Here is a 71124-nt window from a genome sequence, read left to right on the forward strand (position 1 = left end):
ATAACGGCAATAAGCATAACGTTCATTCCAGGAATATTCATCTATGCTCGCCCCTTCAAGACATTTGAACTGGACAAAGTGGCCTCCATCTTCTTCACTGTGCTTGTTCCGGTGCTGAATCCCATGGTCTACACCCTGAGAAATACCGAAATGAAAAAGGCCATCAGAAGACTTGCTTCTAGGGTCATAAGAGATTCTGCCCAGGTTTAAAAATGCATCTTCCTATGCTTTCTCCCTTGCCTATGAGATGTTTCTTCTTCCTGCCTTTTCTCCTTTCCATTTTTTCTGCAGTAAGATTTTAGTAGTGTGTGATGACAGTGTTTCCTAAAGAATGTCTACACCTGTAACTTGTGCCATTAATAGCCACCTGAAATCCTTCCTTCATATACTTCCACATTTGGATGACTTTATTAAGACAACCAGGAATTTTTTGATTCTCATGAGTATATTGTGACTGATTATTTGCTAATTTTTTTGTTTACATTTCCTGTTTACAATGTACAGTTATATTCTAAAGGAGCAAATAATTCAATTTGACAGACAGTATCTGTCTTATCTGTTTGTTCACACTTTAAAAGTTATACTCCTTTAGACTGGAGTCAGTTAGTCACTGAGTTGACTGAAACCAACTCTCTAATCAAGTACAATGAGAAGGACAGAATTTTTCTTTTTTGTCAAAAAATATTTTTTGATCATTACTTTTCTATCTTAGGTAATGTCACGGTTTAACCCCAGCCAGCAATGAGGACCACGCAGCCTCTCACTCGCCCCTCCAAGTCCAAATGAGGGAGAGAATCGAAAGAGTAAATCAGAAGTTGTTCAGCCATCTCCAGGGAAGCAGGGCTCCATCACGTGTAATGGTTACTTGGGGAGACAAACACCATCACTCCAAATGTCCCCCTCCTTCCTTCTTCTTCCCCCATCTTTATATACTGAGCATGATGTCACATGGTATGGAATAGCCCTTTGGTCAGTTGGGGTCAGCTGTCCCAGCTGTGTCACCTCCAAACTTTTTGTGCATCTCCATCCTACTCACTGGTGGGGTGGTGTGAGAAGCAGAAAAGGCCTTGACTCTGGGCAAGTACTGCTCAGCAATAACTAAAATATCCCTGTGTTTTCAGCACAGATCCAAAACATAGCCCCATACTAGCTATTATGAAAAAAATTTAACTCTATCCCAGCCAAAACCAACACAATTCCTTATCTATTCAAAACAATTTTATTATTCATAGCTTTTTATGAATATATATATTTACTTTTAAATGTGCATATGTAAACATATTTGAACATAGATGTAAATGTATATGCATGTGCATGTGTAGATATGTATATCCTGGCCCTAGGAAAATAAGCAACCAATCACAGGGCATTATTGTAAAATCATATAGGGTACAACGGCAACAAAAGCAGCAGCCCCAGAGGCAAGGAGCAGCAGGGTTACCGAACCATGTGATTGGAAGGTGAGCACGACTTCCACATCAGGCGGGACATGTGACTATGGGGGTGGTGTGGGGTTTCCACTGCCAGGTGGTGTCCTGGCACCTGCCACTTCTCATCCTGGATAAGATTGTGTTCTGGTTAATCATGTAGACAGGGTAAATTGTACTGAATTCCCTCTGCCTTAGAGCAAGCCTCAGAAATCCTAGAAAACAGCTAAATTAATCAGTTGATGTGTTGCTGGTGCAGGATGTGATGCTTTACTATAGAATCACAAAATGAATGTTTAGTGTTGTTGGATTATGCTGCTGCTTTAATTTAGCTTCTAACATTGACCTTCTAAAAGTCTGTGTTGAGTTTAATTTTCTGTTAGCATTACATGTATATAATGTATTATGTAATATATAATATATACTGTACATTCAATAAAAATGTATAAATACAAAATTGAATCAATTTCACTTAACTGTAGTCATGTAGATCGTATATCTTTAAGCCTAAGCTACTCATTTGTTGTAGTTAATGAAAAGAAATAAGCGCCTCCCAGTCCTGATTCATCTGACCCCTTGATACACTGCCAACTACAATTAAAAGAAATATTTTAGGGAAAAAGACAAAGACAGAAAATAAGAAATAGGGAGACATGAGTAGGGCAGGGGGAAAGTTGTTAAGTGTATTTGTTTTACACTTCCTGAAAGTGTGTATCTCTGTCAGTGGACTATGGAGAACTCATCCTGAATACTCGTAAAATGCAGAAAATTAATCGATCTGGAGAATTCTAGATGATGGCTTTCCATCGTGTGCATTCTCAGATGAGAATGTCTGCAGAATATGGGAAGTCAGAGGATGTGGGTTCATTTCTTTCCCAGAAGCAAAGATTAACAGTCATTTAAATGCAGAATTAATCATGAGATCATAAAAGGTAGGTTGTAAGGTACCTCTAGAGGTCACCTGGTCCAGGAATAATATGTGTTAAAATAAATAGTTAGTAAATACTAATAAAGAATTATAAATAAAGTCATACATCTTAGAGCTTTTATTAAGACACCTGGGCATCTGAGTTAGCGCTCCAGAACCACAGCTGCTGCCTCAATTATCTAACCATCACCCTTGGAACCAGAAACAACCTGCACATCTGAAGAGACAAAGAAAGCATAATCTAGAGGATGCAGAGACAAAATCTTCTGCAGACTCTGGCGCACCATGTTCACCCTCTGTCATCAGGTGGTGAGTGAAGCAGCTAAGGTCACAGGCAGTCTGGTTGCAGTCTTGGTGCTGGCAGTCAGGCAAGGATACAAATCGCTATGAGTGAATCTGGCATTTAAAAGAGCTGAACCTCTAGTGCATGCAGAGCAGTACTAAATACATGGGAGTGTGGGAGAGGATTCATGGCCACAAGAGCAATACTTCAGGTCACAATGATGGACTACCAACAGAGCTCCTGAAAGGGAGGTGCATATTGAAGCTGTTAGTGGGTGTTTGCAGTATTTTAAAGCTGGGATTGCAATAAACTTCAGAAATACTGATTCCTGGTGTGGAGTGAAGCTAGGAGTTGGATATCTGAAGAGCTGTTGGTACTTGTGAAGGACCTGGGAAGACAGGGGATAAGAGCTGTAGGGATTACGGGAGTTCGGGCCTCAGCCGTCTTGCATTCACACGTGAATCACGAGTGCTGATAAAACCAATCTCATTAAGAATAACCTTAAGAGAACTCAGAATCAGTGAGGAAGAGAAGTGCTACCGGCAATACTGTGCTCATTCTAGTACAGGGACTTGAGATGTTAATTGCTCTCTTTGCCTGAGAATGAAGGACACTCGACCTTCAACTATGGATAAGAAGAAAGGTGAGTGCGTAACTTCAGGGAAAAGGGACAGATACTTGGGAAGACCAATGGGTATCATCTAGCTGGACTTCTGCAAGGCCTTTGACACAGTCCCCCACAACATTCTTATCTCTAAATTGGAGAGATATGGATTTGATGTGTGGACTGTTAGGTGGATGAGGAACTGGCTGGATGGTCGCATCCAGAGGAGGGTGGTCAATGGCTCGATGTCCAGATGGAGGGGGGTGACAAATGGTATCCCTCAGGGATCCACACTGGGACCAGTGCTGTTCAATATCTTCATCAATGACATAGACAGTGGGATCAAGTGCACCCTCAGCAAGTCTGCAGATGACACCAAGCTGAGTGGTACAGTTGACAGGCAGAAGGGAGGGGATGTCATCCAGAGGGACATGGATGAGCTAGAGAGGTGGGCCTGAGCAAACCTTATGAAGTTCAACAAGGCCATGTGCAAGGTCTTGCACTTGGGTAGGGACAATTCTGGCTATCAATACAGGCTGGGGGATGACGTGATAGAGAGCAGCCCTGTGGAAAAGGACTTGGGGGTACTGGTGGATAAAAAGCTGGACATGAGCCAACAATGTGTGCTTGGCAGCCCAGAGGGCAAATCTCATCCTGGGCTGCATCAAAAGAACCGTGGCCAGCAGATCGAGAGAGGTGATTCTCCCCCTCTACACTGTTCTGGTGAGACCCCACCTGGAGTACTGTGTCCAGCTCTGGAGTCCTCAGCACAAGAAGGACAGGGAACTGTTGGAGCAGATCCAGAGGAAGGCCACAAAGATGGTCAGAGGGCTGAAGCACCTCTCCTATGAAGATAGGCTGAGAGAGTTGGGGTTGGTCAGCCTGGAGAAGGCTCCAGGGAGACCTTATAGTGGCCTTCCAGTACCTGAAGGGGGCCTATAAGAAAGGTGGTGAGGGGCTGTTTGCAAGGGCATGTAGCGATAGGACAAGGGGCAATGGTTTTAAACTAGAGCAGGGCGGGTTTAGATTAGACATTAGGAAGAAGTTCTTTACAGTGAGGGTGGTGAGACACTGGCCCAGGTTGCCCAGAGAGGTGGTGGAGGCCCCATCCCTGGAGACATTCAAGGCCAGGCTGGATGAGGCTCTGAGCAACCTGATCTAGTTGAAGATGTCCCTGCTTAGTGCAGGGGGGTTGGACTAGGTGACCTTTAAATGTCCCTTCCAACCCAACTCATTCTATGATTCTATGATTCTATGATTCTACTTGTTTCTACCGAGTTTGTCAGTAGAGATCTTAGAAACTGGTTAGAGTTAGTATTACTTTTTCCTTCCATTCTATCCCTCAGGTTGCTATGTCGACTTATTCAGATGTATATATCTATGTCAGCAGCATGGTAAATTATGCAGTATGAATACCGCCATAAATAACTCATGAAAAGATGGCTTCACTGTAGAAAAGACCAGAATGAGTCATCACACTCGTAGATTGTGATTCTTGAGTCTCCTGTAAGCTGTTTCTTTTTGAACTAAATCATTTAAAGGACTGAAGAGACAAATTAAGAAGTGCATTATGTAATTTTCCTGGTAAATTTGTTTCCAGTAGTGAAGACAAATTTATTAGCAGTGAAAATAGGAAGAAAGAATAGTTCAGAGTAGCCAGTGTTTTTCACTGTGGGAGTGGGACTGGGTAAACCACAATCTGCAGATGAAGGGTGGAGTCTCCGTCTCTGGAGACATTCCAAACCCGCCTGGACGTGTTCCTGTGCAACCTGCTAAGGTGACCCTGCTCTGGCAGGGGGTTGTACTACATGATCTCCAGAGGTCCCTGCCAACCCTACCATTCTGTGTGATTCTGTGTGAAGAGGATCTGGACACAGGCAGATTAATCACAGCAGGGAAGTAGGTAGAAAAACTGGGAAACATTTACCATCTATCTAAAGTGGTGTGGCAGGAAACAGCAAAGAGGGAGTAACCTTGTTTGGTTCTTTGCTGGGGGCTGAACAACTCAGAGTAGTAGATACTGAGCCGTGTGGGAGAGATGTAGATGCAAAGCCATGGAAGTCAAGTGCCTCTGCAGAAGTCTCTATAACCAAGTAGAGGTGAAGGGAGAGTGTTGTTTCTGCATTAGCTGGATGTGTAGGATACAATACAATACAGGACAGCAGAGCGGAGTGGGAGGTTCCTGCAGGAATTTTTCTGTCATGTGATGAGATGGGAAGAGACTGGAGCTGACCAAACCACTTAGAGGGAATTTAAAGTGAGGCAAAGAGAAACTCAGATACAGATGGATAAAGATTCGCAGTCAGGTGAGAAACTTATACACACATGCAGCACAATGAGCCCTTCAGCTGTCCATGAAAGAAAGGAAGAGATGAAGAAAACAACTGTCAAGATTTTTTTTAATTTCAAGGCATCACATGAAATTTTGACTTTTGACAAAAACATCAAAAAGTGACGTAAGGAGTATTTTTTCTTTGGTTTTTATTCCTTCCTTATGTTCCTTTGCTTTTTTTTCTTTATTCTGAATTTTACTACTTTCTGCCACTTTCTCCTCTTAGTTGTTTTTATTTTTTTAGTTTCCACTGTCAATACCGATTTCATTTCTCACTGGTCTCAATAAGGGAACTAAACTAAAACTGCTCTAAAACTAAACAATCCTTACAGGTCTGGGCATTTTCTCCCACAGAAGTACTTTCAGTATGCTTTATTCTCTACCTCAACATTTCTGGTGAAGTTACTAATGCAGTAATATACAGATGCCGTCATGTAGACAGACATACCATCTTTTTTAGCAAAATGGAAGAAAAACATTACAAAATCTGGAGGCAAAACCTCATATAACTTTCTTCTGACCCAAAAGAAGAAAAAGAAGTGGGAGGAATGAAAGAACATAGATAGATGGAAAGACTTGAAAAAAGATTCGGACCCATTTTTATGGTTTTCTTCCACCTTCTAGAGAGGTGTTAAAATCCACAGTTCCATTCAAAATATATGTAAATGCAATTATTTTTTACATTATATGAAAAACTCTCAGTTTGTTTTCCAGATTGCTATCACACCGGTTCATGGTGGATTAATTTCATATATTTAGAAAACTGAGTTTCATTTATGTTTCCAGTGTTCTGTTGACTTCATTGGAAAATTAGACACTTCTGTGGAATTTCTCTGGAGAAAGGTGGAAATCTGAATGCGATCCTCAACTCCCCTGAAAGACAATTGGGAAAAATGAAATATTTTGGAAAATACTTGTACTGGTCTATGCTAGAGAAAATTTAGATAGAATTCATCATTCCCTGGGCTGGCTTTACTAATATAATTTAGTATAAAGGGATTTTAAATTTTTTAATTTCAAACAACTTCGCAGCTGTCAGATGAATTCACCCAAGGAATTCATAGACCTTCCTTCAGATGGGAGTGGTCTATACTTAGTTTCCATTTATACTCAGTGGATGTGATTTAGGTTAATTGTGTAATTTTAGAGTGCACTTTGTCTTGCTTTGTTTAGCTTTCTACCCTAGAATTAGATCTGTCTACCCTGGAAGGACTTGCTTTTGTCAACTGGAAAGGGAGTAGACATAAGTAGCTCAAATACAGCCATCTACACCTTAAACCACACAAATTATCCTGCCCATGGAAGAATGGACTGATACTTTATAACCTATATTCCATCCAGGTGCCAGTTCCCAGGGTGCAGAGAAAACAAAGAAAATCTGATAAAATGTGGACATTTCCAGTTTATGTTTCCAGTAAAATGCCAAGGTTACAGGAAATCTAAATTACTGGCTTTCAAGTATTTCACCATTAGGAGTTCCCTAAAACTAGGAAATGGGAAAAGGGCATACATTTTAGGCAATCTAAACATGCCTGAGGTAGTTCAAATATTTCTGAAGATTTGCACTGGTGTGGGTCCCATCACATGTCCCCCACCCTGCCCCCTCCTCCCCTCCCCCCACCATGATTACTGTCTGTTTTTCAGGGTTCTGCAGAGTGGAAATGGATCACGAGAACTATACAGTAGTTACAGAGTTTATTTTGTTGGGATTGTCCCAAAACCATGAAGTCCAGATGATTCTCTTCTTGTTCTTCCTGCTCTTCTATATGATCATTCTGCCAGGCAACATCCTTATCATTCTCACAATTCAGGGGGATTCCCAACTGGGATCACCCATGTATTTTTTCCTGGCCAATTTGGCATTCTTGGACATCTGCTACAGTTCTGTGACCCCACCCAAAATGTTGTCTGACTTTTTCTCACACCAGAAGACCATCTCCTACAGTGCCTGCATGGCCCAGCTTTTCTTCCTCCACTTCCTGGGAGCAGCTGAAGCTTTCCTGCTCATGGTCATGGCCTATGACCGTTATGTAGCCATTTGCAAACCTCTTCATTACAACAGGCTTGTGAACAGGGGGATATGCTGTGTCCTGGTTGGAGCTACATGGGGTGGGGGCTTCATCCATGGCATCACTCTATTTGGTCTCAGCATCCACCTTCCCTTATGTGGTCCCAACATCCTGGACAACTTCTTCTGTGATGTCCATCAGTTGGTCAAGTTGGCCTGTGCCAACACTTACATAGTGGAGCTTTTGATGTTCCTCAACAACGGAGTTGTTATCATTATGTGCTTTATACTTCTCCTAATCTCCTACACTGTCCTGCTGCTGAAGCTCTGGACACGGTCCTCCAAGGCAAAGAACAAAGTAGCCTCCACCTGTGTTTCCCACATCATTGTGGTTTCTGTCATGTGTGGCCCAGCGATATATATCTATGGTTTACCCTTCCAAGCTGTCCCAAAAGAAAAAGTTGTTGCTGTTTTCCATACAGTCATCTTCCCCTTGACTAATCCCATGATCTATACGTTGCGTAACAAGGAGATCAAGGACTCTATGTGGAAGCTGGTCAGCAAATACATATTTTAGTGTGGAAAATAAAAAAAAATAAAATAAGGAAATAAGTGAAAGTTTTTTTAATTTTTTGTTTGTTTGTTAACAGATTTTCTTAGGAACAACTCCATAGTGTACATTATGTAGCAACTTAAAATATATTAAGCAGGTTTCAAATAATTTAATTGTCAAAAAGCCTTAGAGTGACACTAAAGCCTGTATGAAATAACTTAAAGAACTATACTGTGTAAAGCAATTAACACAGTTGTTTTATGAAGTTTTATTGTTAAAATTCTGTATCTCTACAGAAATTAACTGGCGGGTGTGAAGCATTTATAGAATCATTACTGAACTTCTGGTCCAGATGCAGATAGGTCAAATCAGGTGGCAGGCACATCATCAGCTTATTTACATAAATCTTTGGCTGTTTGACTCTCACATGACTCTGCTCCTGAATGAGTTGATTGTTTCTCCACAAAGAGAGAATGTGCAAGTCACTGGATGATCTAGCTTGTTGTAAAGCTTTGCTTTTTCATATAGCGTAGGGAGGCTGCTGAAATCTGAAATCAGAATTCAACTACCAAGTAAAAATCAAAGGCAATGTGGACATGCCTTATGATAGGCACTAGTGACAGGATTTTTCTATCGAGGTATTGACATCTGTAGCATCCGAATTAGTCATGTAAGGATTCCTGCATAACTGATGGGTGTTTCTGGCAAGAAATTCAGCTAACTCATTTATACTGGTTATTTTGGGAATAAACTACACCTTAGGCATTTTTAACTTGCCCTTAGGGCTCACTCTGTAAACTACTTCTCGGCTTGATTCCAAGGTGGAATCATAGAATATCTCAAGTTCGAAGGGACCATAAGGATTATTGAGTCCAACTTCCTGCTCCTTGGAGGACTATCTAGAACTAAATCATATGACTAAGAGCATCATCCAGACACTCCTTCAACTTTGAAAGGGTTGGTGCCATGACCACTTCCCTGGGGAGCCTGTTCCAGTGACTGATCACCCTCTCAGCGAAGAAGCTTTTCCTAACGTCCAATCTGAATTTCCCCTGATGCAGTTTCTTTCCATTTCCTTGTGTCCTATCACTGGTCACCAGAGAGAGGAGATCACACTTCCCCTCTGCTGGGCCCATTGAGGAAGTTGTGGACTCTGATGAGGGCACCCCTCAGCCTTCTCTTCTCCAAGCTGAACAAACCAAGTCTTGTCCTCAAGGCCTTTCACCATCTTTGTTGCCCTTCTCTGGACACACTTGAGTAGTTTGGTGTCCTTCTTATATTGAGGCACCCAAAACTGCACACAGTACTCGAGGTGGGGCCACACCAGTGCAGTGTAGAGTGGGACAATCACCTGCCTTGACCAGCTAACTATGCTGTGCTTGATGCACCCTGGGATATGGCTGGACCTTTTGGCTGCCAGGGCACACTGTTGACTCATATTCAACTTGCCACCAACCCAAGCCCCCAGATCTCTTTCTGCAGGGCTGTTCTCCAGCTTTTCACCCCCCAATTTTTTGTATAACCAGGATTACCCCATCCCAGATGGAGAATCTGGCACTTGCTCTTATTAAATTTCATATGGTTGGTGATTGCCCACGTCTCTAGTCTACCCAGATATCTCTGTAAAGCTTCTTTACAGGAAGGAGTCCACAGGTCCTCCTAGTTTAGGATCGTTGGCAAATTTAATGTACATTCAACTCCTGTGTCCAAATCACTTATAAAACATTGAAGAGCAGTGTCCTTAAAATTGAACCCTGGGTAAGCCCTCTGGTGACTGGCCACCAGACTGATGTTACCCCATTTACTATAACTCTTTGAGCCTGACCCAGCAACCAATTGCTCACCCATCATATTATGGACTTGAATCAGCCAAGTAATTCCTTTTAAGGAGAAATCAGGGTTTCAGAGAGGGTGGTTTTCTTACTGTAGTACATATTCTGTTAGACAGGGTAAGTGCAGAGTGGACTAACTATGGCTCCATCCACAAAGTCTTCCAATAATAGCCCAGAAGGCATTATTGCACCCTCACAAATCATAGTGTTCTCAGTCTTTGGAAAACCCTTTCTGCTGCATGCTATAAAAATCCAAATACAGTGTCACATGAAGCAGGGGTGTTTTTTGGTTATTTATTCCCCTCCTTAACTGTTCTACCTATCCTCTGGCAAAAGAAAATGAGTGCCTTACAAAGAGTGCCTTTCTCCTTCTGTCAAAGTCCACAAGCATCCAGCCTCCTCTATCCTGGGACTCTTCCTCACTACTCAATAATGTGTGCCCTCCAGTTTTATGTCCTTCAATGCCGCAAGGGACTTTGGCTATTGCCTCTGCCCTTTCTTCTTGCAATCCTGTTCTGATTCTCTGGTGCATAATCTGCTCACCTCATCCCATGACTCCTTCACCTGGCAACTCAGTACCTTGACCATGGCTTGTTTCCCCACACATGAAACCACCATCCTTCTAAACCCAACAGGAAGACACTGCACCTGGACAGCAGCATCCCCACTCTGGAATGGTGTCCATGATCAGGATGTAGTGGGGAACTTTATTCAGCTAGGACTGGCTCCATGATCCTCAAGGAGCATGATTACCACCATTCTGAGCAGTCCCACAATTTCTGGAGCAGTTTCCATCCGTTTGCACTCCTGTCATGTAATCAGTCCTGAAACTAGTTCTTCAGCCCTCCTTCAGGAGTGAAGGCCAACTATGTCATGTAAGTGATTTACCTCAGCCAATGGACCAGAAGTGTTCACACCCATACTGCCCACAGCTAGCCCCTTTAAGGGGAGTCCGGCTGCACCCACAGTGCAGTCTGGCTGCACTCACCTTTCACTAGACCAGGTTGCTCAAAGCCCCTTCCAACCTGGCCTTGAACACTTCCAGGGAGGGAGCAATTAGAATTTCTCTGAGCAACCTGTTCTAGTGTCTCAATACCCTCACAGTAAAGAATTTCTTCCTAATATCTTATCTAAATCTTCCCTCTTTCAGTCTAAAACATTACCCCTCACCCTATCACTACCATGATAAAGAGTCCCTCCCCATGTTTCCTGTAGGCCCCCTTGAAGTTCTGGAAGGCCACTATAAGGTCTCCCCAGAGCCTCGCCTCCCCTCGCCTCGCCTCGCCTCGCCTCCCCTCGCCTCGCCTCGCCTCGCCTCCCCTCGGCTCGCCTCCCCTCGGCTCACCTCGCCTGGCCTCGCCTCCCCTCCCCTCTCCTCTCCTCTCTTTTCCTCCCTTCCCCCTCCCCCTCCCCCTCCCCCTCCTCTCCTCTCCTCTTTTTCTAAACCCCAACTCTCTCAGCCTGTCCTCATAAGGGATTTGCTCCAGCCCTCGATCATTTCTGTGGCCCTCCCCTGGTCCATATGCTTCTTACGCTGAGGGACCCAGAGCTGAATTCAGTACTCCAGGTGGGGTTTCAGGAGAATAGAGTAGAGGGGAAGAATCAGTCAGTCTCAACTCCAATTCCTTTCCAAGTTCTGGGATTTTCTTACATTACATGGTTACAAAGATCTCTGCATCACAGTCCTTTTCAGGCTTCTTTTCAGTCAAATACATGGCATGAGTTAAAATCACAGAGACAGTTTAAGGTTTTAGAAAAATGTTATAATATCCAATGAGTTTGGAGACACTGTGAGGAAGTTTTAAGAGAAGAGGGTGGCTGCCCACCCCCTTCCCTGGCCCATGATGACTGAAGCCATTTCCCTGATGAGCAGCTACTACCTCTATTTGATTCAGTTGAAAAAAAAAAAGAAAATCAAATTTCTTACAAGGAAAAGACTTATGCAGAATAAAACAGGACTTTTTCTTTTCCCCTACAAACTGGTAATTTATTCTCAAAATGGAATTTCAGAGAACTGTAGAGACTAGAACTTTCTGGACGTTTACATTGCCTTTTGGTGAATACTCTGCAGGTATTCTGTATTTTTTTCCCTCACTGTTGGCTCCTTAGTGTCAGTCCTTATAAATATATTCCTGTTTTCTGCTTGCAAATTGCAGGTTTTTTTCCACAGATCCAAAAAAGAAAGCCACACTTGATATGAAATCCTGTTTTGGAACAATCCATAGCTAATACTCTATAGAGACTTCTTTGGTTTTGTTTTACATAAAACCAGAATATCTTTTGCAGAAGTATGATGGGAGAGAAGAGAAGGCAATCTGCTTTCAGTTCAAATCCAACCATCCTCTTTTGCCTCAGTGATGTCTGTAGCATAAGACTAAGACTGAGCTCTGGTAAAAATCTGAAAGACAGAAATGCTGTAAGACAGCTATTGGCAGTGCAGCATAGACCATCTTCCTTCAGACCTGTCCCAACATGTGGGTAATGTCTCTGAAGCTGTCTCCATTAAGAGATATTACAAGTGGTAAGCAAGCATTTTCAGATCATTTTCTCTTTCCTAGTGATACTCTCTCTCCTAGCATATACACTGGTATTGGCAGTGCATGGAATTAGTCTTCCTTTCAGTATTTTTCTCAGAAAGAGTAGACACCTCCAGCAACCTGCTGTTTCTGGGATCCAACTACACAAAAGCTCCTGGGTGTTGTTGTCAAGTTACAAAATCATACAGCGTAGGTCTACTCAGAGGAGCAGGGGATGCAAATTTACTTCCAACAGAAGATGCCAGCAACCGTCCCTTATAGGATTCCTGATGCCTGTGTTAAGGCAAGTGCTGGGATTCAAGAAGAAAACAAAATCTCAAATCACCTTGAGCTTCTGGTCATCCAAAACAGAGCAACAATAATTAGCAGATGTGTGATTCTGTCACCACAGGGCTAATTTAAAAGTTCTTGGAGTTCTTGGGGGGCTTCACCTTGTTTGTGTGGATCAGGACTACGTGCAGATGCAGGAACCTTGTGATAACCAGAACGGAAATAAGATGGGGATTTTCTGTGTAGGAAAAAGAAGTATCACAGGCTGCTTATATTGTAAGTGGAACAAAGCCCCATGACTCGCAGCGGGTAATATTTAGTCAACTCTTAACTAGTTAGCTCACTCTGTAGTCAGCAGAGAGAAGCAGACAACACTGGTGGGCAGTTCACCCAAGACAAACCTACCTTTGTGAGGTGCCTTGAGGGTTGCTGCTCTCTGAGGTTTCCCAGATAATCGCACTGGACAGGCAGACATGGCATAGGGCCATCCAGAGACACACAGTCATCTGGAGCGCTGTTGGGTGGCTAAGTCTGTGTCCCACAACAGAGGTAAGGCAGTAGCGGCCTAGGCTGAGGACACTGAATTGTATTTTTAAGCTCATCCCTTGGTACCACGCTACAGCTAGAGGAGATCTCTTCAAGGGAGCAGCAGGCAGGAGTCCTCTCTTCCTGAAGCAATGGTCTAAGGGAGGGTGAGAAGTGTAATATCCCCAAAGGCCTTATTTCTCCAGCCTGATTTAAAGGTATTACGCTGACAAGCTCAGATGTAGACAAATGTTCTGTAGATGTGTGAAATCAGAGGAGAGGACTTCCTCCGAGGTGACTGGCCTAGGCAAAACATGTTCTTGCAAATAAACAAGTGAGTGAAATTCAGCACTGGGATTCAGAACCAGCAAAGTTCTTCCAGGTCCAAGTGCAAGGGCCATAGCTGACCTGGGACGCGCGGAGGAAGAATGTCCTGTCTTCTTTGGTATAGAGTCTGAAATTGAGGGAACTGCTTAAATCATTGATCTCTGAGAGGGTATTACCTCTGGGCTGTCTTTGATGGTTGTTCTACAGGTGGTAGTCAGAGGTACACAGGTGTCTCTACTGCCCTGACCCAGTGACCAGAATAAAGCTGGGAAATTATTAGCAGAGTGTCTCAAAACATGTCTGTAACGCCTGGGAATGAACAAAAATAGCAAAATACAAGAGAAATGAGGCCGAAGCCAGCAGTGATCAACGTGCTGAGGAAAGGAGACTGAAAGAGATTGGAAAACACTTCCCTTCAGGCACGTCTAGATGTGGCACTTCAGGGCATGCTCTAGTGGCAGAGGTTGTAGGGTTCTTTTGTTTTGTTTTGTTTTTTGTGTGTGTGTGTATGGTTGGACTCGATGATATCAAAGGTGAAGATTCTATGATTCTAGGACCCATGGTCCTTGTACAGCCACCAGCACTGAGCTCCTCACTCGCCTCACTCATGCTGCCCCCTTCTGTAAAGGTAGGTTCACTACCAGCTGAACCTGCAGATGAAAAAGTGGCAGCTGCATCCCTCAGCCTGGGCAAAGATCCCTGCCATGGGGCACTCGGCTGGGCTCCAGCAACCAGGCAGGAGGGTTCTGGGAGGAGGCTGCTGGAGGTGGCAGCCACTGCTGACATCCTTTAACCGTTTCATAATTGTCCGTATTTGGTCGAGCTGTCAGTATTATGCGAGAGGGGACTGACTCTTTGTTAACATGCGCACAGTGATAAAGTTGTAACCAGACTTCTAGAGCATTATTACTATTGTGCGGGCATAAAACCAGTACCTGTGCTAGTAACAGGACTTCGGCTAAATTGGATGAATTTGGTTTCAAAGATCTTAACAGAACATTAGAAGGGTAATAAGAGGTTTAAACAGCTCCAACAGCAGGCCTAGTGTAGTTTGGACGATGAAAAGAGATGCTTATTGAAGTAGGTACAAGACCTGCAGTAAGTAACTGATCACTCCGTTATTGAATCAATAACAATATTGGCTATAAAGCAATGGTTCACTGGAAGTGAAGGGGTATGGGAAGGGAACTGCCAGCCTTAGTTCAGAAAACATCAATGTCTTACAATTTGTGTAACAACGTGTAATGTGGACTAATGCGACTGTAGTGAGAGACTAATTTGTACCAGAGCTTAGCCCTAATGACTAAAGTAAATGAAGCCCTAGGCCGTATGAATTGTACTTTAACCTTAGTTTTTATCTATGGATATGTAACCAGTAGGTAAAGAAGTGTAAGTAAAAATTTAAGTACAGGATATTCTGTAACAAAAGATAAGGAAATGCCTCAGACACAGACAGAAAGGGTGTCTGGGGGCTGCAAGAGCAAATCAGAAGAAAAGAAGACTCCAGACTCCAGGACTGAATGAGCAGAAGTGCCATCAGGAAATCAAGCGACCTACAGGTACTACAAAATGCCATAACAATCGACAGGCGGGGTCCTTCTTCAGAGGTACCCAGCTCAAGATGTATGTGCTATTGGATATTAAACATAGCAGAAGAAGGAACTCTGTTTGATTCTTTTATTAAAGCGGAAACTGCAGATGAGCCCTGTTGAGGCGGCATCTGCTGAATTCCTACGAATGTCTGTAGAATTTCTATAACAGTTACAAAGGGTGCAGAACTACCATTGTTTCCAAAAACCAAGAATTTAGCCCAGCCCTCTTCAATAGTGACTCAGTAGTCGGAACAGAGCTAACCCTGAAGCAGGTCACCAGTGCAGATCACTCAGCTCTCCCAGAATGAGACCAAAACTGCAGGATCCACCTGGCCACAGACATCCCATGACCCAATGCATGGAGAGATGAGCTATCAGAGCCAAACAACCGGATTTGCCAATAGTAACTGTTACACTTACACTGCCTCAATATGTTCATGTCTATTGCCTCCGATGGGGTACCCAGCAACCGCGGCCCTTGCACACACACACCCCAGTTCATGCCCAAAGGAGATAGGCTCCTGCCCCAGTGTGTGCTGCCCACAGTGGGGCCCATTCTGTGGGAGCGAGGAGTGGTGCAGCTTCTTTTGATAGTACAGGTCAGCAAAGGAGTGTGTCTGCTCTTTTAAGGAGCTTTAAACAAGAACATACAGAGATAAACCCGACACATGATGTGGGAGGTTGTGACGAAAACAAACCTGATCAGCCCCCACAGTTGGCAAGGATGTGTGAAGCAAGTCTGAGAACATTTTACAGTTGGCAAGAAAGGGGGGGAGACAAACAGAGAGTCATAAAACCTGAGCGATTAGCATTAACAAAGACAATAAACAGACAAAAACGTCATCAGTCACAGCAATTGATAAGCTCTGAAGAAACTACAGGCAACCAGGACTTTGCAACTGGATGCAAACCTGAGCATCCACAATGTTGGACGGAGTCAGTGGGACCATGCCAGTTGTTGAGGGAATGTGCTGGGGAGGGGGGCTGGGAGCCAAAAAGAGGGGGTTGGACAGAAAAGGAGTATAAAAGAGGTTGGTAGAGTGTAAATCTGGGCCAGTCAGTGCTGGCCTGGCTGAGCTCTGTGCTTGACCACCAGAGCCTGTCCTGTCTTCTTAATAAATCCTGTCATACATAACTCTCTCTGTGTAATCTCATTGTACCCCGTCAGTACACGTGCTGCAGGGACTAAGTGCCAGGTACTGGGGGATCCGCGCGAGTGGATTTGGTGCCAGCTACTGAAGCCAGGCTGAGGGAGCAGGCACCCATGGCCTGTGGTGTCAGCTACTGGAGCCAGCGGGGCTTCACCCTACAGCCATTGCAGTAGTAACTCCGCACATCCACAAAACCTGTTACTGGGGGGACCAGCGCGAGTGGGGGGCTCCAAGCCAGCAGCTGGAGCGGGACAGCAACCCACAGCCTGCGTGCCTGGCGCTAGGGGGGTGCGTGTCTCTCTGTGTCTCTCACAGACCAGGCATCCGTTTGTATCCACCAGCAAACTTCAGGCTGGACCAGTTGGCAAGCAGGAAGCCTTGGGTCCAAGCAGGGGTACCAGGCGAGCAGGGGGTCCACACTGGTACTTGGGGGTACCTGCACATGTGAGGTGCCTTTGGGACAAGTGCATTGTGCCACACATTTGGTCTATCATAGAATCATAGAATTGCTGAGGTTGGAAGGGACCCTCAAGATCATCACATCCAACCCTTAACCTACCCTGAAAAAAGCCACTTCTAAACCATGTCCCTCAGTGCCCCATCTACCCTTTTTTTAAACACCTCCAGGGATGGTGAATCCACCACCTCCCTGGGCAGCCTATTCCAATATTTAATAACCCTTTCAGTGAAAAAATGTTTCCTAATATCGAATCTAAACCTCCCCTGACGTAACTTGAACCCGTTTCCCCTCGTCCTATCACTTGTCACCAGGGAGAAGAGGTCAGCCCCCATCTCTCTACAACCTCCTTTCAGGTAGTTGTAGAGGGTGATAAGGTCTCCCCTCAGCCTCCTCTTCTCCAAGCTAAACAACCCCAGCTCCCTCAGTCGTTCTTCATAAGGTTTGTCCTCCAGACCCCTCACCAGCTTTGTAGCCCTTCTCTGGACACGCTCCAACACCTCAATGTCCCTCTTGTAGCGAGGGGCCCAAAACTGAACGCAGTACTCGAGGTGGGGCCTCACCAGTGCCGAGTACAGGGGGATGATCACTTCCCTAGTCGGGCTCACCACACTATTCCTGATACAGACCAGGATGCTGTTGGCCTTCTTGGCCACCTGGGCACACTGCTGGCTCATATTCAGCCGGCTGTCAACCAACACTCCCAAGTCCTTTTCTGCTGGGCTGCTTTCGAGCCACTCTGCTCCAGTCCTGTAGCGCTGCATGGGGTTGGTGTGTCCCAAGTGCAGGACCCGGCACTTGGCCTTGTTGAACCTCATACCACTGGCCTCAGCCCATCGGTCCAGCCTGTCCAGATCCCTCTGCAGAGCCAACCTACCCTCAAGCAGATCAACACGCCCGCCCAGTTTAGTGTCATCTGCGAACTTACTGCGGGTGCATTCGATCCCTTCATCCAGATCATTGATAAAGATATTAGAGAGAACCGGCCCCAGCACCGAGCCCTGGGGGACACCACTTGTGACCGGACACCAACTGGATTTAACTCCATTTACCACCACTCTCTGGGCACGGCCATCCAGCCAGTTTTTTACCCAGCGAAGAGTACACCTGTCCAGGCCACGAGCAGCCAGTTTCTCCAGGAGAATGCTGTGGGAAAGTGTGTCAAAAGCTTTGCAAAAATCCAAGTAGATAACATCCACAGCTTTTCCCTCATCCACTAAGTGGGTCACCTTATCATAGAAGGATATTAGGTTTGATAGGTGTGACCTGCACTTCACAAACCCATGCTGACTGGGTCTGATCACCCTGTTCTCCTGCATGTGCCGTGTAATTGCACTGAGGATGATCTGTTCCATGACCTTCCCAGGCACCGAGGTCAGACTGACTGGCCTGTAGTTCCCCGGATCCTCCTTCCGGCCCTTCTTGTGGATGGGTGTCACATTTGCTAACCTCCAGTCAGCTGGGACCTCCCTGGTTGTCCAGGACTGCTCATAAATGATGCAAAGTGGCCACACAAGCACTTCCGCCAGCTCTTTCAATACCCTTGGGTGGATCCCATCCGGCCCCATAGATTTGTGCACCTCCAGGTGCTGAAGCAGGTCCCTCACCATTTCCCTTTGGATTACAGGGGCTTCATTCTGCTCCCTATCCCTGTCTTCTAGTTCAGGGGTCTGGGTACCCAGGGAACAACTGGTCCTACTGCTGAAGAGTGAGGCAAAGACTGCATTAAGTACCTCAACCTTTTCCTCATCCTTGGTCACTATGTTGCCGGCCCCATCTACTAGAGGACAGAGATAATCCTTAGTCCTCTTCTTATTGCTAATATATTTATAGAAGCTTTTTTTGTTGTCCTTGACAACAGAAGCCAGGTTTAGCTCCAGCTGGGCTTTGGCCCTCCTGATTTTTTCCCTACATAGCTTCACTACCTCTTTGTAGTCCTCTTGAGTGGCCTGCCCTTCCTTCCAGAGGCCATAGATCCTCTTTTTTTCCCTAAATTGCAACACTAGCTCCCTGTTTAGCCAGGCCGGCCTTTTTCCCCGACGGCTTGTCTTCTGGCACATGGGGACAGCCTGCTCCTGCGCCTTTAAGACTTCCTTCTTGAAAATCATCCAGGCTTCCTGGGCTCCTTTGCTCTGGAGGAGTGCCTCCCAGGGGACTTTGTCAACCAGGCTCCTGAAAAGCCCAAAGTCCGCCCTCCGGAAGTCCAAGGTAGCAGTTCTGCTGACCCCTCTCCTTGCTTCTCGCAGAATCGAAAACTCTATCATTTCATGGTCACTGTTCCCAAGACAGCCTCCAACCTTCACATCCCCCACAAGACCTTCCCTATTTACAAACAACAGATCCAGCAGGGCACCTTCCCTAGTTGGCTCTCTCACTAGCTGTGTCAGGAAGTTATCCCCAGCACATTCCAGGAACCTTCTAGACTGTTCCCTCCCTGCTCTATTGTATTCCCAGCAGATGTCCGGCAAATTGAAGTCCCCCACGAGGACAAGAGCTCGCCATCTTGAGACTTCTCCAAGCCGTTTACAGAATATTTCATCTGCCTCCTCATCCTGATTGGGCGGCCTATAACAGACTCCTACTACGATATCCGCCTTGTTAGCCCTGCCCCTGATTCTTACCCAGAAACACTCAGTCTCATTATCACCATCATTTAGTTCAAAGCATTCATAACACTCCTTAACATACAGGGCCACACCCCCGCCTCTCCTTGCTTGCCTATCCTTCCTGAAGAGCCTATAGTCATCCATGGCAGTGCTACAGCTATGTGAGTCATCCCACCACGTTTCTGTGATGGCGACTACATCATAATTATCCTGCTGCACAATGGCTTCCAGCTCCTCCTGTTTGTAGCCCATGCTACGTGCATTAGTGTATAAGCACTTCAGCTGGGCTATCGGTCCTTTCTCCTTTTTACTGGCGGGAGCCGAAGTTCTGCCACCCCCAGACTTATTCCTAAGGAGCCTGGTTACGCCCCCTGTCTTTTCCAAGTCTAGTGCCAGCGTGCCGCTTTCAGGCTTTTTGCTAGCAAGCTTGGATCTATCCCCATCCCCCTTCGAATCTAGTTTAAAGCCCTGTCAATGAGCCCCGCCAGCTCCTGCCCTAAAACCCTTTTCCCCCTCTGAGACAGGCTTTTGCCATCTGTTGCCAGCAGGCCTGGCGTCCTGAAAAGCAGCCCGTGACCAAAGAACCCCAAGTCCTGCCGATGACACCAGTCTCTGAGCCAGGCATTGAACAGCTGGCATTTCCTGTTAATCTTCTCATCAATCTTCACACCTGCTGGCATAGAAGCAAACACTACTTGTGCTCCTGATCCCCTAACCATCTGTCCCAGGGCCCTGAAGTCTTTCTTCATTGCCCTCAGGCTTCTTCCTGAAATTTCATCATTGCCTAACTGAAAAATCCATAAAGGGTAGTAGTCAGTAGGCCTAACTAGGGTAGGGAGTTTCCTCTGGACATCCTTAACTTTGGCCCCAGGGAGACAGCAGACTTCCCTACAGATTGGGTCTGGTCTACATATGGGACCTTCTACTCCCTTCAGAATCGAGTCCCCTACTACACGGACCTGTCTTTCTTTCCTAACCGAAGATGTTGTTATACGAGGCTTAATCCGTCTCGGCCTCAGTGACAACTCCAAGTTCAGCAAGCTGTTGTCCTTCTCATCCTCCGGTTCCCTTTGCAGAACATCATATCCGTTCTGCAAGGGCACCTCGGATGGTGTGGGGGTCACCTGGGTGGCACGCCTGCCACGCCGGACAGGGACTTGTTGCCACTGGCCCCTGTCCTCTGAATCTCCACATTCAGCTGTGCTGCTAGAGGGTGGGGAGTGCTCTGTATGTGGAGCTCTGTCTGCCTGAGGTGCTTCTTTCAGGGAAGGCAGGATGCGACTCCAGTTATCTATCTCCTGTTCACAATCCCTTATACTTCTCAAACGACTTACCTCCTCATGGAGCTCCATCACTAGGTGAAGGAGTTCCTCTACCTGGGCACACCTCCCACAGGTCTGCTCACCACTACCATTCAACACCGGCACAAGAGCAGGGCACACCCTGCAGCCTGACACCTGGGTGGCAGCCTGTTCCCACGCAAGCTCTGTCTGAGTGGCCACATCGGAGCTGCTCGGAGCAGAGCTCAGGGATAGCATGGCCTTCTGCCGAGTTCTTACCATGACGTCCTGGTCAGGTCGAGAGGTTTCCAGAGACTTACTGTTCAAGGAGCTGCGTCCTGTACACCCACTCTCGCCACGGTAACACCCACCAGCTGCCTGCGTGCTGGGTGTGCAGTGGCCGGCCGCTGCGCTCCGGGACAGTTCGTTTAGAACTGCCGCGTGTGGCGTTGTCTGCACCCCCACCGCGTCAGCAGCCCACCCCCGAGCTGCCGGTTCCGGCACGAGGCAGCCGCTTTTCCCAGACACGAAAGCCCTCAAAAGAGCCTTTTTGCTGGCCTTACCCGCCGCGATCCCCTTCCCCAGTGAGGCCTTACCTGCACTGGAGCTGGTCTCCTTGGCGACTGGACCGGCTGGCAAGTAGGGGACCACTGGGCCGGGTGAGAGGGCTGGGGTCCAGGTAGGGGGGCTGAGCGCAGAGGGGTCGTGCTGGTGCTTGAGAGACTTGCATGTATGTGCTTGTGAGCACCGAGGGTGTCACACGAGTCTGCCAGCCCCAGAGAGGGAAGGGACACAGCTGGCTGTGCTTGTGTTACATGGGACCCCTGCATGGGTGCTGCTGACTTGCTGGGACAGTGTGTGTGACCAGCCACGTCCGTGTCCTCTGTCTGTGTGTGTGCACGTGACTCTGACAGGTGCTCAGCTTCAGGGCTGACTGAACCTGCGAACAGGAAAGCAGCAGCTGCATCCCTCAGCTCAGGCAGAGATCCCGGGTACCTGGGCACCAGGCTGGGAAGCCAGTGACCGGGCAGAAGGATCCTGGGCCGGGGCTGCTGGAGGCAGCAGCTGCTCTTGACCTATCTTAACAATCATAATCATTCACCTCTAAAAGAATGGAGACTTGCTCCAAGTCAGAGTAAGTCTTCAGAGCACAGCTGGGGCACTGCAGTTGGCTCAGAGACACTCGCAGAAACACTCTGCCAGCACCGAGCACTGCAGGACTGCCAGTGCTGGGACAGCACAAGACCTGTACTTGGTATCACGAACTCCTGCAGTCTGGGGCCCAGGGTTTCCTTATGGTCACCAAAGATAGACACTGCTCCAAAATCCAACCTAGATCTCAGCTTGCTGTCACCCTAACAGGCATGTTAGCATGAGGGGTCTAGACTTGTTCTCTAGACTGAGGCGCGGCTGAGGGAGCTGGGGGTGTTCAGCCTGGAGAAAAGGAAGCTGAGGGGAGACCTTCTCGCTCTCTACAATCCCCTGAAAGGAGGGGGTAGCGAGGTGGGGATCGGTCTCTTCTCTGAAGTAACACGCGATAGAACAAGAGGAAATGGCCTCAGGTTGTGCCAGGGGAGGTTTAGGTTGGATATTAGGAAAAATTTCTTCACCAAAAGGGTTACCAAGCATTGGAACAGGCTGTCCAGGGAAGCGGTTGAGTCACCATCCCCAGAGGTACTTAAAAGACAGGTAGTTGTGCTGCTGAGGGACATGGTCTAGTGATGGCTTTGTCAGTGTTCGGTTGATGGTTGGACTCCATGATCTTAAAGGTTCCTTCCAACACACACGATTCTATGTTTTTTGGCTCCACAGCAGACAAAAGGGCATGGTGTTGGCATATGTGTTTGTCATGATGGAAAGTCCTAATTACACCCAGCAGTCAGTGTTTTCAGATCCCATACTGAAATTCAGGTGTCAGAAGCTCATTTAAGTCCTGTGACACATGTTTAAGCCAAATGACATGCAAAGGTAGCCCTTCAAAATCCTGAATGAATTACATATCCAGGCAGGGAGTCCGAGGCCTGGGAATTCTGCTTAGCGGTGGTCTTTCCTGGGATACGCAACCCTCTTTCGGAAGAGCTGCAGGTTGCCAATGCTTCTCCAGCCACACTTATCTTTATTTCCAATCACAATCCAAAGCTGTTGCCATCATCAAGGTACATACAGGTACAGAAACAACCTAATTGGGCTGGCTAACGAGCCTGCCTGACAGAAGGATGCTGTAGCCTACAACATCTGGGGAAGCAGACTGAAGTTCGAGGCTCTAGAAAGGTACATGGAGTAACTAAAGACAAAGCACTGCTGATTGTCTGCATTGTATTGCCCCACAATGAACCGGGCCTGTAACCCTCAGTAGGTCAGCCTGCTCTTGAGGACAGGACAACGGGGTCCATGGGAAGAGCAAGGAATCTGCACCTAACTGACAGGCAGCACAGACACAATCCAAGCACATCACACTCATCACAGGGAGCATCTCGGATGATGTTGCTTTCATAGCTATTCACAAAGTCCCAGCTCACCCGGCTGTGCTCAGACTAACTGCAAGGACTATCTCCAGTTCCAACTGGACAGTCCCACTCCCATTTTCCTGCCTGGAAAGTTCAGCAGATTGCTCAGTCCATACTGGAGACAGAATGGCAAAGCGGCAGGTGAGAGGGGAATCTAGCCAGCCACCGTGACTGCATTAACCTGACATAAATCAGAAATATGTGAACAGCTCTTGTTCTGGGCGACTTCTTATTTCAGCAATGAATGGAGCCAGTCTGCCTGAAGTGCTTTTTAATATATTTTTCTTGCCCAAAATTGCAACACACTAGGAATATTTCTCCAGAAGCAGCACTATAATGAACTTATCTGCTCTGTACATTGCACATCCCGCAACCCACTTTGGCACGTGAAAATGTGTTACAGGAAACACACGGATACATTTCCTTACAGTACGAGATGATGAAATCACAGTGTTCTCCACCAGAGAAGAGGTACGGCTTCCCAAGGCAGCTTGGATGTTCTCACTGCCCCATCAGTGGGAACCCCCTGAACACAAGTACCAGCTCACAGGAGGAATAAGAGAAAAAACCTCTGTCTGGGATTAGATAACTACAATGAAAGCAATACCTAAGTGCTCTCTTTAGACTAAAGCAGTGCCTTGCGCTATCTCACACCAAGATGAACCACCTAGTTTGTCCCCAGCACCAGCTCAGATGTAGCTGACACCTACCCAAGGCCTCAAGAGCAGCTCAGGAGACAACAGTCCCACCGCCACCCATAACCCCACAGGCTGGCAAAGCAGTGTCCTCCTTCACCCCCACCACAGCATCAGGGTTACACAACCCTGGAGGGATGCAACTCTTGGGCCTAGACTCAGCTGGAGATTCTGACACAGCAACTTGGTACCAGCACAGAGCCACCAAAAGAAAGGAGATGGCAAAGTCTCCAAGCCATCTGTATGCAGCACCCTTTGCGCCCCCTCAGGAAAGACGTTCTCCCACAACCACAAGTCCATCCCCTATGAGACTGAGAAAGACAAAGTGGAAGAGCCATAACTAGCTCTTTATGTGACCGTGAGGTAAAGACATGGGGAAAAACAGGAAGAGGGACTTCCAGTAACATGGAGGAGAACTACGACATCTGAACATCCCTTTCCTGATGCCATGCCTGTCTCTCAGGGGAGGAGATATTACACCCCGCAGTTGCTCTGCGACCAGCCCACATGCACGCTGTGGGAAAGGGAAGATGGCAGTCACAATCCTTAGAGGAGCTTGTGCCCTTCCCCAAAAGCAGGTAAAGTGGAGATTGCAGTTGGCAATAACAGGGATGACTCCAAAACTGAGGATGCACAAAGGGAGCCACAAGGGGAAAAGATTGCTCACTCTCTCTGTATGGAGATGGGGAGACGTCAAGAAGGGGCATAACTACCCTCTTTCATCCAGGGGAAGGCATGTGAGCCAGGGACTTCACAAAAACAAGACCCAACCCAGCCAAACCGAGGAGTTCTCAAGCCACAACGTCCTTCAGGGCTCCAGACAGGTCAGGGAAGATGAAGTGGTAGCCGCTCTCCAGGGTGCGTTTTGGCACCACCCTCTGGCCCTCCAGCAGCATGACAGCCCGCTCTGCTCCAAAGACAGCCCGCAGAGCCCAAGCAGGCACCGGCAGCAAGGCTGGGCGCCCCAGGGCTGCAGCAAGCTCCTGAGCAAAGGTGCCATTGGAGGTGGCAGGGGAGGATGGGGAGACACCGTTGAGGACACCGTGCAGGCACTCATTCTCCAGGGCATGACACACGATCCCAGCCAGGTCCCGAATGTGGATCCATGGGAAGGGCTGGCGCCCAGAGCCCAAGGGGCCTCCTAGTCCCAGACGGAAAGGCCAGAGCATTTGAGAGATGGCACCACCACCTCGGCCCAGCACTACCCCTGCGGGGAGAACAGAGTGAGACCAGGATCCCCCCTGCCAAAGGAAAAAAGCCCCCTTCACCCTCAGACCTACAACCAAGAGACTTGGACTTCTTAGAGGGCTAGACTGGTACAGCACCGCAACATAGAGAGGGACAAGACCCTATGTCTTTCTCCCTGTTCTTCCCCCTGCTGCCCCAGCACCGAAGCAGAGCCACCCTAACCAGGCATGATGCCCCATCTCACCAGATCTCACCACAACACCACGAGTTGGGCTCCCAGGGATAAGAGCTGCCGCCTCCCAGGAGCTCACCAGGCGTGAGAAGAAGTCGAAATCTCCCCCAGGGCTGTCCTCGGTATACTCATCTGTGGGGCTAGGGCGGTAATAGCCTGTGGGTGTAAGAGCAGAAAGAGGGCCAGGATTGAATCATGACAGCAGCCACTCCTCCCCCAAGATGGACCCTCCTCCCTGCCTCCAGAAGCCCAGAACTCCCCCATCGGGACATCCTCCTATGAACAGCACAGGGTCTCTCTGCTGGCAACGTTGACAAATTTTTTTAACTACCAATGCGCTCTGCAAGTTCACTGGGATGCACTAATACTCACAGTGAGCCAGCAGTTCCAAGAACAAAACAGACCAGCAAGCAATGCAGAGCTGGCTGCACAGAATGGCGCTTGCTCTAAAACTGGGTGTCACAGACACTAAACTGTGGCAGCTTTAAAGACTGTAGCAAGCAGAAATGTGAAGTTAGGAGATATGCAGGGGGATTCAGCTGAGGCCCTGCTTAGACAAACTGGTTCTACAAGATGCTTAAAGGCTTCTGCAGAAAAACAAAGAAAAGGTCCTGTCCTAATAACACCAAGAGAAAGCATACGGACCCAAATTCCTCTCCAGCAGTACCAAAAAGCTGATGAAGGCTTGCCTAAACACAGTGACAGGGATAGCAATAAAGCTGGCATTTCAATGCAAGACATGTGTCCTCCCAAGAAGCGTGTTTTTGTCTGGAGGTCTGACCTCTCCAGGTCAGCCTGAGTCATGCCTTGGCCAGGCCCAACCAATACCTACGCCGGTGACAAGGACCCAAGCATGGGGTGGCTGTTCAGCATCAGCAATGGCTTTGGCCAAGGCCTTGGTGGTCTCAACCCGGCTGCTGATGACGTCCCTGCAGAAGGCATCACTCCACCTGGGAAAGGGAGAGCCACTGATTATTGTCCCCACAAGGACATGCAAGGAAACAACAGCCCCAGCAGACACCTGCTCACAAGCACAGAAGAGGCCACATGAATTCTCCCACACACCCCAGGGCTGGGAGAGGACATGAGATCTTACTACCTAAATCCATGGTGCCTTTGGGAGATGGTGGTTCCCCACTTCCCACAAAAGACTGTGGGTTTTGGACTGCCTTAGGACAAAGGTAGCAGAGGAGCTGGACACCAAAGTTGGGTGTGGAAACCAAACTTTGGTTCCAATTTTGCATTATCTAAATGTAGGCATCCAGTGTGAGTTTGGAAACATGAGACTATTTTGCCTAGCCTACAGCTGTCAATCCTGAAGGGAACCTGCCTTCCAAAGGCATCCAAGAATTTTACAGGCCCACAGAAACGTTTCGAATACTTGAAGACCCAGATGTCAACAGCTACATAACCCAAGCACTTCCTGGACACCCTCCTCCCCAGAGCCCTTCCACATTCTCTGACAACACCGGTCTGTCTTGCTTACACCCTGTCCCAGCAGCACTATGGGAGATCAAGTTACCTGCGGAAAGGGTTGAGGACATTTTCACCAGCCAAATTCACCACAGCGTCACACGGGGGCAGTCCAGAGCGGGACAACTCTTCCTAGACAGGGGTAACAGAGACATCACACACCCAGCCTCCCATCTGCTCAAGCCTTCCCAACAAGTAAGCAGGGCACGCTCCTAAGAACTCCAGACAGTTCTTTCCTGACACCGCCTGGAGCACAAGCGTAAATGGAGAAACTTTTGCGCCTTGGAGCTACAGCAGTACCCATCCCGATGACTACGGCCCACGGAGCACCCAGGAGCCCAAGGGCACATCCACAGAAGCCAGATTCCCCACTGCAGATTCCCTGTACGCCAAGGCAGGCCAGGGCAAGTGGGCTTGTTCCTCATCCCTGACACGTTCCTCCTCTTGTGACCGCTCTCGTCTCATACCCAGCTGATCCGATCCTTGCCCCCTTGTCGAGAGACGTGGGTCACTTCATGCCCACGGCTCCGCAGCAACTGGGTTAGGGCTCTGCCCACAAAGCCAGTCCCACCACCTGGGAGAGAGACAAGGCATTACCGATGTGCCACCCAGACCGCCGTCCCAAGGCATGCACGGGTGTCCCCGTCACCGTAGCCGGCGCCCCGCGGCACGTTACTCTGAGCCCGGCCACCCCGCACAGCGCCCCAGCCCTGAGGGCCTCCACAGGCCACGCACCGCGTCCTACCCCCAGCGCCGGGGCGGTGTCTGGCTCCGGCCTCTGTCCGCAGCACCCTCAATCCAGGCTCGCCACTTCCAAAACTACGTCCCCCTCACAGAGGCCTCGCAGGGGGGGTGCCCTGCCCATGGCGCCCCGGGGCCCGCCCTCCGCCGGGCGGCCTCCCACGCCCACCCCGCTCCCGGCAGCGGCCTGGCTGAAGCCCTCCACCCGCACCAGCGCCCCTGAGAGACAACGTGCGCTGCCGGGCGGGCCGGGCCCGCCCCGGCTCGGCTCGGCTCAGCTCGGCTCGGCTCGGCTCGGCTCCGGGCCCCGCACTCACCCACCACCACCCGCATGGCTGCGCCGGGTGCGCATGCGCCCGCCGGCACAGACTGCGCGTGCGCCTGAGCGCCCGGCGCATGAGGCCGCCCAGCGCCGGAGCGTGGGGGGGGGCGGGGCGGGGCGGGGCGGGGCGGTGCTTAGAAAAGTGGCGGAAAACCACGGCTAAAGGGAGCGGGGATGAGCAAAGGGCCAGGAGCTGCGCGGGGGCGCGGCCGCGAGACTCGGAGGAATTCGTTAAGTCAATCCGTTAATCAGTTAGTTGAAAGAGCTGAAATAAACGCTAGTGAAGTGTAGTTGGTTTTTTGTTGTTGCTGTTGTTTTGGCTTTTTTTTTAACGTTTCTAATCGAAAGTGAAGGATTTTGCAGTTGGGAATTAGGCTGGGTTTGTTCTCGCTGACCCTGAGCCTCCCTTCCCTCTGGACACCTCGCGTGTGTGCTCGGGGCCATGGGAAAAGAAATTATTTCGCGGATGTAATTCTGCCCCTGGACTTCAGATGTCTCTTCTGAGGTGGGATGAAACACACACAAAAAGACAAGACTTTTCACCTACAGGCACCTGGGGCAGCCTTCCCTTCACACAAAGCTGCCCGTGTTGTCACCCGCTGTTACCTTGTGTCCTGTGAAGAGCAGAGGGTGATACAAGCCCATAGGCAGGACCTCTGCGCATTGGCGGCTGTTCTGAAGCGGAAACAAATGCTGGAGATATTTCTGCCCACCTGTCTACAGTTCACTCCACTTAGTCATCCACCCTCATCTGCACAGGGACCCATAGCCTTTGCTCCACCTGCCTGTCCATCTGTCCTCCTTCCCCATAGCCCGCTCTGCGTGTCCTTAACACCCCTGCTACCGGCCATATAAAAGTGTTTGACAAGTTGTTGCGTGAAAAGGGGCCAAGCGGTTTTGGCAGAAGATAAACCGCCTTGCATTCCAACATTCCTCACCGAGGTGGGAGGCTATGTGCAGGTAGGTTTAAATTCTGAGTGATGCCCAATTCAGCACTATCAGTCCAATCGTGTTTAATATGTATTAAACTTGTTATGGATACACTAATAGTGGACTGCACCTTCAGTCTAGTCGTGCTCATGAACCAGCACGGCCACTCTCGAGTCTTTGGTCATGTTCAGTGAGAAACCGAAACAACCAGCTACTGAAACAGTGCAGTTTATTTAAACAACAGATATATAGGTTCTTAGGATTGCCAGTGATAAATACACTGTCTGCAAAGCACGTGCAAATGAAAGTATTGTTATATATACAAAATGTGCGACAAAGTTATAAAGATACAGCCTGGCTATAAATGTAGGAAAGAAAGTCTCTAGAGAAATTTCTAAGTTTCCCGAGGAAGCACTCGGTATAATCTAAGTCTTACCCAGAGGCGTCCCTATAGGGGGGAAGAGAGGCTCAGCCCGTCGACTGATCCCAGAAGTCAGTGATGTAATTCTTTGTGATGGTGTCTTCCCTGGGTATCCCCCCTCTCTCGGGCTATTTTTATACTATTTGTTACCTTCAAGGTGGAGTTTGAGTGACTTTAGTCATACATACTTTTATTACGATTGGTGTAAAATTCTCTCACCTCACAATTAAAGGTACAGTTTACGAGAAATTCAGGGCGCAGACTCAAGGAGGAGTGGTCGCACCTTGGAGGCAGGTAGCCTTCGGGATGGAGGTGTGTTTTGGTATTATAATGGCATTATAATGAGCAAAGTTTGCACAAAGGACAGCATTTCATCAAAATTTGACAAAATGTTGGCTCCGAGTATTGAGCGGGCAGCTAATTGGCAGCTTATCTGTTTCATGGTATCATCCCATTCCCATATCCGCTATACATCATAAGGTAAAGCCGGGGAATAATTGCATCTCGTCCCGTACCTCATGTAGCTTATCAGGGAACCACAGGTGTTGTATTCTTCATGCCAGCTGCGGCTGTTTTCTACCTCAGAGGCCTCTTGATTCTATATTTTCCTTAATGTGTGAACAATGCTGTACTTTTGTATTTTTTAGCCAATTTAGTAATTATTCCACACAAGTCCTGTGGTTAAGAAGGAAGGAACTAGGTTTCTAGGAGGAGCTGGCTGCAAATCTGAGAGACTGGGAATTATTTGCACAGGAAGAGGCGTGCCAGTGGCTCACAGGATGAAAGGGGGAGATGAACTGCTGGTTTCTGCGTGGCATGTGCTGGCAGGCAGATGGGTGAGCTGGAGCTACTCTCTGTGTGCAGTGTGGTCTGCTCAGCCTCTACCTGCTGGATGGGTCACGGTGGTGATGTTAGCTGGAGGTGCTGGCAGGCTGTACACGCATTCTCCTTTTAACTCCTCCATAATGGGAAGATGGCTGGACCTGAGTGCAGTCTAGTAGGTCCTTCATTGCAAACTGTCAAAAAAAGGGCAGTTGTAAGGGTCCTTTGGATATGTCTCAAACTTATGTTTTCCTTCCACCTCCCTCTGTCGTGTGTTGTTTCACTGTATAGAGCTTCTTAGAAAGACAAAATCCAGCATGCCCTTTCTCACTTCTTCCTGTATCCATCTAACAAGATGTGATGGGGAGAGAAACATGCCAGCAATCAGTCCCAACCTGTAAGAGCCCCACCTCCAGCACCTGAGGAAGCCCCACGCTTCTGCTTCTGTCACAGGGCAAAGCCTGCCCAAAACCACTGCGCAGATATGTGAGAATCATAGAGTGAGTCAGACAATGGTTTGGGTTGTAAGGGACCTTCAAAGATCAACTTATTCAACCCCTTGCCATGGGCAGGGACATCTTTCACTAGATCAGGTTGCTCAAAGCCCCGTCCAACCTGACCTTGAACCTTTCCAATGATGGGGCATCCACAGCTTCTCTGGGCAACCTGGGCCAGTGTCTTACCACCCTCTTTGTATAAAATTTCTTCCTTACACCTAATCTAAATCTACCTTCTTTCTGTTTGAAACTGTTGTGCCCTGTCCTGTCACTATAGGCCGTGTTAAGAAGTCTTTCTGTCTTGCTCATAAGCCCCTGTATATATTGAAAGGCCACAATAAGGTCTCCTCAGAGACCTCTTCTCCACGAAGAGGAAGACCTCTCTTCTCCAGGCTGAACAACCCTAACTCTCTCAGGCTTTCATCACAGGAGAGGTGTTCCAGACCTCAGATCCTTTTTGTGTCCCTCTGGGCGTGCTCTAGCAGGTCCATATCTTTCTTGCAATGTGGGTTTCAGAGCTGGATGCAGTACTGTAGGTGGGGTCTTACAAGAGCATAGTAGATGGGCAAAATCACCTCTCTCAATCTGCTGGCCATGCTTCTTTTGATGCAGCCCAGGATGTGAGTGACTTTCTGGACTGTAAGTGCACATTGCTGGCTCGATTTTTCATCCACCAGTATCCCCAAGTCCTTCTCCGCAGGGCTGCTCTCAACCCATTCATCCCCTGTATTGATACTGGAGATTGCCCCAACCTGGGTGTAGGACCTTTCATTTGGTCTTGTTGAAATTCATGAGGTAAAGTTCAACAGGACCAAGTGAGGCCAAGGATACCTGTGCCCAACTCTTGCTCTTGATTCTGTTAAGTGCCAGGTAGACAAGCCAAACACAGACCTGTGCTACAGGACAGGGTTACCTGAAAGCTCTGGGCTGCACCTAACATGCTGCAATGGTCTGGGTGAGCAGAAAAGAAAAAGGAAGCACAGATGAACTCCTCACAATTTTACACCTCTGTGGCACACTTTGAGAGGGAGACCAGACTGCAACAATAACCCAGGTAACAACAGCTTTGGATATGAAGAAACTCTCAGCAGTTGAGCTGAGCTTATGTTGAATGTCTCTGTTAGAAGGTGTTAAATAGTGAAAACAATAACCTGCTGAATACACCCACCTACACTCAGCACTGTGCCCAGGGCTGTCCTCACAGTGGAACTTCCACACGTAAAGGCCAGTCCACCAGTGAGACGTGGACACCTCTAACAGGTGGAGCTTCTGTCCCGTTCCCCAGGTAGCTCAGTCAGCAGAGCATGAGACTCTTAATTTCAGCATTGTGGGTTCAAGCCCCACATTGGACACCAAAATAGGACCCCACATTACAACTTAGCACAACACAGTGCTTGCCTCCCCCCCAGCTGGATGGGGGGAAAGAATGGGAAGGGTAAAAGTGAGAAAACTCCCAGGCTGAGATGAGAACAGTTTAACAATTGAAATAATAATAATAAATTATAATTAAAAGAAAATAAGGAAGAGAGAGAAATACCCCCCCCCAAAAGTCAAGTGATAGAAGTGAAAACAATTGCTCACCACCAACTTACCGATTCCCAGCCAGTCCCTGAGCAGTAGCCCCCCCACCAACCTTCCCCCTAGTTTTACTGCTGACCGTGACATCACATGGTATGCAATATCCCTTTGGTCAGTTGGGGTCAACTGTGTCCCTTCCAAACTTCTTGTGCTCCCCCAGCCCATTCACTGGTGGGGTGGGGTGAGAAGTTGATTTTGGGTAAGCTCCGCTCAACAATAATGAAAACATCCCTGTATTATCAACACTGTTTTCAACAAAGATCCAAAACGTTGCCCCGTACTAGCTACTGTGATGAAAATTAACTCTATCCCAGCTAAAACCAGCACCTTTGGACAGGGAGCTTGGACCTGTGTGGTGCATGCCAATGACATGCAAGGCCAACAACATCCTGGCTTGTATCAGGAACAGTGTGGCCAGCAGGACTGGGGAAGTGATTGTCCCCCTGTACTCAGCATTGGAGAGGCTGCATCTCGAATACTGTGTTCAGTTTTGGGCCACTCACCACAAGAAAGACATTGAGGGGCTGGAGCGTGTCCAGAGAAGGGCAACGGAGCTGGTGAGGGGTCTGGAGCACAAGTCTTGTGAGGAGCGGCTGAGGGAGCTGGGGGTGTTCAGCCTGGAGAAAAGGAGGCTGAGGAGAGACCTTATCCCTCTCTACAACTCCCTGCAAGTAACCTGTAGCAAGGGGGGTCCATCTCTTCTCCCATGTAACAGGAAATAGAACAAGAGGAAATGGCCTCAGGTTGTGCCAGGGAAGGTTTAGGATGGATATTAGGAAAAATTTCTTCACTGAAAGGATTGTCAAGCATTGGAACAGGCTGCCCAGGGAAGCAGTTGAGTCACCATCCCTGGAGGTATTTAAAAGACAGGCAGATATGGTGCTTAGGGACATGGGTTAGTGGTAACAGTGCTGGGTTAATGGTTGGGCTCGATGGTCTGAAAGATCTCTTTCAACCTAGACAATTCTGTAAGTCTATTCTATGATTCTATGCTCTGCACAGACATGTGTTTGTATGAATAAAATTCAGTATCCACCTGCTACTGCCATCCTGCTTGGTAAATAGTACCTAAAATGTATGCCATTGAGTGGTGATGTTCAGCGCTTGTGGCTACCCCCTCCACTTGCCCCAGGACAGCTGTGCTGGGGACACCCTTGGGGCTGGAAATGAGCCTGTTTCCAAACCCCTTATGATCCGAGTATGAGTCTGTATTTACACAAGAGGAGAAAGAGAGCAGAAAAATTTACACAAGAGGAGAAATCCATTCCTGGTCACTTCTTGTCAGAGGAGCCTCTGGATTTACTGTGGTGTGAAACCAAACGCCAGTTCTTCATTATCCATAAATAAGTATTTCCAATGTAGAGTTAATTGGTCCTGCCTGCAGGCAGACAAGCTAGTTTTGTGCAGACCACAATTATACCGCAAGCCCTGATGTGGGGAGTGGTTGGCACAGCAGCACAGTTGAAGAAACTTCAGTGGGTTAGCACTGCAGGCCTCGGGACTTGTCTTATTCTGCTTGGAGAGTGACTCAGTGATTATTACCTGGCTTGTTTTTTAGCATTGGCCTTGCTTGAACCACCATTGGTCAATTGCTATTTACTAAAGAAATGCAGCCTCATGTACCAGGTAAAACCAGTTTTAAAAGTGGCAAAGAAAACGAAGAATATATACATGAGTATCCCTCGTGTATAAAACACATAAAATGGATTTACAACCAGTGAACAAAAAGTAATATACAGTCTTAGCAAACAAAAATATCCCCCAATGTGTTCAAGCCTGAGGGGGGCAAAAAAACAGCATCAAAGTCACTCTTATCCTGGAAAAAAGTCAGGACACAGGTGTCTCCCCTTCCTTGCGTCTGCGGGCTGCTACTGAGAAGAAAGTTATGGCTTTTTGCTACTGTGCAAAATCCGTGCAAAACCCACCTGGTTGTGAGGGAAGTTGTCAAGGCCGGGCAGGTGATTGCAGGAGAGGGATTCATCTTCCATGCCATGTGCCTCTGCCTGTGCAATCTGATGCTTTCATCCCTTTTGAGTGTAGTGACAGAAGCTGAAGGGAGCAGCGTACTTTCATACTGAGCCTCATTGCTCTCCTCCATCCCTCAGTCCTCTACTGCAGCTTTGCTCTGGGTGTGGGATGCTTTTTTGGCCTAACAGCCTGCTGACAGGAAAAGAGGCAATAAGCACGAACTGAAACACAGGAGGCTCCATCTGAACATATGAAAAACTTGGTGGGTTTTTTTTTTTTTTGGTTTTGGTTTTTAGTAGGAGACACTGGAGCAGGTCGACCAGAGAGTTTCTACCTTTGCAGTTATTCAAAACCCAGCTGGACCTGTCCTAACTGACCCTGCTTTGAGCATGGAGGTTGGACTAGACCATCTCCAGAGGTGCCTCCAAACTTCAACTATTCTGTGATTCTGTTAGTGCAATAATCTAGTTGTATTGTTCATATCTCCTATCTTGTATCAGTTGAATCACATGTGGTCACTCTGGTGGGTCAGTACAAGAGTGATGGCTCAACTTCAGACATACCTTCCTACCCCAGATAATTATCCTTGTTAACATACAAAGCAGTACATTTTATTTTATTGCTACAGCAGTGACCTTTCATATATTTCAGTTGCAAGGCTTCCAATGGGAAGCCTAGGAAGCGGAGGGGACTCCAGAATATTAACTTCGTGAAGATTTCTTTATTTTCTGAGCTGCTCAAATACAGCATAGTTGGGACCTTAAATTTCTTTAAAGATCTCTGCAGAAGACACAAGGATCCCTGTAGCGTCTTGAGACAGGGTCTTTAAACCATTCTTTTCCATGACCAAAATGCATCCCTGTCTACCATCCTCATCTTTCCCATGCCTAGACTGAGGCTTAAATGTAATGAGAAGCAATCGAAGCAATCTCATGTAACTTTGGAAAGGCTTGGTGGTCAGTGACAAACATGGATGCTCAGTCTGGGCTGATGAAACCTTTCCGAGATGTCCACAGCACAACTGATCTCACAAAATTTAGACAACTATAAAGGAAATGCATACACCTGGATTGGTCCCCTGTCGCCCATACACAGTCACTGGAGAGCAATAGATGTGATTCACTACACCCTAAAGTTAACATTGAAAGTAGGACACTCCAGCTTTTCTTCTGTAAGTGTCTGTTTTTCTACATTGACTACTAAAAGAGATGAAAGCGACTCCCTCAGATAATCCCAGCTTTGGTGGACAAAACAAAATATGCCTGTATTTCTGAGATGTTCAAAGTATAGAAGAAACACTTCTAAAAACTGATCCATATCATTCCAATGGAAATGACTCAGGTTAGATGAAATGCTTTCTTCATACCTTTCCTCTACCATAAGGCAATCAGACAACTAACTCAAGCTTATGTATGTGTTTAGTATTCTAAATTTAGGGATGAAATACACCCTAAATCTCTCTGCTTACAGGTATGTGGGATCTGAATTTGTTATTCATCAGGAGAGTCAGCATGGCACCCATCAGACACACTGTGTAAATGAACAAGAAGAGAGGATGAGCTGCTGAAGAGACAGCTTTTCAACTACCAAGAGACTGACTTCCTTCTCTAAATAGTGGGATTCACGGTTTTCATTTTAAAAAGAATAAAAACAAGACAGTGATGAAAGCGATGAATGGGACTTTGCAGGGATTCTTTCTATTCCAGGATGATTTGAATTAGAGCTATGTATATAGTGATAAACTAAGTAGTCCCCAGAAGTGTTCCCCAGCTAAGGCCAGCTGGCATGGTCTGTTCAGATCCATATAACTAAACTGTGTATCATAAAATCATAGAATCGCAGAATGGTTCGGGTTGGAAGGGACCTTAAAGATCATCTAGTTCCAACCCCCCTGCCCTGGGCAGGGTCACCTCCCACCAGACCAGGCTGCTCAAAGCCTCATCCAGCCTGGTCTTGAACACCTCCAGGGACGGAGCATCCACAACTTCCCTGGGCAACCTGTTCCAGTGCCTCACTACCCTCACAGTAAAGAATTTCTTCCTAATATCTAACCTAAATCTACCCCCTTTCAGTCTGAAATCGTTACCCTGTGTCCTGTCATAGTGTAATAATAAAGCGTCCCTCCCCATACTTCCTGTAGGCCCCCCTTCAGGTACTGGAAGGCTGCTATAAGGTCTCTCAAGAGCCTTCTCTTCTCCAGGCTGAACACCCCCAACTCTCTCAGCTTATTCTCACAGCAGAGGTTCTCCAGGCCTCTGATCATCTTCGTGGCCCTCCGCTGGACCCATTCCAACAGGTCCATGTCCTTCTTGTGCTGAGGACTCCAGAGCTGGACGCAGTACTGCAGGTGGGGTCTCACTGGAGCAGAGTAGAGGGGCAGAATCACCTCCCTCGGTCTGCTGTCCACGCTTCTTTTGATGCAGCCCAGGATGCGGTTGGCTTTCTGGGGTGCAAGCACTCATTGCTGGCTCATGTTGAGCTTCTCATCCACCAGCACCCCAAGTCCTTTCTAAGTAGAAAGTAGTGTAGTTTCTAACTAGAGTATTAATGCCTTTTGGGACTTATCCCTGGCCTGTGTTAACTCCTGAACAATGCCCAAGATTAGTCTGGGACAGTGCTGCTTGTTAGAGACAAAGCTTGACAGGAGAGTTCTGATCATGTACTTGTACAGGTAGTGGAGTACAGGAGAGCTCATTGTCACCGTTTAATATACTAGCATAGCTGAGGAGTCCTGAGTCCTTACTGGAGGAGAAACCCAGTGAAGGGAGTCCAAAGAACTAAACCAGATGGATATGCTTACTCTGTGTAAAGGTAGGCAATATGAATCCCACCATAATCATATAGACCTAAACCGTCATTCTCCAACTCTTTTACCTAGTGTAAAAGTCTCAGGCATATTGCTTGAAACACAACCCAGGAAGTCTGGAAGTGTTTTTGGAGGATGGTCCAAAGTTCTTATGACCCTTCTGTGTCCTTACTGTGTTCCTAGAAACATCTGTTTATTTCATTTTCTTTACTTATCTGGATTAAAAAAAATGCAGTTCAGTAATGTATGAATAACAGATACAAAACTCCATACAATGTTTTCAATTATTCATTAGGGGACAGAACCCACAAAAGGCAATAGGCCCAAGGAAGCTTGGCATGTTCAAGAACCAGACTGAGCTCAGTACCACAGTGTATGATTTTATAGCTAAGAGGTGAGTTCCCAGCTGCTGCTTCTTTTGGAATTGGTTATGTTTTTCTTCAGCATTCCCAAGGTGGTACTTCTCAACTACATCCTCAGTGGCTTACAGACAGCGGCTTTGACAAACATAATTAATTTAGGCAGGTAAGGACATATTTATTTCACATTTTTACATCTATATCAAAATGTTGGGCTTCAAGGTCTGAGGTAGCTTTGTGGGCTTCTTGGATAGCATAGAGACACAGGAATCTGCAGAGGGTAGTTCACTCCTTCCCAAGCTAAGTGTCTAAAGTAAATGTCAGAGCTGGATTCAATTCGTGTAACCCAGGGTGTCCATAGTCCAGGCATCTCCATTTGAGCTAGTCATCCTAAACTTGCTTTTCTCTCCTTAGATATAGGCACTTCTAGGATGAGATTAAACTGAGATTTGTGGCATCTAGACTAGGAGGAAATAATTGCTTTCCAGAAGAATCTCCGATCAGAGTTCAGCTGCCCATATACAAGTGCCTTGTGCTATTTGAGTTGCTATTTCAGGGGCACCTGTCATCTATGCATTCTGCAACACATTTCCCAGTCCTGTATCAATGTCTTGGGTACACCAGTGCATCTGAAATGTCCCAAGGAAGTAGAATGGGTGTATCATCCTGACTAGCTGAGACAGACATTTTATTTTTATATCTTCCACTTCAAGTTCAAACAAACTCATCATCACTTAGGAGGTCATCTCTCTCTCTTTCTATCTCTCTCTCTCCTCATTAGGCAGTGAGTGAGATAATGCCTTCCAAAGGAAGAGATTATAAGGTCATTGGATTGCTTTCTGCAATAAGCAGCATTGTTCCTGTTATAAAGGACAATTCAAAACCTTTCTCAGGTGCCTGCAAATGTAGATCAAATGGATTGGAATTGAGACAGTAGGAAGTACATGCCTTAACCCTTCTCCACTCTGCTTCAACCTAAAAGCTTCTGTTCCCTGTAGACACTTTATCTAAGTGTGAACCTGAAGTGGAATTCATCTACTTTGACTTACTTTAAAGATAGATGTAAGTGGTAGATACCCTTAGATATCTGTTCAGTGAACAAAATGATACTTTAGAGGGAAGCATATCCCTATGACTGATAACCATAAAGAAATATAACTCTCAATTAACCTTTAATGGGCTTAGATAACTAGTTCAGAAACTGAATTTTTTGCTTAGGTAACTATAATTAGAAAATTGCTACCTGCACTGTCTTTACCAGATTACAGAGGCAGCACATATAATTTTTCACGTTTAAGTCAGAAGACATCATGGTGCTGGAGACAACTTCTGCCTAGTCAGTCCATGTGGCATTTTTCAGCCTGTTTTGAATGCTGTTAACTCTATGTGTGCATTTAGAACTGAAGTAATGGAGGACCAGAATATCACAATCACTATGACTGAATTTGTTCTCCTGGAATTCACTCAAAAAGTTGGTATTCAGCAATTGCTTTACATTTTCTTCTTCATCATCTATGTAGAAATATGTATGGCAAATGCAACCATCATCATCACAGTAATCAAAAACCGTTGGCTCCATAGCCCTAAGTACTTCTTTCTAGCAAATATGGTTTTCATAGTTATCAGTCACTCACTCATTCATCAGTACTCCTGTGTTCTTGTCAGGTCTTCTTTTCCAACGCAAGATTATCTCATTCAGTGACTGTATACTTGAAATGTTCTTCTTCCATTTGTTGGGTGGTGCTCAAGTCTTTGTGCTTTTCGTGATGTCTGCTGGCTGATATGTGGTCATCTATGCGCCCTTGACATACTGTGCTATGATGAGCCAAGGAGTGTGTGTGGCTGGTAGTAGGACTGTAACTAGGAGGATTGTATCACTGTTGTACGGATCGGGCTGCTTCTTCCCTTTGCGTTTTGTGGTCCCAATTTGCTGGATAATTTCTTTTGTGACTTCCCACAAGTCATCAAACTGGTCTGCACTGACATACACCCTTGAAATGCTGATGGTCTCTATGGCGGACTGCACCTCATTGTGATATTTTCCATGTTGCTTATTTCCGATATTGTCATCTTCATCCAGATAAGAGGATGTTAGTGAAGGTAAACACTCTCTCCTTTTTTTTACCCTAGTGGTTTTTTTCCTTGCCATATTTTTCATTCCTGTTGTCCCTGACTTTGTTGGACAGTCCACTGTTGTGCTTGTCAGTGCTTCATTGCCTTCTCAGGCATAACCGTGCTTCTCTTTTTCTTCTGTTCTGACCTAAAAAGGTATCTACCAAACCAGAAGCACTGTTCCTCTCCCTCTGTCTCAGTGGTTGGCAATGTGTTTTGCAAAACAGTGGATTCTTCTATTCAGAGAAGGTAAGCAAATGGTCAGATAAATAATTGTATGGAGAATTAGGCAGAAAAAGTCATACTTCTTTTTCTCCACTGGGACCAGCATAATGTATTTTAGTTGTTTTGAGAAATACATGTGTGGTTTATAAAAAATACTGTAATACTGTCTGGACACACAGAATTTTTTGCTTGATTGGAATTTTATTCAAGCTAAACTCCTTCTTACTTATGTCATAATTTTCAAATTCATAGAGTCAAAATCAGTAATTTGTCACCAAGGAATGATCTGCTATGGAGGGCAAGAAGGCCCAGCCCCAGAAGGGGTTAAACTGTAAGGTTCCCTGTAAGGGAGGGAAGTTTCCCTTTGTGATGAGATAAGAAAGCCTCAGCACTCTCTTGCAGCCATCCTGGAATGGGAGCACTCAGGAGCCCACGCTCAGGGGCCACCTTTGGGCAGCTGCATCATGAAAATTCCCCAATAATTACACCCAACTGTAGACAGACACAGTTTAAACTGTTTGGTTTCTACTAGTCCTCTGGAGTCATACTGTAGTCCACGCACAAAAAAACTACTCTAGGAGTGTGAATCATTTGATCAGCTTTTGTGTATATGTGGAGATAGGATGAATTGTGCAGGTTTCTTTTTTCTTTTTTAACTGAAATAGAGCAAAGTGTGAAGCAGAAGAGTTTCTGAATTATTAGATAAAATATTGAAATTACTTCCAGACTAGACAAAACTTTTTAGGATTACGATTATTATTGTTTTATCATCATCATTAAAGTTTCATTGAAACATTGAAAATGCAAAGTACAATACAATTTATAACACAATAGCAAGAAAATAATAACAATTATTTTTATCCTTTTATTCAGACACCAAATTGAAAATTCCATTAAAGATATACTGTTATTGGTAAATAATGGGATTTTGAATACCTTCACCCCCAGAAGTTTCAAAAGTGACTTCTGATTTTAAGTGTCTCAATATGGTGGGGAAGAAACTCCACACAGCATAACCCCCAAATCAAAAGTCATTTATGGAAATCAAGGCTGCACAGAGGGAGGACTCTAGCTCTCCTTATTTCCATTGAACTCTCAAATTACAGAAGCCAAAACCGCTGACTGGATTCAGCGGCATCAAACTTCAGCCCACTGCTTTTATTACTGGTTTGTTTGCAATAAAAATTATTCTGAAAGCACTTCTAGGATTTTCAAGGGAATCTAAGAGATTTAGGTAATGACATCCCGCTGATTTGGTGAATTCTGTTAATTAAAAAAAAAAAAATCACATTAATCTGCAGGTCCACAACCTACGGAGCAATCCAGCAATATCACTTCAATAAATGCTTCAGTTAATCCCTGGTGCTGTTCTGGTATATGTGGTCTGTGGGGGAACTGGACACCTTACGCATCCTGACCTTTTCTGTTGATCGCTACCTTCCTGATGAGCAATACCTCTTTTACTGAGGTATTGTGGAAGAGGCTGGGAGAGAGAAGTGCTTTCCATAGCAGACATTATTCTACTGAATTTGTGATACCTGAGGTGTTTCTAAAAGGTCTCAATGATCTTGGTATGCATTTCAGCTGGAAACGGTGTCCAAATCCCCACTGTAAAAAGAGGATGTCAGCAAAACCTACTGATTTGATTGCTGCCCTTAAGTTTTCCAGGAAGAAGATAGCCATTGACCCCTTAGCCTAAGAAAAGCCCAAGAAGAGATGTCTATACTTAATTCACTGACATGATTTGGGGTTGGAGAAGGTGGAATCTGAAGGGGGCATGACAAAAAGAATTTATGAAACATTACAGAGATGTGGGCTTTTGTCAAAATATTATCAAAGGCTTTTAGGGAGAAAGCACCAAATTTCAGGCACAATGAGCATGTAACTAATGGAAAATTTCAAACAAAATATCACAATCCCCTTTTTTCCCTCAGTCTTCTGCAAAAGGGGGATGCAAATCACTTGAAGCAGATTACCAAGAACTCAGATTTAATGACCTAACTTGAAGGATGTAGAGAAAAATAAACACCTCTAAACAATGACTCCTCCTACCCATTTTGAATGTCAATCAAAGCAAGGGATGAAGTGCTCTCTGGAGTTGTCTGCAAATTGCCGTTAAATGTTAAAAGAAAACTATACACATAGATCAGAAACTGGAACAGTTATAAATAGGATATCCTTCCCCATCTTGAGATGACCATCTTCTAAGATATTTATAGCTATGCAGGTAGTTTCCATGGTTTCTGCATTATAATGTAAATGAAGAATGCAAATCCCATTGGAAGTTTTGGAAATTGTGACTTAGCAGGCAGGCAACATATATTGATTCTTAAACTGACTTTCACATCTACCCCACAGTTTACTGGAAGACGTGTGTAGCTACCACAAAACCACAAAGCTTGAGACATCTCCACTAGAGCTTCATCAATTCTCCACTTAGAGTCTGTGCAGAGAAATAAGTAGTTCTAGGACACCACCATTCTCATCAAATGTGATGATCTATCTTAGGATGAGATTAACTGTATTGTAGGACTGGCTCTCTTTCTTCATTAACCATAAAGGGAGCTGGCTTTTAGTGACTTGTTGTTACTATTTCTGATTGCTTTATATCCATTCTTGAGAGTTTCTTATTTATTTTTCTACATAAACTTTTAACTATAATTGCAGGAGTATAGCTATCACTAGAAAAGTTGATGTGTTCATGCATAAATATATGGTACTGCTGTAAAAAGCTACTGAATTGGATTTACACATCAAGGTTTTGGTAGCAGGGAGGCTGCAGAGGTAACCCTTATGAGAAGAGATTAGTGACACTAATCTAAAGGTGTGGTAAGTTACTCTTTCAAGGTGCTGGTTCATCTTCACTGTGGGAGCCTGGATGACTAGCTTAGATGTAGACAACTAACTTCTAGATGACTAAAAAGAGATGAGATTAATATCTTCTCTGAAGAGCGAAGAAGCTGAAATGAAATTTTGAATTCAAATTCCTCTGATGAAACTTCATATACAGGATGTTTGGTTCCTCACTGATGTGGAGAAAAAAATGGTTTTCAAAGTAGCTAGTTTCACATACTACTCCTCAAGCCAATCTTACATGAATGAAGTGTCCTTTTGCTTCAGAATTACTTTTCTCATGCCTTGCTTGATGTCATTGTTCCTTAGGCTATAGATGACAGGGTTCAGAACTGGGGTAACCACAGAGTAAAAGACAGAGACAATCTTGTTAAAATCAAAAGTCTGGATGGTCTTGGTGCGAATGTACATGAACATGGTGGTCCCATAGAAGATGGTGACAATGGTCAGATGGGAGGCACAGGTAGAGAAAGCTTTGCTGCGTCCTTCAGCTGTGGGTATGTGCAAGATGGTGGCCAAAATGAATATGTAGGAGATCATGGTGAGGATAAAGGAGCTCATTAGTACTGTCGTGCCCACCACAAAGTTGATGACTTCAATTTCAAAGACACCTTGGCACGAGAGCTCCAGCAAAGGTGGTGAGTCACAGAAGAAGTGGTTGATGATGTTGGAACCACAGAAAGGCAGGCGGAAGATGAAGGCAGTGGGAAGGGCAGGTGCAAGGAAACCACCCAACCAACACCCCAGAGCAAGCCATAAACAAGCTCTGCAATCCATAATGGTAGTGTAATGCAATGGATTGCAAATGGCCAGGTAGCGATCATAGGCCATGGTAGTCAGTAGGAAGCATTCAGCTGAGCCAAGGAAGAAGAAGATGTACAACTGTGTGAAGCAGCCAGTGACAGAGATGGTCTGTGACTGAATAGCAATGTTAGCCAGCATCTTAGGTACTGTCACAGTAGTGTAGCCAATGTCTAGGAAGGAGAGATTGGTGATAAAAAAATACATTGGAGTATGAAGGCGGTAGTCCATGCCAATGACCAAGATGATGGCCACATTCTCTGTGAAGGTCAGTACATACATCAGAAAGAAGGCAGCAAAGAGAAGCAGCTCGACTTCCCTGGCATTGGGAAATCCTAGGATGATGAATTCAGTTACCAAAGTCCTGTTGTCAGAAACCATGTCCTAGATGAGACAAGGAAGTGGAGATACAGTGAAGGAATGATATTCAGTACGATCTGAAGGGAAGAACAAATAGAAAGGGAGAGGTAATTTTTACCACCTGTCACAGTTGGCCATCCAGTTTCTGAATCAGTCTGAAGGGTAACCCACATTTTCCCATTGACAATACTAGGACTGGACAACACTCTTTTATACACCTAAGATACATCTACAGTGTCTTAGTTCAGTCATTGTTCCTTATCCCCTGTTCATATTTCAAGTACATTGACTGCCTTTGGTTGAGTAAATTAATTCCCTCTAAGGAGAAAATGAAGAATATTTCACTCCAGGGATTGATCACTGTTGGCTTCAGGGATGATGCTGTAGTGGGATTACTTCCTTTAACATAAAAAACTTTTCCAACAGTATTTCAACTGGCATTGCAGCCTCAAAACTACCATAGGCACTCCTACCAGGCGCAATAGAAAGACATGCAAATTTAGAGTGTTACATTGCTCAAGGGCCAGGGATCACTCTTGAGATATGTGTCTTTCAAAAGTGTCTCCTTACACAATAAGGACTACCTGACTACCTCTGAGATAACTTCATCAATATGAAAGATTTAATATCTACCTCTCTGCTAAGCAGTATTGGCTATTTTGTCAGTTATGGGAAACAGTCACTTCTTGAAGAGCCATAAGCAAAAAAGGAGCTTTAGAGAGACTGGGGATACAGGAGAAACACAACAGCCTTAAGGAAAAAGAGAGAAGTATAACCACTGCATAGCACCGATTATTTTGTCAAGGCCAAAGTAACAGAGAATAGGGAGAAGACAGGAGAAGCAGACAACAGAAAAAAGCAGCATCAACATGACAAGAAAGAATTATAAAAAAAATAAACTAGATTGCTACCGCGGAAGTTTAGGGAGTGTATATATACTTTTATGTATATACGTAATTTCTACAGCTAGAGAATAACGAAGAGATACATGGCAATAGAACAAAACATTTCCATAGGGTTTGTAATATGAAATTTCCTCTCTATGTATCTTATACAAAGATGGGAAACCTGGGACATCCAGATCTTCCTTTGGATACAAATGAAACCCATATATCAAGCTTAGACTTAGACACCTAACTGTAATCAGTCCCCTTTGCTATTCACATGGGTTAATTTTTATATTTAACGTAACATTGTAAAACTTTTAGGAAAAAAAATCTAAGGAAAACATTCAAAATTTAAAAACTGAACAGAGGAGCAGTCAGAAACAGCAAAGATGAACAGCAGAATAATAACTATGTATCAAAACACAACTATTAATTTTTTTGAAAATTTTCAGTGAAAATGTTTTATTTCCTGTTTTAATTTTCTAATTAAAACTTGAAAATTTTGAAAGTATGTAATTATTAAAATAGGAGAATATCTTTCACAAAAGCAAAATTGTCTTTAGAACACTTTCAACTGGGACACAAATCCATCTTAACTTTGTCCTTTGCTTAATTTATCTGAAGTAACACAAAACATTGTAAGATAATGCAATTGAGTTGGGGGGGTATTCGCTTTTATGAATGGATGAATCACCTTCTAAAAATGACAATTTCTTTCCACTGACCATAGTACGTTCCTGATATCAGTTATCTTCTAAAGTAGCTGCCTGAATCAGGTGTCAAGGCCCTACAAACTTTACTGCTGTAAGTGGAAATGAGGGGGCTTTTCATTACAGTTACTGGAAAGTGTACACTAGGATGAAATGAATTTCTGCCTAAGCTTCACTGGCAACATTCAGCAGACCTCTGCCAAATCTGAGTGGAGTTTAGGTACTCAGCTCACACCTAGATTGATAAAAACCCAGCTTAGAACCCAGAGGGGTAAATATACTTGGCTGAGAGTCCGAGTGAAATCTCTCTGCATCAGGGAAGCTTGATGGTACTGGAAGTTCTTCAAAAGAGTATCTCAGTCCTGTGTGTTACTCAGTCCTGCCTTAGACCTTCCCTGAGAAAGACAAATGCCTTCTATTTCTGTTGTGCTCGGTTCACACGAAAATAACACTTTCCAGAGATCAGGCCCTGGTTGGACCGGCAAATTGTTGTCATGAGGAGATTGGACCATACGTCTTTTCTTCAAGACCTACGTTCAGAGGCCTCAAATATGGGAAGATGTTGGGGACAGGGCCAGGATCCTTGAATGAGTGATTCTGACAGTGAGATCAAATGGTGTATTAGATGTATCTGTGAATGCCATAAATATACACTGGACTGTGTTGACAAACAGCCTGACCTCATGTATTTGCTTCCCCCACACTAGCGATGCTGTGCTCCTCCAGACAATATGGAAAAACCAGTTTGCAGTGATGCTCACGTATTACCTGTGCCCGCCTGAACTTTGTGGCTCCACCACCATATGCGATTTATTAAGAACTTAATTGTCTTCTACAGCTGTTGGTAGCAAAGTCTCAAGGGTATGTAGGAAGAGACCTCACAATGCAAGGAAAAGCAACCTTCTGAACTTGAAACTTTAATAGACAAAGCTTGTTATCAGATGCAGATGCAAACAAAACAAGGATCTCAAAATGATAGCTGAAGCCAGCACTGTCCACTTCAAAGTCTTTGAACCTCAGGTGATCTCCTGGCATTACCTATCTGACTTAACTGAGTAGCTGAGGACAAATGAGCTTCATGGACAAGGTTAAGCTTTATCTTCTGTGACGAAGATGTCATCACCCATGAAACTAATTGGCTCTGAAGGGCTATGGCTTTGGCATAAAAACCAGGAAGATGGTGATCTGGGGAAAATGGGTGGGGATGGCTGTGGGCTACAAGGTGAATGCACCTTCACTGTATTTCTCACTGTTCCTAGGAAGGTGAAACTGTTGTTGATCATGCTTGCTTTCTGTAGAAAAGCATAAGAAAAACTAGAAAAAGAAAGGAAAAAATAAAGTTGATATATAGAACTCCACCTCTTGCAGAGAAATGAAGCTGAACTCTCCCCTACTCCATTAATGTTTAGAAAAAAATATGAAAATTGCTTGTGGGCAAAATGGAGCTGCATAATAAAAGAAGAGTCTTAGCTGTTAGGGTAAGAGTACTTTCAGGGGTCAAACATTGTCTGAAAGCAATTGAAAGAAGTGAGAAATAGAAAATTTGTTATGAAATACAGCCATGAGTAAATTTACCTGGTGAAGATTCATATATTTATTCTTTTTTTTAATTTATTTTACCTGAGAGCAGGTAAATATATTCAGAAGAGTATTCTCTTTGTGCTGATAATGACACCTAGTAAAATCTTTGAGAGGTTTTGTTTTTGAGACTGTCAGGGAAAACAAAATATTCAACAGGTAACACACACTTGTTCTGACTCAAGGGAGTACTTGATAGATATTGACCAGAGGTTTCCTGTGGTTGGGAATTTATATTTCTCTGTGCCAAAAATACATTTCTTCTAACAACAATTTAGACACAAAGCTTTTCCCTCATGGGAAAAAAAAAAGAAGAAAAAACCCAGATGATAACCCCCCAAGCCCTCCCATTTTAGCATCAGATTAAAAAATAAGATGCTAACAAAGTTATCAATGTTTTAGTCAACATGATCCTTATTTCAGGTAACTAAAGCTTTAAACCGTTTTGTATTCAAGAACCATGAAACTCAAATACAAAGTACGCCCAAATACTGTCAAATGCATACATAACTCTTTAGTCAAAAAATTCCATTTAAAAATTTAATTATTTTTGAAGGAAAATTAGCTGAAAAGTTATGTTTATTTAAATCTAACGTCCAAAGATGACTCCATAATCCAAATTCACATACATCAATCTGGAAAAAAAAAACCTTCCTAAGAGCTAGAAAGAAAACAATTAGCAAACAAACTGTTTTCTTATTCTTCTACCTTTTCCCCTTCTGTTATTGTTCCAAATATCAAATGAAATAAATAGGAAGATTTAATGATATCCAAATCTTGGAGTTTGTCTGGTAATTTTCAGAAAAAAAATATATTTAATAAAAAATAAAACGTAATTGGCTGCAGTTTTGAAGGAAATTTTCAATGAATCTTTGATTTAATTAACACTTGCAATTTGGTAACAAACAAGAAGAGATGCTTTTAAAATTTATTTCATTTTGCAGAACCGCAGATAACTGCAAACTCCTTACCAAGCATCTCATATAAAGTAACACCTAGGTTTTGTTGCATAAATGGCATTTTTGTTCTTTCTGGGTTATATTGCTGAGAAAAGTTGTAATGGGAAAACACCAGATAGTAAGTTGTGGTTTGGTTTTGTTTTTTTAAACCATAGACAGCAATGCACAGAACAGCCTTTGATAGAGTTGCCTTGAAGAAACCATAATGACCCTGTTTGGCTGTTGCACACTCTGGCATTCTGAAAAGCATGAGGCAGTTTAGATAAGGAGCATTTGTCAAGTAAAAAATCTTACCTTGTCAGTCCCTCCTCTGTCAAAGCTGTATGTTCCTTCAGTGCTGAGTTCATTACCATCAGTCTGGTGGTGGAATGTGAGAATGAACAAATACAGAGTATTAATAGATTAGTTTGTGAGGGACTATCATCACAGATATCCCGCTTGTTACTCAGGTGTCTATTTCAAACTTGGTAAGTTCTATTACTGAATCATAATTATTTTTCCATATTTAAATAAAAGCTGTAGTTATCATCCATAAATGACAAACTATGTTAATTTAGAAATGTTACATATAGGAATTATTATTAGAATTATATGAATTGCTGAGAGATCATACCTGCCTTTTGCTATGCAGGGCCTTTCTTATTGTATTTGTTATGAAAATTAAAAAATCATAACAGTGACAGTTAAAGACCTCTGAAATGTAAACTCATACTTATTTTTCAAAGCTGCTACATGTGAGTTACCCTTCAAATAAATAATCATTAAGAACATTGTCAGTACAGTAAGTTGAAGACATCGATATATAAAAAACAAAAACATAGCAAAGCAATCTACATAATTCAAATGCATAGAGGCAGTCACACAAGATAATAGCAGTAAATGCTGGTCATCACCACCACTCTCTTTTATTCAATTATTATCCTATCCAAGAATGTCTGCAGAATTCGAGTTATGCCTTACATCTTTTTTTTAATTGTTAATATCTCAAGAATTATATGGAGCCAAATCTGGCTAGATGGAAAACAACATGGAGGAGAGGAGAGAATGAGAAAGACATTTTTATGACCCGCTACATTCCTACAGCTTTGTGTACACGAAAGATGTAAAAATCAGTTGAAATGGAAAGAATTCTATTAAGGTCACAGCAGTGGGTAAGAAGAAAAAGAAGAAAGTGCTGCTTATTTACCTTTTTAATCTTTTCAGCTTTTGAGAGTATTAATGTATTTCAAAATAAGCAAAGCTGGAACTGACACATGTCAAAGGTCCTTTTTTTTCTTTTTTTTTTTTTTGTGAGTTGGGTGCCTAAACTAAAGGGGAGGAAATAGCTTCTACTGATTCATGCTGCCTTCTACTAACATATTTAAAGGTCCTGGGTCCCTTTGTCACCCAGAGCAACTTGCAGCAGCCTGAATCTGAGATCCTTGGAGACATTATGTGCTCCACGGCATTGTCATCACCTCAGGGAAGGCTGTGTCTCAGCCACATATGCTAACCTTTGAATTTTGTCCTTTAGTGGGGAGTAAAAAAAAACAACCCAAACCACATATGGAGGGTGTGGAGGGGAGGAAGCAGAAGTTGACTTTAAGATGCCAAAAATGAGTTCATGACCCTAATTCTAGATATGTGCATATATATGGCTACTCTTGTGATGACTATTTTTAGAATCCTGTTCTACCATTATGGGGAGAAATGGACTCTTTTCGGAGAAGGGAAAAGAAAGAGAGTTGATGACTTGGATTGTATCATAGAATCATAGAATCACAGAATCATAGAATGTGTTGGATTGGAAGGTACATTTAAAGGTCATCTAGTCCAACCCCCCGGCACTAAGCAGGGACATCTTCAACTAGATCAGGTTGCTCAGAGCCTCATCAAGCCTGGCCTTGAATGTCTCCAGGGATGGGGCCTCCACCACCACTCTGGGCAACCTGGGCCAGTGTCTCACCACCCTCACTGTAAAGAACTTCTTCCTAATGTCTAATCTGAACCCACCCTGCTCTAGTTTAAAGCCATTGCCCCTCGTCCTATCGCTACATGCCCTTGCCAACAGCCCCTCCTCAGCTTTCCTGTAGGCCCCCTTCAGGTACTGGAAGGCCACTACAAGGTGTCCTGGAGCCTTCTCTTCTCCAGGCTGAACAACCCCAGCTTTCTCACAACATAGGTGCTCCAGCCTTTTGATCATCTTCGTGGCCCTCTGCTGGACCTGTTCCAACAGGTCCATGTCCTTCTTGTGCTGAGGACGCCAGAGCTGGACACAGTACTCCAGGTGGAGTCTCACCAGAGCAGAGTAGAGGGGGAGAATCACCTCTCTGGATCTGCTGGCCATGCTTCTTTTGATGAAGCCCAGGATGCGATTTGCCCTCTGGGCTGCCAAGCACACATTGTTGGCTCATGTCCAGCTTTTCATCCACCAGTACCCCCAAGTCCTTCTCCTCATTGCTGCTCCCTATCACGCCATCCCCCAGCCGGTATTGATAACCAGAATTGTCCCGACCCAAGTGTAGGACCTTGCACTTGGCCTTGTTGAAGTTCATGAGGTTTGCTCAGGCCCACCTCTCAAGCCTGTCCAGGTCTCTCTGGATGACATCCTTTCCCTCTGGCCTGTCAACCATACAACTCAGCTTGGTGTCATCTGCAGACTTGCTGAGGGTGCACTTGATCCCACTGTCTAAATCATTGATGAAGATACTGAATAGCACCAGTCCCAATACGGATCCCTGAGGGACACCACTTGTCACCCCTCTCCATCTGGACATCGAGCCATTGACCACCACCCTCTGGATGCGACCATCCAGCCAGTTCCTTATCCACCAAACAGTCCACCCATCAAATCCATATCTTTCCAACTCAGAGAGAAGAATGTTGTGGGGGACCATGTCAAAGGCCTTGCAGAAGTCCAGAGAGATGGTATCTGTAGCTCTTCCCTTGTCCACTGATGCAGTCCCTCCATTGTAGAAAGCCACCAGGTTGGTCAGACAGGACTTGCCCCTGGTGAAGCCATGCTGGCTGTCTCGAATCACCTCCCTGTCCTCCATGTGCCTTAGCATAGCTTCTAGGAGGATCTGTTCCATGATCTTCCCAGGCACAGAGGTGAGACTGATAGAGCAATAGTTCCCACGGTCCTCCTTTCTACCTTTTTTAAAAATGGGTGCGATGTTTCCCTTTTTCCAGTCACCAGGGACTTCACCTAGTGCCATGACTTTTTAAATAGCATGGAGAGTGGCTTGACCATTTTGAGAAGAGACCAAGGTTTCCAGACACCAAGGTTTCTATGGCTGCGAATGCTATGAATGTAAATATTTCAGCTTCCCGTTCATATGCACACTGTTCCCCTACTGCAAAAGTGCCTCAACCACAAAGAAGGGCAATGAATCTGAGTACCTCTAGAAAATTTGCTTATGCAACATTTTAAATCTGAAAGGAAGATGTGAGGCAACTGTCTGAAATTCTTTTTGTTTCCACATTCTCGTTCACATTTCCCCAATGTTCTGTATTTGAAGCGTGAGCCAGATGAATCTATGATGTTGATGTTTCTCTTGACTGACAGTTTTCCATTTCATAAATGTTATTGCAAGAAGTTAGAAAATTCTGGATGAGCAAGGGCCAGCTTTCAGTTTGTTAATGAGGTCCTCATGTGAGTAATTAGTACTTGGGGAAGGTTTTGGAGGAAGCAGTGGACTTTTTTGTCACTTTCATTGGCACTGTTACAGGGAGGACAGGAAGGGAAGACAAGGAGGAGTTCCCCTTTATGTGAGAGAGCAGCTGGAATGTATGGAGCTCTGCCTGGGGACAGAAGAGGAGTCAACAGAGAGTTTATGGTTTAGGACTAAAGAGAGGAGAGGTAAAGGTGACCTTATACTGGATGTCTGCTATAGGCCACCCAACCAGGAAGAACTAGTGGATGACAAGACACATAGGAACAGCCTAACGTTCACAGGCCCTCATTCTCATGGGGAACTTCAATGACACTGAGGGACAACATAGCAGGACATAAGCAATGCAGAACTTTCCTGAAGTGCATTGATGATAAGTTTCTCCTCCAAGTAATTGAGGATTCAATGAGGAGAGATGCTCTGCGGTACCTCATCATCACCAAGGGGATCATTAGGGATGTGAAGATCAAAAGCAGTCTTGGCTGCAATGACCATGAGATGGTGGACTTCAGGATTCTGAAGGTAGAGAGGAGTGTGAAAAGCAAGCTTGTAACTTTGGATTTCAGAATTTGATCTCTTCAAAGATCTACTTGAAAGAGTTACACAGGAGGGAAGAGGAGTACAAGAAAGCTGGATCATATTCAAGGATCACATCCTCCAAGCTCAAGAGCAGTCCATACCAACAATAAGAAGTCAGGCAAAAATGCCACAAGGCCTGCACAGATGAACAAATTACTCCTGGCCAAAATCAAACACAAAAATGAAGCATTAAGAAAGTAGAAGCAAGAACGGGTAACCTGGGAAGAATACAGAAACATTGTCCAAGCATCCCGGGATGAAATCAGGAAAGTCAAAGCCCAAGTGGAATTGAATTGGTAGCCTTGCTTGCAGTGATCATGAAATGGTAGAGTTCAGGATCCTTAGGGCAGCAAGGAGGACACACAGCAAGCTCACTACCCTGGACTTCAGGAGGGCAGACTGGCCTCTCGAGGGACCTGCTTGGCCAGATAACATGGGAAAAAGCACTGGAGGGGAAAGGGAGCCAAGGAAGCTGGTTAGTATTCAAGGATCACCTCCTCCAAGCTCAGGAGCGGTGTATCCCAAGAATGAAGAAGCAAGGCACAAAAGAAAAAAGGAGGTGTACAGAGGGTGGAAGCAAGGACAGGTAGCCTGGTCTGGTAACTGTCCGAATGTCCAGGAACCAGATTAGGCAAGCTAAAGCCCAGATAGAATTAAATCTCGCCAGAGACATCAAGGGCAACAAGAAAAACTTCTGTAACTATGTCAGAAATAAGGACAAGACTAGGGAAGGAGTTTCCCTCTCCAGAAGGAAACAGGAGACCTGGTCACCCAGGATATGGAGAAGCCTGAGATACTTAATGACTTTCACCTCGGTCTCCACCGGCAAGGGCTCTAACCACACTGCCCAAGTTGCAGAAGGCAAAGGCAGGAGCTATGAGAATAAAAAAATGCCCATTGTAGGTTACGATCAAGTATGAGACCATCTGAGGAACCTGAACGTGCATAAGTCCATGCGACCTGATGAAATCCATCCATAGGTCCTGAGGGAACTGGCAGATGAAGTTGCCAAGCTGCTTTGAAAATTCGTGGCAGTCTGATGAAGTTCCTGCAGACTGGAAAAGGGGAAACATAACCCCCATTGTCAAAAAGGAAAAATGAAGATCTGGGGAATGACAGGCCAGTCACTCTCACCTCTGTGCCCAGCAAGATCATGGATCAGATCCTCCTGGGAACTCTGCTAAGGCACATGGAAAATAAGGAGGTGACTGGTGACAGCCAACATGGCTTCACCAAGTGCAAGTCATGCCTGACAAATCTGGTGACCTTCTGTGGTGGGGTTACAGAGTTGGTGGATAAGGGGAGAGCAATAGACATCATCTACCTGGACTTAGGCAAAGTGTTTGACATTGGTCTCTAAATGGGAGAGAAACAGATTTGATGGATGCACTACTTGGTGAATAAGGAACTGGCTGGATGGCCTCACTGAAAGGGTTGCAGTCAACAGCTCGATGCCCAAGTGGAGACTAGTGACAAGTGGGGTCGGTAATGGGACCAGTGCTGTTTAACACAGACAGTGGGATTGAGTGCACTCTCAGCAAGCTTGCCGAGGGCACCAAGCTGTGTGGTTGACATGCAGGAGGGAAGGGATGCCACCCAGAGGGACCTGGGCAGGCTTGAGAGGTGGGCCCATGTGAACCTCATGAGGTTAAACAAGGCCAAGTGCAGGGTCACGGCAACTTCCAGTATCAATACCGGCTGAAGGATGAAGGGATTGAGAGCAGCTGTGCTGAGAAGGGTTTGTGGGTACTGGTGGATGAAAAGCTGGACATGAGCTGACAATGTGCGCTTGCAGCCCAGAAGGCCAACCGTATCCTGGGCTGCACCAAAAGAAGCGTGGCCAGCAGGTCGAGGGAGGTGATTCTGCCCCTCTACTCTGCTCTGGTGACACCCCACCTGGAGTGCTGCCTCCAGCTCTGGGGCCCCCAACATAAGAAGGGCATGGACCTGCTGGAGGGGGTCCAAGGAAAGACCACAAAGATAATCAGAGGGCTGGAGCACCCCTGCTATGAAGACAGGCTGAGAGAGCTGGGATTGTTCAGCCTGGAGAAGAGAAGGCTTTGGGGAGAGCTTATTGCAGACTTTCAGTACTTAAAGGGAGCCTACAGGAAAGGTGGTGAGGGACTCTTTATCAGGGAGTGTAGCGACAGGACAAGGAGTAACAGTTTTAAACTGAAAGAGGGTAGATTTAGATTAGCTACTAGGAGGAAATTCTTTACTGTGAGGGTGGTGAGACACTGGAAGAGGTTGCCCAGAGAATTTGTGGATGCCTCATCCCTGGTAATGTTCAAAACCAAGCTGGATGTGGCTTTGAGCAACCTGGTGTAGTGGGAATTGCCCCTGGCCGTGGCAGGGAGGTTGGAACTGGGTGATCTTTAAGGTGCCTTCCAACCCAAACCATTCTATGTTTCTACGATTCTATGAAAATGTCTATTTCTCTCCTGTGACTACAAAAAGTATCTAAAGTTCTATGATGGTATTCACCTATTCTATGATTCTATGAATTGGGCCAGTGATGTTAAAGAAAACAAAGAGAACTTCTGTAAGTACATAGGAGACAAAAGGAAGACAAGGAAAATGCAGGCCCATTGATGAATGAGATGGGGGACAGGACATGGAAAAGATGGAAGCTTTCTTTGCCTCAGAATTTACTAGCAAGACTGACCTTCAAGAGTTCCATGTCCTAGAGACCAGGGAGAAAGGCTGGGGTAAGGAAGATGTACCCTTGTTGGAACAGGATCAGGTCAGGTAACACTTAAAGTAAACTGCACATTCATAAGTCCATGGGACCTCATGGGGATGCACCACGAGTTCTGAGGAAGCTGGCAGATGTCATTGGGAGGCCACTCTTGATAGTATTTGTTTGTTCATGATGACTGGAAGAAGTGCCCAAAGATGGGAGGAAAGCAAATGTCACCCCTGTCTTGAAGGAGGGCAAGAAGGAGGACCTGGGAACTGCAGACCAGGCAGCATCACCTAAGACCCTGGGAAGGTGATTGAGCATGTAATCCTGGAAACCATTTCCAGGCATATGAATGACAAGAAAATCTTTGGACATAGTCGGTAGGGATTCACTAAGTCAAAGTAATGCTTGACCAACTTGATAACCAACTACTGTAATGAAATGACTGACCTGGTAGATGTGGGGAGAACAGTGGATATTGTATGCCTTGACTTCAGTACGGCTTTTGACACTGTCTCCCAAAAGATCCTCATAGAGAAGCTAATGATGAAGCAGATGAACAGGCAGTGAAGTGCACTGAAAATTGGCTGAGTGGCCAGGCCCAGAGTGTGGCGATCAGTGGAACAAAGTTATGCTGGAGCCCAGAAACTAGCAGTGTACCCCAGGGATCAATACTGGGTCCATTTCTGTTCTACATCTTCATTAATGATCTGGATAATGGGGCAGAGTGTACACTCAGAAAGTCTAAAGATGAAACCAAGCTGGGAGGAGGGACTGGAACACCCCTCTTATGAAGAAAGGCTGAGGGATTTGTGTCTCTTCAGTCTGGAAAAAAGACAGCTGAGGGGGGATTTTATCAATGCTTATCAATACTTAAAGGGTGGGTGTCAGGAGGATGGGGCCAGGCTCTTTTCAGTGGTGCCCGGCAACAGGACCAGAGGTAATGGGCACAAACTTGAGCATAGGAAGTTCCACCTAAACATGAGAAGGAACTTCTTTCCTTTGAGGGTGGCAGAGCCCTGGCACAGGCTGCCCAGAGAGGTGGGGGAGTCTCCGTCTCTGGAGACATCCAAAATCCATCTGGACATGTTCCTGTGCCACCTGCTCTGGATGACCCTGCTCTGGCAGGGGGTTGGACTAGATGCTCTCCAGAGGTCCCTTCCAGCCCTATGGTTCTATGATTCTGTGATTTGCCAGAGGGTCATGCTGCCATCCAGAGGGACCTCGACAGACTGGAGAAATGAGCTAACAGGAACATCATGCAGTTCAACAAGGAGAAGTGCTAAGTCCTGTACTTGGGGAAGAACAACCTGAGGCACCAATATATGCTGGCAGCCACCCAGCTGGAAAACAGATTTGCAGAAAAGAAGCTAGGGATCCTGGTGGACAGCAGGTTGAACATGAGACAGAAATGTGCCCTCGCTGCAAAGGTGAATGGAATCCTCAGCTGCTTTAGGCAAAGTGTTTCTAGTAGATCATGAAAGGTGATCCTTCCCCTTTATTCAGCATTGGTGAGGCCACACCTGGGGTACTGTGTCCAGTTCTGGACTACCCAGTACAGATTTCTGCATATCTCAGAAATGTCTGCAATACAATAATCCCAGTGTTTCCAGTTCCTGGAGAGGCATACAATGCATCTGCAAGTTCACTCAATAGCTTTGGGCTCCTTTCACATGCTAGCGTAGAAGTAGTCAGCATAGATACATGATGTACATGGAAGAGTTTCTGTCTTGGAAGTACAGCTGTTTACCCGTGTAATGGCAACTGGAGATAGAATTAGTGTGATATCAGCTAAAAATCTCATGAATTTGTTAGATATTCCTCAACAATCTGGAAAGACTTAGTCACAAGTAGAAGTCTGTGAGTTGTTTTCTTTTTAACATCATCCTAATTTTCTTCAGGTAAGATGAATATAGGAACGGGACAGCAATGTTGTATATTATTTCAGACTCTCTTGGTACAGGGGTGCATAACTATATTGCAGCATTGCCTCCTAGAAGGTATAGAGGCTAAGCAGTTGGGAAACTTTGCCAAAGATGGAGGTATTGATAAAGCAATTGGGAAGGCGGCAAACACTCTCAGTCTCTGGAGGCGACTACTAGCAGCTGTAAAGGGCAGGTATCCTTTTAAGGATGACATCGAATGCCGTCCAAGCAAATGGGCCAGCATGGAAAAAGGTATTAAGTACTTGAGGGAACTGGCTGTCCGAGAGGTGATTTATGGTGACTGGCAAGTGAATGTTAGACCCTGATGAAATGCTGTGCAAACTATCTTTGCTAAGGAAGTTTCTGCAGAGTGCACCATGGATGTATTTCCATACATTGTCAACAATGGTTTGGGGAGGATCTGATGCTGATGCACCAACTGTAAATGAAGTGGCTAACAGGGTATGATAGTATGAAGACAGTCTCTCTTGTCCCCTTACTGTGTCAGCCATGGAAAAAATGACTGAGAAAATAGAGGAAATCATGAGGACTGGGCAAAATGAGGAAATAGCTAAGAAAAAATATAAACTGTCTGAAAAACTGTCCAGGGTGGAGAAAGAATGCCAGTCTTCCCCTGAGCAGTCTCAGTCATTAAGAAAAAACATCCTCATATGAAACCAATTCAAGAGAAACAGGACCCGCTCCAAGATTTCCTGTGGCTTTGCCTCTGCAACTATGGAGAGGACATGAGTAAATGGGATAGAAAAATTTACCCTGGTACCACGAGCATGAGTGCTTGAGTTGCAAGGTAAAGCAGATGGAAGAAAGAATTATTTCAGGAGGGTGGCTGCTCCAATCCATGTAAGTGGTTCTCCAGTCCTTGCAGGAACTCATCTGCTAATTGTAGATATTATCCCCAACATTAGGGCTGCCCTGCCTCCAGCCAGGAGGAGGAGAGGGATAACCACGTTTATTGGACTGTGTGGATTCGATGGCCTGGCACATTAGAGCCACAGAAGTATAGAGCCCTTGTGGACACGGGTGCACAGTGTACCCTATGGCCATCGAATCATAAAGGGACAAAATCTGTCACTATTTCTGGTGTGACAGGCACATCTCAAGAACTGACTGTATTAGAGGCTGAAGTGAGCCTGAATGGGAAGAAATGGGAGAAGCACCCCATTGTGACTGGCCCAGTTGCTCCGTACATCCCTGGCATAGACTGCCTCAAGAGAGGGTACTTCAAAGACCCGAAAGGCTGTCGGTGGGATTTTGATACAGCAGCTGTAGAGACTCAGGACATTACACAGCTGTCTACCTTACCCGGTCTTTCAGATGACCCTTCTGTGGTGGGACTGCTGAGGGTTAAAGAACAGCAGGTGCCAATTGCTACTGCCACGGTGCATCGATGACAGTATCACACCAACTGAGACTCCCTGATTCCCATCCAGAACCTGGTTCGTCAGATGGATACCCAAGGGGTGATCAGCAAGACTCGCTCACCCTTTAACAGCCCAATATGTCCAGTGTGGAAGTCTGACGGAGACTGGAGATTAACAGTAGACTATCGTGGCCTGAATGATGTGACACCACCACTGAGTGCTGCTGTGCCAGGCCTGCTAGAACTGCAGTATGAACTGGAGTCAAAGGCAGCCAAGTGGTGTGCTACAATTGATATCGCTAATGCATTCCTCTCTATTCCTTTAGCAGCAGAGTGCAGGCCACAGTTTGCTTTCACCTGGAGGGGTGTCCAGTACACCTGGAATTGACTGCCCTGGGGTGGAAACACAGCCCTACTATTTGTCGTGGACTAATCCAGACTGCACTGGAGAAGGCTGGAGCTCCAGAACACCTGCAATACATTGATGATATGATTGCGTGGGGTAATACAGCAGTAGTTTTTAAGAGAGGTAAGAAAATAATCAAGATTCTTCTGAAAGCAGGTTTTGCTGTAAAAAGAGGTAAGGTCAAGGGGCCTGCAAGAGACATCCAGTTCTTGGAATCAAGTGGCAAGATGGTCGTCGCCAGATCCCAATGGACATGATTAACAAAATAACATCTATGTCCCCACCGACTAGCAAAAAGGAAACACAAGCCTTTTTAGGTGTTGTGGGTTTATGGAGAATGCATATCCCAGGTTATAGTCAGATTGTGAAACCTCTCTATGAAGTGGCTCGAAAGAGAAATGATTTTACGTGGGGTCCTGAGCAGTAACAGGCCTTTGAGCAAATTAAACAAGAGATTGTGCATGCAGTAGTCCTTGGACCAGTCCGAACAGGACGGGACATTAAAAATGTGCTCTACACTGCAGCCGGGGACAATGGCCCTACCTGGAGCCTCTGGCAGAAGGCACCAGGGAAGACTCGAGGTCGACCCCTACGATTCTGGAGTCGAGGATACAAAGGCTCCGAGGCCAACTATACCCCAACTGAGAAAGAAATCTTGACAGCATATGAAGGAGTTAGAGCTGCTTCAGAGGTAACTGGTACCGAAGCACAGCTCCTCCTGGGACCCCAATGACCAGTGCTGGGCTGGGTGTTCAAGGGTAGAGTTCCTTCTATTCATCATGCCACTGATGCTACCTGGAGTTAAGTGGGTTGCCCTAATTACACAGCGAGCTCAAACAGGAAACCCAAATCATCGAGGAATCGTAGAAGTGATCACAAACTGGCACAAAGGCAAAGACTTTGGAATGCCACCAGAGGAGGTGGTGATTTGCGCTGAGTAAGCCCCACCTTATAATGAACGCTTAGATAATGAGAAACTGTATGCCTTGTTCACTAATGTGTCTTGGCGTATTGTGGGAAAGCATCAAAACTGGAAAGCTGCTGTGTGGAGTCCTACACAACGAGTAGCAGAATCTGCTGAAGGACAAGGTGAATCGAGTCAATTTGCAGAGCTAAAAGCTGTCCAGCTGGCTCTAGGCATTGCTGAATGAGAAAAGTGGCCAATGCTCCATATCTATACTGACTCATGGATGGTGGCCAACGCTCTATGGGGGTGGTTAAAGCAGTGGATGCTTCCAACTGGCAGCACAAAGGTAAATCTATTTGGGCTGCCAACTTGTGACAAGATATTGCTGGCCAGCTAGGGAAACTAGTCATAAAGGTAAGTCATGAAGATGCCCACATATCCATGAGTTGGGCTACTGAGGAAGATAGAAATAATCAGCAAGTGGATCAGGCTGCTAAGATTTTCCAGATACATTTGGGCTGGGAACATAAAGGTGGACTGTTTTTAGCTCAGTGGACCCATGACACTTCAGGTCATCAAGGAAGGGATGCAACATATAAATGGGTCCTTGACTGAAGGGTGGATTTAACCATGGACACTATTGTGCAGGTTATCCATGACTGTGAAACATGCACCAAAATCAAGCACGCTAAAAGGTTAAAACCTTTGTGGTATGCGGGACGATGGTTAAAATGTAAGCATGGGGAGGCCTGGCAAATTGACTACATCACACTCCCTCAAACCCACCAGGGTAAGCACTACGTGCTTACTATGGTAGAAGCAAGCATTGGATGGTTGGAAACCTAGGCCGTGCCCCATGCTACTGCCTGGAATACCATCCTGGATCTTGAAAGGCAACTCTTGTGGTGACATGGTACTCCAGAAAGAATTGAGTCAGACAATGGGACTCATTTTAAATACAGTCTTGTAAGTAATTGGTCCAAAGAACATGACATTGAGTGGGTATATCACATCCTCTATCATGCACCAGCCTCAGGGAAAATTGAACATTACAATATATTGGTAAAAAGTACCCTGAAGGCAATCAGTGGTGGAAGTTTTAAAAATTGGGACAAGCATTTAGCACAAGCTCCCTGGTTAGTTAACACCAGGGGATCTATCAATACAGCTGGTCCTGCTCATTCAGACTTGTAGAATGGTGCATGAAAGGAATATGTTGGGGAAAACTCTTTGGGTTTTTCCTGCCTCAGGCAAAGGCAAACCCATTCATGAGACTGTTTTTGCTCAAGCATCTGTATGTACTTGGTGGGTGACGCTGGACAATGGAGAAATTCAGTGTATACCTCAAGGAAATTTAACCCTTGGTGAGAATACTCAATCCTGAGTCTGCTATAATAGATGAAATTCTGCAATTATGAACAAAATAGACTTAATGAACTTTTGTGTATAAAGATAAATCATAAACGACTGATCTGTGTATATATATGTATATATTTGATGGATAAGAAGTATTAGTGATCTGAGCATGATGCAAATGGTATGGAATAAGGGGTGGAATGTCCTGGTTTGGGGTGGAGCAGAGACAACTTTCTGTTCAGTTCCCATCCATTACTGAGTCCGGTCTGGAACTTCCCCAGTGCCTGCTGGGGAGATCTCCCTGGGAGCTTGATACTTCCTCGGAGCGAGAGGTGGGGGAGAGAATCTGTCACCTTGTCATTGGCCAGCCTGGCCCAAACTGTAACACCTGCTTATCATACTTCTGATTAATAACATGAGAAATAACTGATACTTCTGGAAAAAGGGGGGATAATAATACAACAGCTGGATAATTGTTACTCTTGGCAGAAAAAACCCAGAAACAAAAGAAGGACAGCATCTTGTCATTGTCAGAAAGTGCTGAAACACATAAAATAGAAGTAGTTTGAGGAAACCTTTGATTTGTAACCTTTTGGGTACCTCAATATAAGAAGGCCATCAAACTATTGGAGTGTGTGCAGAGGAGGATGACCAAGATGGTGAAAGGCCTTGCGGACAAGATTTATGAGGAGTGGCTGAGGTCACTTGGCTTGTTCAGTCTGGAGAAGAGAAGGCTGAGGGGTAACCTCATCGCAGTCTACAACTTCCTCAAGGGGGGCAGTGGAGAGGGAGGTGCTGATCTCCTCTCTCTGGTGACCAGCAATAAGACGCGAGAAAATGGAATTAGGCTGTGTCAGAGGAGGTTCAGATTGGACATTAGGAAAAGGTTCTTCATGGAGAGGGTGGTCAGTCACTAGGACAGGCTCCCCAGGGAAGTGGCCATGGCACCAACCCTATCAGAGTTCAAGGAGCGTCCAGACAAAGCTCTTAGTCATATGATTTAGTGTTAGGTAGTTTTGCGAGGAGCAGGGAGTTGGACTCGACGATCATTATAGGTCCCTTCCAACTTGAGATATTCTGATTCTATGGTTCTATGAAATGAGATTTAACTTTTTCTAAAACATTAATTCAATAGCAAGATAAAATGCAAAATGGAATTCAACCTCAGCCCTGGGTCCTTACTCTAATCTTGGTTTCAAAGGCCACCGAAGGCTGTCAGTTCCTTTGGGATTCCCAGAGAATACTACCTGTAACATGAAGCCTCCTTCACCATTAATACCTATTTTTATGTTGTCAAAATGTGATTAAAGTGTTGCAAAGGCCTGTTTCTTATTGAAGGCTGAGATATCATAACATCACAGGTTTCTTACCATCACCAATGTTAATAAAATGTTTAATAATGTGAGTTTACAAAAAGATTGCCATTATATGACCTCTTTACTTTAAAAAAAATGATTAAATTATTCCTTGCATGTGTATTATGTTTATTCCCCTCACTTTTTACCAATCTATTGTGTGTATGACCAGTGACTCCTATCTTAGATGTATTTGGGATGTTAGAAAGATTGACTCTGTTGTTAAATAGATGCTAAGATGATTGGAAACATTTAACTGTATGACTGTACAACAACCTCTGAGCTTCAGCTGTGCCATTCTTCTGTCTGCAGACATTTATTTAAACACTGTTAGCAGCTGCAGAAGGTCACTACAGCAGAGAACACTTTGGCCCTTTGGGGGTCATTACAAGAAATGAGGACTCCAATTGAAAAGTTGTGAGCATCCTTGTTGCAGTTGTAACTAGAGTCACTGATACTCCCCAGGCTGGTCTTTATAGATGCAATCACTTAATAAGGGTCTTGATCTGGCCAAAGCCTATAATAGAATTAAATGTCAAATGATACTCTCCTGGTGCATTTCCTATGATATGAGTAATGCTCAGTCACTCACAATGTTTTCAATTGGTATCTCTAGCCAGGAAGCTTTGGGGTAGAGGCAGATTCTCCAGTTTCATGTCTAAAAATCTGAAATATTCCAAAAATAGCAGTTCAGAGGTGGAATTTCTGATCATAGTATAGTATTAATGAAAAAAATTGTTCCTTCTACATCACTTAATTGAAGTGGCTATATTAGTCACATTTAGAAACCCAGGGTCCTTCTGTTGTTAATGCAATGAGACATACATAGAATCATAGAATTGTTGAGGTTGGAAGGGACCTTTAAGATCATCGAGTCCAACCTTTAGCCTACCCTGACAAGAGCCACTTCTAAACCATGTCCCTCAGTGCCCCATCTACCCTTTTTTTAAACACCTCCAGGGATGGTGAATCCACCACCTCCCTGGGCAGCCTATTCCAATGTTTAATAACCCTTTCAGTGAAAAAATGTCTCCTAATATCTAATCTAAACCTCCCCTGACGTAACTTGAACCCGTTTCCCCTCGTCCTATCACTTGTCACCAGGGAGAAGAGGTCAGCCCCCATCTCTCTACAACCTCCTTTCAGGTAGTTGTAGAGGGTGATAAGGTCTCCCCTCAGCCTCCTCTTCTCCAGGCTAAACAACCCCAGCTCCCTCAGTCGTTCTTCATAAGGTTTGTCCTCCAGGCCCCTCACCAGCTTTGTAGCCCTTCTCTGGACACGCTCCAACACCTCAATGTCCCTCTTGTAGCGAGGGGCCCAAAACTGAACGCAGTACTCGAGGTGGGGCCTCACCAGTGCCGAGTACAGGGGGATGATCACTTCCCTAGTCGGGCTCACCACACTATTCCTGATACAGGCTAGGATGCTGTTGGCCTTCTTGGCCACCTGGGCACACTGCTGGCTCATATTCAGCCGGCTGTCAACCAACACTCCCAAGTCCTTTTCTGCTGGGCTGCTTTCGAGCCACTCTGCTCCAATCCTGTAGCGCTGCATGGGGTTGGTGTGACCCAAGTGCAGGACCCGGCACTTGGCCTTGTTGAACCTCATACCACTGGCCTCAGCCCATCGGTCCAGCCTGTCCAGATCCCTCTGCAGAGCCAACCTACCCTCAAGCAGATCAACACGCCCGCCCAGTTTAGTGTCATCTGCGAACTTACTGCGGGTGCATTCGATCCCTTCATCCAGATCATTGATAAAGATATTAAAGAGAACCGGCCCCAGCACCGAACCCTGGGGGACACCACTTGTGACTGGATACCAGCTGGATTTAACTCCATTTACCACCACTCTCTGGGCACGGCCATCCAGCCAGTTTTTTACCCAGCGAAGAGTACACCTGTCCAGGCCACGAGCAGCCAGTTTCTCCAGGAGAATGCTGTGGGAAAGTGTGTCAAAAGCTTTGCAAAAATCCAAGTAGATAACATCCACAGCTTTTCCCTCATCCACTAAGTGGGTCACCTTATCATAGAAGGATATTAGGTTTGATAGGCATGACCTGCCCTTCACAAACCCATGCTGACTGGGCCTGATCACCCTGTTCTCCTGCATGTGCCGTGTAATGGCACTGAGGATGATCTGTTCCATGACCTTCCCAGGCACCGAGGTCAGACTGACTGGCCTGTAGTTCCCCGGATCCTCCTTCCGGCCCTTCTTGTGGATGGGTGTCACATTTGCTAACCTCCAGTCAGCTGGGACCTCCCTGGTTGTCCAGGACTGCTCATAAATGATGCAAAGTGGCCACACAAGCACTTCCGCCAGCTCTTTCAATACCCTTGGGTGGATCCCATCCGGCCCCATAGATTTGTGCACCTCCAGGTGCTGAAGCAGGTCCCTCACCATTTCCCTTTGGATTAGAGGGGCTTCATTCTGCTCCCCATCCCTGTCTTCTAGTTCAGGGGTCTGGGTGCTCAGGGAACAACTGGTCCTACTGCTGAAGAGTGAGGCAAAGACTTCATTAAGTACCTCAGCCTTTTCCTCATCCTTGGTCACTATGTTGCCGGCCCCATCTACTAGAGGACAGAGATAATCCTTAGTCCTCTTCTTATTGCTAATATATTTATAGAAGCTTTTTTTGTTGTCCTTGACAACAGAAGCCAGGTTTAGCTCCAGCTGGGCTTTGGCCCTCCTGATTTTTTCCCTACATAGCTTCACTACCTCTTTGTAGTCCTCTTGAGTGGCCTGCCCTTCCTTCCAGAGGCCATAGATCCTCTTTTTTTCCCGAAGTTGCAACACTAGCTCCCTGTTTAGCCAGGCCGGCCTTTTTCCCCGACGGCTTGTCTTCTGGCACATGGGGACAGCCTGCTCCTGCGCCTTTAAGACTTCCTTCTTGAAAATCATCCAGGCTTCCTGGGCTCCTTTGCCCTGGAGGAGTGCCTCCCAGGGGACTTTGTCAACCAGGCTCCTGAAAAGCCCAAAGTCCGCCCTCCGGAAGTCCAAGGTAGCAGTTCTGCTGACCCCTCTCCTTGCTTCTCGCAGAATCGAAAACTCTATCATTTCATGGTCACTGTTCCCAAGACAGCCTCCAACCTTCACATCCCCCACAAGACCTTCCCTATTTACAAACAACAGATCCAGCAGGGCACCTTCCCTAGTTGGCTCTCTCACTAGCTGTGTCAGGAAGTTATCCCCAGTACATTCCAGGAACCTTCTAGACTGTTCCCTCCCTGCTCTATTGTATTCCCAGCAGATGTCCGGCAAATTGAAGTCCCCCACGAGGACAAGAGCTCGCCATCTTGAGACTTCTCCAAGCCGTTTACAGAATATTTCATCTGCCTCCTCATCCTGATTGGGCGGCCTATAACAGACTCCTACTACGATATCCGCCTTGTTAGCCCTGCCCCTGATTCTTACCCATAAACACTCAACCCCATTATCACCATCATTAAGTTCAAAGCATTCATAACACTCCTTAACATACAGGGCCACACTCCCGCCTCTCCTTGCTTGCCTATCCTTCCTGAAGAGCCTATAAGCATCCATGGCAGCACTATAGCTATGTGAGTCATCCCACCACGTTTCTGTGATGGCGACTACATCATAGTTTCCCTGCTGCACGATGGCCTCCAGCTCGTCCTGCTTATTCCCCATGCTGCGTGCATTAGTGTAGATGCACTTCAGTTGGGTTAATTGTCCTACCACTTTCTTGGGGGGACAGGCCCTGATTTGCACCTGGTCATTCTCAGACACTACTGTAGTTACCAAATTATCACTACTCCTTGTGTCTATGCTGCCACACAATTCACTATCCCCCACCATTGCTGAGGCAGGCTGCAAGACCCTGCTATCACTTATACCCATGAGCACTGCTATGTTGCTCCCAGGCACCGCTTTTGTGATCCTGGTTTCGTCCCCATCCCCCATCAAACCTAGTTTAAAGCCTTATGGATAAGCCCTGCTAATTCTTGTCCCAGTCTCTTTCTTCCCCTTCGGGTTAGGCTTCCCCCGCCTGATGCCAGCATGCCTGGTTTCCTGTAGATCAGCCCATGTTCGAAAAAGCCAAAGTCCTGCCGGACGCACCAGTCACGGAGCCAGGAGTTAATTTGCTGGCTCCTCCTATTTATCCCCTTGTCTACCCCTGCAAATGGTGGGATAGAGGAGAACACTATTTGTGCTCCCGATCCCTTAACCAGCCGTCCCAGGGCCCTAAAGTCATTCTTCATTGCCCTCAGACTTCTGGTACCTACTTCGTCACTGCCTACCTGAAATATCAGTAGCGGATAGTAATCTGATGACTGGACCAGGGAAGGGAGTTTCCTCCGTATGTCCTTAATTCTGGCCCCAGGGAGGCAGCTGACTTCCCTGTGGGATGGGTCCAGTCTACAGATAGGACCCTCTGTTCCTCTCAGAAGGGAGTCACCTACTACAATAACCCTTCTTTCTTTCTTTGTTGAGGACGTCCTGAGGCGTGGGGGTGAGTGACGAGCACTGTGCATTTCACTGGATGGATCAGCTCCTCCATCCTCAATCGCCTGGTCCTCAATTTCCAGAGCCTCATACCTATTACGTAAGGGCAGTTGGGATGGTGAGGGGGGCCGTGAGAGGTTTCGCTTACCTCTCCGAGGAGGGATCTGACACCACTCCCCCTTATCCCTTGAGTCCTCTCCTTCTGCCTGGTGACAGGAGGGAAGTGGGTCATCCACTTCTGATAGAGCCTCTTCCTGCTGCCTTTGCCTCAGGGTATGGCTCCACCAATCTATTTCGTTTTCACAGTTCCTAATACTTCTTAACCTTTCTACCTCTTCCTTCAGTTCAACCACCTTCCTGAGCAGATCATTTACTTGATCGCACCGTATGCACAGAGTGTCTCTGGATCCCTGTGGGAGCAGTGCCAGACTCAGGCATTCATTACAGCCCGAGACCTGCACAGCCACATGCTTGCAGAGGAGCTCAGTCTGAGTTCCCATGTTTTTCCTCGCAGAAGCTTTTGACTGTTTTTCGGCCATGTTCTTTTCTCGTGCCGGGAGATGGAGGATCTCTGCTGTTCGCTTCCCTCGCGCCCTGAGCCGGTGCCCTTGCACGCCGATGTTCCTCTGCTTGTGGTTGCCCAGCTTCTGCTTACCTTAGACTCAAGGCTTCCAGTGACCCACCGTACGAAATGCTGCTCCTTGTTCGTTCGCTCGCACTGCGGTGCCGCCCTGGGTGACCCACGTAGGCTACCCGCGTGCTGGGTGCGCAGCGGCCGGCCGCTGCACTCCGGGACCACCCGTTTAGAGCTGCCGCGTGTGACGCTGACTCCGCCCCTGCCGCGTCAGCAGCCCGCCCCCGAGCTGCCGGTTTCGGCACGAGCTAGCCGCCTTTCCTGGCTACAAGAGCCCTCGAAAGAGCCCTCAAAAGAGCCCTTTGCCGGCCTTATCCGCCGCGATCCCCTTCCCCAGTGAGGCCTTACCTGCACTGAAGCTGGTCTCCACGGCATCTCCCAAAGACTCTCCCAAAGACTCTTCTCATAGAAGTTAGAGCTGCAGTACCTGCAGATTTCAGATACACATGGGGACACCACCCTGCGCCCACCCCAATCATGCATATTACCTCTTGTCATGTGTTAGGTGGTACTGTATCTTTTGTTCTGGGGCTAACAGCAGTACATGTATTCTCAGTACCATAGTCTCAGAGGTGTCAGTTTCCGTTGGGAAACACTAGTACTATTCTTGTCATAAAAAAAAGATTCAGGATTAGTTTGGTGGCAAGAATTCAGCATGAAATGCCCTTAATACTTTCTTTCTAATGTTCCCAGTAAGGCAATGGCATAGACCTGTGCCCTCTAGGCCAATTCAAAAACTACGTGATGATTCCCCTTTTATAAGAGATCAAGACAGTTACTGATTGGACTCTACTTGTATCTTTTATGTCTAATTGTTGCAGTTTACATCCTTATCATCCTTGCACTCATCATTATCATACCCATGGAAGCCATTTTGTACTTAATAAACAAAGATTTGTCATTCATTTTTGACAGGACAGTGCATCTGTTAACCCCTCTCCACACCACACTTAATCTGATATAAAGAAGTCAATCATTTCAGTCCCAACTTGAATGAGACTCACTTTTATGAATGATTTAGCAGAGTCAGTCTTTATTCATTTATCCAAAGTAAGGAATGTTCCAGAGAGTCTTACATAAGGTTTGCTAAAAACTAAAGCTAGTGAAGTTTTTCCAGCAGCAAGGAGCCTTCCAGGATCAGGCAAACAATTTCAGTGTAAGAGGTGAGTGCTGCAAATGCTTATGTCTTAGGTGTGGTGAGATTTATTATATTTTCATCCTCAGCCACTGTACACTTTCTGCAGACAAGGACACCGTCTCCCCTGCACCAGCCTCAGAGAAGCCAATAATTCCACCCAGCATTCCCTGTAGCCTGATGCTTGGAGGGCTGCATCCTCCCTTGGAAGCTTGGTCTCAGTGAGACCTCTGCAGTTCCAAGGTATACTGGTTTTGGCTGGGAGAGAGTTAATTTTCCTCACAATAGCTCATATGGTGACATATTTTGGATTTGTAACCACAACAGTATTGATAATACACCAATGTTTTAGCTATTGCTGAGCATCACACAGCGTCAAGGCCTTTTCTGCTTCTCACCAGGACCATGCTGGAGGTGCACAAGAAGTTGGGAGTGCACACAGTTGGGACAGCTGACCCACCCTAACCAAAGGAATATTCCGTACCATAAGACATCCTGCTCAGCAATAAAAGCTAGGAGAAAAAAAGAGGAAGGGGGGACATTCGGAGTTACGGTATTTGTCGTCCCAGGTAATTGTTAGGTATGATGAAGCCCTGCTTTCTTGGAAAGGTCTAAGCATCTGCCTGCTAATGAGAAGTTGTGAATGAATTCCTTATTTTGCTTTGCTTGTGTGTGCAGCTTTTGCTTTAGCTATTAAACTGTTTTTATCTCAACCCATGAGTTTCTCTTAGCCTTCTGATTCTTTCCCCCATCCTGCTAATGGAGGAGTGAGCAAGCAGCTGTTTAGGGCTTAGCTGCCTACCAGGGTTAAACCACAACACAAGAGTAGTTGCTCCAGTTTGTGCTGGGGACCATGCCCTGTGGCACATCACCACCTTTCTTGAGCACGTGTATATGGCACTCATCAGAATTTCTAGCCCCCTTTGGTGCACAAACTGCTGTGTCTGTTGAATGCTGTCTCTCAGGGTGATAAAGTTTTTCCTTACATCTGCCTGGAGTTTCCTATGTTGCAACTGGTGTCTGATGCTTCTCATCCTACTGTGTACCATTAGGTAGAAGAAGACAGGAAAAAGATCAACCCTTCACCTTCTTTTCTTCAAGGATGATCAAATCCAGCTGTCAGCCTTGCCTTGTACATCACATACTTCAGATTCCTAACAATCTTTGTGGCCTGCAGTAGACTCCCTCCAGGATTTCAATGACTTCCTTTTTCTGGAGAGCCCAAATCCGGACACAGTGCTGCAGATAAGGTCTTGTAAGTGCAGAGTATAGCGGAAGAATCACTGCAAAGCTGTTTTCTACCCATTGGCCCACAGTCAGCTTATGTGAATCTAGTGCTTACATTTGTCTTTACTGAACTTAATGAATTTGCCTGTACGTGCTATCCCTTCAACTGGATCAGTGATAAGGTTGTTAAACAGTGTTGACTAGAGTTTTCCTGACTGTGGGAGTCCCGTGGTGACTGGCTTTCATGTGGGTTGTATACCAGTGATCATAGCATTTTCAGCCTCACGGTCCAGCCAATTTTCCATCCATCTCATAGTCCATCTATTCAGCCCATGCTCCACCAATTTGGCTATCAATATAATTTAGTAGACAATCTCAAAGGCTACAAAGGAAATCAATATCCAGTGTTCCCTGCTTATGCATAAAGACAATCACGTCCTAATAGAAGCGAATCAGGTTGGTCAGGCACATTTTTAATTGGATGGTTGTTTCCCATCACCCTCCTGTCCTTCATGTGCTTGTAAATAGCTTCTAGGGGAATTTGCTTAATGACTATTGAGTTTAAAGTTGAAATTTAAAAGATTTGTATCTGGTTCACATACATTCTTTCCTCAAAAATGAAGGAACTCGTGGATCAAGTGGTTGAATTCAGACCTAATCTGAATCAAGCAAGACAATTTATTCTTCCACAGAAAAAGTCTTTCTTATTAATAACTGTATTAAAGGACGATGGAATCTGTAAGACCAGACTGAATTGTTCTCTGTCTTAATGTTTATTTAATAGAACCTGAAACACTTTACCTCTTTATACTGTTTTTTGTTGGTTTTATTGTAGGCTTTTTTCTTCATCTTCTTCTATTCCTTCTTTTCCTCCTTTGTAGGTCACTGTTTGTCAGAGCTATTAATCCTCTTTCCTCCACCACTCCCTGAGGCTGGAGACCACCACACACACATTTTTAAAAATAATTACAGGTTTGCTGGAGGCTGTCATCTTCAAATAAGAATTTTAAATATCAATGAGTTACAAAAGAGTTGTCTAGTGCTCAGGTCAGGAAAGCTCTTTCTTTCTATGATGTTGCTGTTCTGTGTCACTGATTGAAACTAGTGTAGGATTAGAGGGCAGACCAGCATGGGAGACATTGTGGTTGGCGTCTGCTACAGACCACCTACATGAAGCACTATATGAAGCCTTCATGAGTAAACTGGAAGAAGCCTGACGTTTTCAGGTCCTGGTCTTCATACAGGACTTAAATGATTCCAATATCTGCTGGAAGGGCAACACAGCGGGGCACAAGGAATCCAGAAGGTTTTTGAAATGCATTGATGCTAAATTCCTCACACAGGCATTTGAGAAGCTGATGAGGCAAGGGGGACTTCTGGGACACATAATTAAAAACAAAGACAAAATGGTTGGGGCTGTTAGAGGTCAGGGACAGACTTGACTGAAGTGACCATTAGATGGTGGAGTTCAGAAGCTTGGGAGAAGGGAACAAGGCAAATAGCAAGATCGCAGTCCTGGTCTTTAGGAGAGCAGATTTTGTCTGTTCAGGGGCTTGCTTGGAATACTCCACTGGGATACCATTCTGGAGAGAAGCGAGGTCCAGGAGACTTTTGGTTTTCAATGTCCACTTCCTCCAAGCTCCAGAGCAGTCTGTCCCCATGTGCAAGAAGTCAAGCAAAGGT

The 71124-nt window shown here is 45.7% G+C and overlaps 4 protein-coding genes across 5 annotated transcripts in view; 2 read left to right on the forward strand and 2 right to left on the reverse strand.

Annotated features, from left to right (window-relative positions):
- Window positions 1-210, forward strand: part of LOC134524774 (olfactory receptor 4D1-like) — a 942-nt gene extending 732 nt beyond the window's left edge. The window contains exon 1 of the mRNA XM_063354933.1: window positions 1-210. This exon is cut by the window's left edge and continues 732 nt beyond it. Coding sequence (XP_063211003.1) covers window positions 1-210 — 210 coding nt within the window.
- A 7025-nt stretch (window positions 211-7235) lies between these two features.
- LOC134524563 (olfactory receptor 4N5-like) lies at window positions 7236-14155 on the forward strand. Of its 2 annotated transcripts, none has more exons than XM_063354705.1 (2): window positions 7236-8138; window positions 11863-14155. In XM_063354705.1, exons 1-2 carry the CDS (start codon window positions 7236-7238, stop codon window positions 11992-11994), a joined length of 1035 nt encoding a protein of 344 aa, XP_063210775.1. In that variant the 3' UTR covers window positions 11995-14155. The 2 variants fall into 2 exon arrangements, with proteins under 2 accessions (XP_063210775.1, XP_063210776.1); XM_063354706.1 differs by having other exon boundaries at window positions 13607-14155.
- A 10087-nt stretch (window positions 14156-24242) lies between these two features.
- Window positions 24243-27915, reverse strand: SDR39U1 (short chain dehydrogenase/reductase family 39U member 1). The gene is made up of 6 exons (XM_063354625.1): window positions 27866-27915; window positions 27275-27381; window positions 26857-26939; window positions 26163-26284; window positions 25347-25490; window positions 24243-25121 (listed from the first exon to the last, which is right to left on the reverse strand). The coding sequence occupies exons 1-6, from the start codon at window positions 27879-27881 to the stop codon at window positions 24706-24708; spliced, it is 888 nt and encodes a 295-aa protein (XP_063210695.1). The 5' UTR covers window positions 27882-27915; the 3' UTR covers window positions 24243-24705.
- A 12884-nt stretch (window positions 27916-40799) lies between these two features.
- Window positions 40800-43623, reverse strand: LOC134524438 (olfactory receptor 6F1-like). The gene is made up of 2 exons (XM_063354479.1): window positions 42708-43623; window positions 40800-40819 (listed from the first exon to the last, which is right to left on the reverse strand). Exons 1-2 carry the CDS (start codon window positions 43621-43623, stop codon window positions 40800-40802), a joined length of 936 nt encoding a protein of 311 aa, XP_063210549.1.
- Window positions 43624-71124: the final 27501 nt, after the last annotated feature.

This window comes from Chroicocephalus ridibundus, chromosome 17, assembly GCF_963924245.1.
Source record: "Chroicocephalus ridibundus chromosome 17, bChrRid1.1, whole genome shotgun sequence".
Classification (NCBI taxonomy): Eukaryota; Metazoa; Chordata; class Aves; order Charadriiformes; family Laridae; genus Chroicocephalus; species Chroicocephalus ridibundus.

Excerpts from the sequence above, each read along its gene's own strand:
- LOC134524563 (XM_063354705.1), top strand. The coding sequence starts at position 7,236 with ATGGATCACGAGAACTATACAGTAGTTACAGAGTTTATTTTGTTGGGA. Across the intron at positions 8,139-11,862 it reads AGGACTCTATGTGGAAGCTG|TTGAAAAAAAAAAAGAAAAT; the intron begins GTCAGCAAATAC and ends TATTTGATTCAG.
- SDR39U1 (XM_063354625.1), bottom strand. Across the intron at positions 25,491-26,162 it reads GGTCCTTGTCACCGGCGTAG|GCTATTACCGCCCTAGCCCC; the intron begins GTATTGGTTGGG and ends TTACACCCACAG. Across the intron at positions 25,122-25,346 it reads TGGTGTTGTGGTGAGATCTG|GGGTAGTGCTGGGCCGAGGT; the intron begins GTGAGATGGGGC and ends TTCTCCCCGCAG.
- LOC134524438 (XM_063354479.1), bottom strand. The coding sequence starts at position 43,623 with ATGGTTTCTGACAACAGGACTTTGGTAACTGAATTCATCATCCTAGGA. Across the intron at positions 40,820-42,707 it reads AGGCATGAGAAAAGTAATTC|AATCTCTTAGATTCCCTTGA; the intron begins TGAAGCAAAAGG and ends TGTCATTACCTA.